The sequence below is a fragment of the Folsomia candida genome, unplaced genomic scaffold (genome assembly GCF_002217175.1).
Source record: "Folsomia candida strain VU population unplaced genomic scaffold, ASM221717v1 Fcan01_Sc067, whole genome shotgun sequence".
Classification (NCBI taxonomy): domain Eukaryota; kingdom Metazoa; phylum Arthropoda; class Collembola; order Entomobryomorpha; family Isotomidae; genus Folsomia; species Folsomia candida.
In genome coordinates this window covers 12446-84534 of record NW_019091259.1, presented here as the reverse complement: position 1 = coordinate 84534, position 72089 = coordinate 12446, and the positions used below count along the sequence as shown (strand labels likewise).

Genomic DNA, 72089 nt, shown 5'->3' with positions numbered 1-72089 from the left:
TTTATAAAGCCCAGCATACCGTGGACAAAGAATATTATGCCGTTAAGTTAATCCCGCTCGTAAAATTGGCCAAGTCGGAAGAAGACTTTGACAAAATTTTACGAGAAGTCCGCCTCTTACAAAAAGTTGGGAGTAGTTTTGTAATAAAATACAATCAGTGTTGGATTGAAAACAACTCAACTTTCAGTGGAGACGAAACAAGTTCGGATGAATCAAGTTCTTACTCATCGGGGCAACGTGATATGAAGTTATCACCGTTCGGGCCAACGCTCTACATCCAGATGGAATATTGTGCTGACGGAACTTTGAGACAATGGTTGGACAATTGTCCAAGTTTGGAGTCCAGGAAGGATTCTGCGATGACGATTATAGATCATATTGCTACCGGTTTGAGACATATAAGTGAAATGGGAATAATTCATAGGGATTTGAAACCTGAAAATATTTTTAGTAAGGGGCGAGACACTTGGAAAATTGGAGACTTTGGGTTAGCAACGTCTTCATGGGGGGAAAGGTTAGTTAAAGTAGTTTGCGGATTTTCATTGGTATTAATGGACTGTATGGATACGTTGATAAACACATGTTGGTAATAGGAACTTAATATCTTTAGGTTAACAACGCATGGCGATGAAGGCAACGCACACATTTCCAGATCGCCCTCTATCGCCGGAACTTGGAGTTACATGAGTCCCGAAATGGAAAATGGTGGCAACATTACAAATTCGAGCGACGTGTTCAGCTTGGGCCTCGTAGTTCTTGAAATTCTCTACATATTTGAGGACAGTGGTAGTCGACGAGCTACCTTTAGCTCACTTCGAACAGTCAGTAGTAACCAAATGGTTAAGGAACTATTGCCCAAAATTAATCGGGAAGTCGTCACCGTTCTGATTGGAATGTTGAATTACCATGCGAGTGGAAGAACCTGGATTTCAGAAGTTCAGAAAAAGCTAAACATTTTATGTTTAGCTGATGAAACCTGGAATGGTAACTACCTTTTAGTTTAAACTGTTTTTTTGAAAAATTCGGTACCCACGGCATTTTTAGCAAGTGGTTGAATTAGGGTTGGAGGGTTGCCCGCGCCCTGGGAATTTTGGCATTTATGGCATCAGGCATTTGCCCTATTTTCCCGGCATTTAAATTAATGCCCCCATAAGGCCAATGTTATAATAAATGCCTAGGGCATTTATGCCCTCGGCAAATGCCCAAAATTCCGGGCATTTATTTTCATGCCCAGGGCAACCTCCAACCCTAGGTTGAATTAATTACTGGCTGGGTAACAAACTTTTGCCATGGTTGAGGAGTAGCAATACATATTTTACCCTTTTGTAAGGCATGCTAGTCATAGTTATTATATTGTTACCCTAAGCAATCATTCTAATAATGCACACTGCATAATACTATATTTTATTTTAGTTACAATTTACTGGCAAATTTTAGACCACGTGGTAGAGCATACAGGGTGGGCTTAAAGTTTCTGACAGAAAATTTATGACAAAATATCAAAGTGAATAACTTTTTAATGGGTGGTTCAAATTCAAAGAAATTTGGTACAGTTATGCATCAATATGTAGTGTGTCCACCTGATGTGTCGATCATGGCATCCACTCCTGTCTTGAAAGATTAGGCTAAATTTTCCAAGATGGTCTATGAAGTTTTTTCCCATTCAGATCGGAAATTTTTGAATAAATCTGCTTTTTTTGTTGGATAAGGAGGTTTTTAGGCGGAATCCTTTAGAATGGAACCCAGGCTCTCAATTGGATGCAAATCTGGTGCATGTGCTGGCCAAATACCTTTTCCGAAAGGTAGCTCTTCCAAAATGGTGCTGACAATTTTTACTTGTGTGGTGTGGCACCATCTTGTTGAAATGTTAATTTTCTTTGATTGAGAAATAATCCTTGCATACTGAGGTCCCCAATAAATATAGGCAATATTTTGTCGTTGTAACATTGGGCGCTGACGGTACCTCCTTCCGTAAGGTGGAGTTTGTGGACCCATTGTGAGCAGAACACGCCGAATTTTAGGGCCATGTTTTGGTCGTAGTTTTTGAGGGGCCAACTTAGGGTCTTCGGTTTAGTATGTCTTATTATGTCTGTTACCTGACTGAAACACCTCCATCAAAGTTCCATCAGTGGAAAAAATGTGGGACCGTTTGTGCTGACCTCGTTTTTCGTACTGCAAAAACCCTGTTTCCTTAACAATTTCTTCAAATTTCATCCGTCCTTGAATATTCTGTTGGCTGAAAAGTGGTTTCACATGTCGCCTACAGGCAGCCTGTCCACATGATTGTTGTGTAACCTAGCCCCGAACCGCCCATGCGTTCAAATTATTTGTCTTCTGATTATTCCGTTTGGTTTGATTTAGTCATTTAACAGTTTTTGTCATTGATCCATCAATTTTCGATTTTAAATTTCTTGTTATTTGGTATTTTCTTGTTAGGGAGAATAGTATGGGTTTTCCTGTCCCTGGTTTGTCTTGTACGGTGGCTCAGCGACACCACAACTTGAGCGTGTTCAAGGCAACTCCTACTTTTCGAGAAATTTGGGAGAACCCCCACCACTCTCCAAATAGTGCTTGGATTTGCACTCTTTTTTCCTCACAAGCGGTCATATTGTTGTGTTACAGAACGCAAAAAAAATTAGTGTTTTATCTTGAATAGTTCGCGAGAAAAAAAATTTCTTGTAAAATAAAAACAGCGTTCTGCATGGGTGTCAAGAACTTTAAGCCCACCCTGTACTTCGCACTGTGATCAGTTTTTATTTACTTAATTATGTTTGTTTAAATATTTGCAGGATCTTCGAAACTGGACATTGCAAACGCAGAAAAAGCTACTTATAGAAAGTGGTTTCGACTTCTCAATGTTAACTTACCCGAGATTCAAAGTTCAATCTCCAGTTTCAGGCGCACAGTTTGAAATTAGCGTTCGGAAGGTAGATTCTCGATTGGGCTGGAGTTTGCAAGATGGTGGAAATGATAGCATGTTTGCTCTAATGGAGCTTAAAATGTTGACGGATGGTTTGGAAGCGGGAGGATTTAAAAGGGTTGATGAATAGATTTTATGTATATTTTCTTCAACGGATATAATAAATGTCATTTAGGAAATGGGTTAATGTTCCATTCTTTCAATTACTTTCTGTAATCTTCATTAGGGAATTAATATCAATATCAATAAGCATATCACTAAATATGTATTACACAATGTGATGGCGATGAAGAATGTGATAACTTATTGGATGTAGAATTTGCTGTCATCATGCACTTTAGAACTTAGTAGGGAGAATAAGTAAATCATAGTGGGAATATTGGGGACCAGATCGTCGAAGTAGTTCTCAAAACCTTAAGTGCAGACCATTATTTGTCTCAATATTATTTTCAGTTTAATTTTTTATGTATTCGTACCATATAAAAATAAATGCTGTACAGTGACAATTTTTAATTACACAAAACAATTATTTTATAAGTCCGCAATGTAGGACGTATAATCCGTCATGCGAAATGATTAAATAAATAATATTATATGAGACACAGGGTCTTGATGGACTTCCGTATCCAAGTTTAACAAATTTTTTGCACGTTTTTTATTTATTATTTTTTATGAGAATGATTAAATAAATATCTGGAAATATTTGAAATTTTATGGTAGCAAAAATATTTAATTTTTTTAATTTCTTCCTTTAATACTGCGTAACTTCGTCGTAACTTGTGCACAATTTTGAGTACCCACAGTGTCTTCGTGACTCCTTCAAACGTAAAGGTCAATAGGTCAAAACGGAAACAAAATTTCGAAAAACCGTGTGCGTACCGAATCCCTATAATCCCACGTTCAATCAAAAGAAGTTCCATGCTGAAATACTAAATAGTAAAAAAAATTCATCCTATATTGTTGCCATTATTTAAGGATGTGACAATGAATTATGGAACAATGATTAGTCCACCATTTATATGGACATGTTCTCCCTTAGGTATGCTTGATTTTTTTACACGGATGCATCAAATTTCGTGCTCTATAGTAAAATTAAGGCAATCAGCAGGAATTTTGTTGGAAACAGTTAAATCTATTGAACAATCCTATATTCGATTTGTTCATACATAACATCCATTAAAAGTGTAAATATATTTCGGCATATTCTTATTTTCCGGAAAGACCTATATTTATACAGATTTTTTAGTGTTAATTAGTTTAAAAATGAATTGTTCAATGTATGTTTATTTAATTAATTAATTCTTTATTACACAATTTTTATTTCTCACTTTCCCATTATTTTTTTAGATTATTAAGAAAATATGAAGAAATACGTTTTAAAATGTAGCTAATTTCTTCCGACCAACTGGACACTTTCGTCCCACAAAGTGATTGCATCCTCCTCGCTCAGCTTGGGTCGTCTACTGTAATCCCAAAATTGGCAGTTTCGGTACATCTCTCCGCTATGATGGGTCAAGTATTTCGAGAGGGCGCAATGCATCGTGGTTTGAGCACCCTTCAAACAACATGTAAATCACCATTAATCTCAACTGTACCAGGTGTGATGGAAGATAAATTTACAGATATTATGTCACCTTTATTGCTAGCGGCGATACGAAATTTTTTAGGAATGTTTTTAAACATAAGGCGCAATTTAAAATTAAATTAAAATTTAGGGTATTCAATGGTTTTTGGAAATTCTATATCGCCAGGTAAACTACAATGCTAACTGATTAGAAATGGACCAGTAGTCAAATTTTTGGTATGCTAGTAATGAAAATCCGACTACCGATCAGAGGAAAATTATTCCATATCTCCGTAGTATAATTTATATTTTTTAAACTATATAAAACCCGGTAAGATTTGTGAATTGGCTTCGATTGGTAGGCCGGATTGAAAAAAAGGTGAGCGCTTTGTTTAAAAATATTAGTGGCCACGATACCAGGACAGAGCGTGTAACAGTTGACATTCGCCTTTTCGGTCCTAAGCCTCTTAGCGAGTTCCAGGTTGAATAAATTATTCGCCAGTTTAGAATTGCAATAAAATCTGGACAGAAATTTGTAATCGTTAAACGGCGTCTTGTCATACATCAAATCGTGAAATTGCAATTTTCCCCAGGCTTGCGCTCCCGATGAAACTATGACAACGCGACTTGGTTCGGCGGGATTTTCGGCTCCAGTTTTTTAAGTTCTGGGAGGAGGAGGTCGGTTAGAAGAAAATGGGCGAGGTGATTCACACCGAAAGTTTCTTCAAATCCGTCCTCCGTTACGTTTCGAATTCCCGGAGGATTTAAAATTCCCGCATTGTTGACGAGGATGGACAAAGTGTTTGGATACTTTTGGATAAATTCGGCGGCAAATTTTCGCACCGAAGAGAGAGAAGATAGATTGAGATGCATTATTATCTGCAATAAATGGTTGCAAAAATTAAACCTGTGTAATTTTAAGAAATGACATTAGCAACTAATCCAACTTGAAATGACATAATTTTAACAATTGAAGTTTGTGGAGTTTTTGAAAAATTAATTTTAATTACCAACTCGCCATTCCTTGTCCTAGAGCGAATATTCTCCACAACCTTTTCCGCTTTTTGCACATTTCTGCAGGCCAAAATTACTCTGGCCCCACGGGTCGCAAACTCTTCCGCGGTGACTTTACCAATTCCATCCGAAGCTCCGGTCACAATTACGGTTTTCCCTGCGACCTTGACCTCGTTTGTGGATCGACCTTGCCACGTAATTTTTTAACCAGAAGCCGAATCCCTGTAAGGGTCATGAGAGGTATGATTATTCCGTATAGCAAGGAACACCAGAGAAAAGATGTGATGTAAGAAATCATTTTGTTACAAACTTGGGAAACACGTAATGAGGATAAAACCGAGTTAAAATTGCGAATGGAGAGAGATCTGCGATTTAACAGATGACGAATAATGACAATGTAAAAAAAATGCATAGTCACTACATAATTATGGATTTATCGGCACATACGTCCTGTGCTTGACATTGAATGATGGCCTTGTCCATAAGTTATGGACCATAACTGAGACCATGGTCTGTATCATAAGTCTATTACTCGCTTTTTATCTGTTATTCGTATACAGCACAGTTTGTACGACATGAATTCCACGCGTGTGTGTAGTGGGGATTTATTTAAGTAATGTTTAATGAAGGTGATTTACTATGGAAATAAACAGATAGATCTATCTGTAGTTTATATTTCATATAATGTACACGTTTATATGCAATTGCTACATATGTGTTTTGTTAGTTATTATCTGAATGTTTATATTTGTATATTCTGAAGGAATTATGAGTACCTACGTATGATATTATTTCGTGCTATAGTATTGGGGGACATTTTTGTACGATATTAAATAATATTTAATAAAATACTTATTTAATATTTAATATCATACTTAGCCTGATGTACTGACTGGCCCTTATTAAATAAATATTTTTTTTGTAATTTCTATTTGATGTGAAATTATGACCTAGCTAGAACAACTACATATCAGCCCTGCTAATTATTAAACTAAGTATGGATAGAATTCTTTTTATTCAATTTATTCTATTCTATTTATATTCTTTTTATATAAACGTTTTAAAAAATTAAGCAATTGGTTAATTACTCAGACATATCAGTAATTTTTTCTAGAATTCATATAAAGTTTTGATGAAAATAAGAAGGATGGTTTTGTTAGCCATACCAATACCTGACGACGAAAAAGATCACAAATTATTTAAGCACATACCTCTCCTCAAAAAGTTACATTAAAGAGTTTTCAATAGAAAATGTCAACTGATGTTGATGAAATGTGTACCAATACCATTCTTACACTATTTTAATAAGATTGGGTATGGGGTTTTGTAAATTTTTTATTTTTACCAGAGTTATGATCAACCAAGTGCGAAAATTTTCCAATATTTGCACACTTATATTTATTGTAATTTACGGAGCATCGTACAACCCCAAACAGTATAATAAAATAGCCCTATATAAATCCAAAAGTCAATGTTCATGAATAAAATGTTTGTTACATCTCTCATAGTTGATCAGACAAAATGAGAATGGAAACATTCAAATTTGTATAGCTACATATTTACTTTAATACCAATCCACAAATTAATCCTCGACAATTTCGATTAGTGCCCTTTTCTCTGCAGCACTAATTCTTCCCTTATGTTCTCTAACCGTTAGTTCGTGTTGTGTTCCGTCCATTCTGCATACCGCAGTGACATGGGTAATTCCTTCCCTATCGATCGCCATTGTGACGTCTATTCTCTGTTGGCCTGCCATTGCTGGAGGGATTCCATTCAAATAAAATTCGCCAACTTTATGGTTAGCCGCTGCTGTTGTGTTCTCCCCCTCATAAAGTAGGATTAGGACGGAGGTCTGATTATCATATGCGGTAAGATACGTTTGTGTCTCGCTGGTTGGGACTGGACTGTTTTTCGGGATTATGACTGACATCGCGCCGTCCAATAGCTCGACTCCCATGGCGTAAGGGGTAACACCCGCATTTCCACTAGAGCTCGTTGAACGTGGGTTAAATTTAACTTTTTGGATTTCATTTGTTCCCCCAAGTTCCCGGTTAAGATAGCGGCTTGCAGGGCGGCACCGCAAGCGACAGCTTCATCAGGGTTTACAGCGCTGCTTAGAGGTTTTCCAAAATAGGTTGTAAGCAATTCTTGAATTTTTGGAATGCGAGTGGATCCACCGACTAGGACGATTTCATCAATTTGATCCTTAGAAAGGTTTGCTTCTTGTAAGGACTTATTTACTAAGTTGATTGACTTGGTGAAGAGGTGTTCATTAAGATTTTCGAATTCTAGTCGTGTTAAGTCTAGTTCAAGGTCGAGGTCTTCATAAATCCTACCCAGACTGATATGGGTTAAATTTGATTGTGATAATTCAATCTTAGATTGCTCACAAACATGACGTAATCTTCTTATTCGACGCTGCACCTTGGCGTGTAGGACCGGATCTTGATTGTCGTCCCGTCCTTCCATTAAGTCAATGTCGTGCAACGCTTTAAATTGCTCGATGCAGTAGGAGACAATACTACTGTCGAAATCTTCACCTCCCAAATGAGAGTCTCCATTTACGACTAGAGTTCTAATCTGGTTTCGAGTCAAATTTAAAATAGCAATGTCGAAGGTTCCCCCACCGAAATCGTATATTAAAATGTTGCGCGTTTTATGAAGATTTTGTCGATCCAAGTTATACGCAAATGCTGCTGCTGTTGGTTCGTTAATAATTCGAATAACGTTAAGGTCAGCCATAGCTCCGGCATCACGAGTGGCTTGACGTTGTCCATCCTTGTCATCCATCCGAAATAAGCAGGGACTGTTACAACAGCGTTGGTAACTATACGTTTTAGAAATTTCTCAGCGGCTTGTTTAAGATTGGATAGAATTTTTGCACCAATCTGTTCTGGATGATACGTCGTCCCATAGACCTCTATTTTTGGCTTTCCTAGTTCTTGAACAACTTTAAATGGCCATTGCTTCATGTCTTCTTGAACGTATTGATCATCGAATTGTCTCCCAATTAAACGTTTGCCATCAAATATTGTGTTTGCTGGATCGATAAATGCTTGGTTCTTAGCTTCTTCACCAACCAGCTGTGTCCCATCTGGTTTAAAGGCAACGTAACTTGGTGTTGTTCTTTTCCCAAAATTGGGAATAACAGTCATTTGACCTTCCCAAAATATCGTAAAACACGAAAAAGTTGTACCCAAATCGATTCCGATGGCGGGCTCTAATGCTGAATTTTCTGCCTGTTCCAAACATAGGTTTTGAAAATAGTCCTCAATTAGGGATTCCAATTGTGTAGCATGTTCATTGGTGAGGTCATGGAATTTTGCTTTGGTTACGTTTCGCGCTGACGTATGAAAGCCATTTAGGTCTTTTGGTGTTAGGAATTGAGATGATTCACAATTGCTCCGATGTTTTTCAATTTCAGTTTTGTAAAATTCGTATGCAGTCTTAGCGTGGTCTTCGTCAATAAATTTTTGACGCGCTAGTTTTCGAACGGCTTCCTCAAATTCGTCTTGCCTTTTAGTAAGAGCTTGCTTCAATTCTTCTACCCAGGACCCAATAGCTATCCCGTTGGAATTCAACTTGGTAGCAAATGCGTCACATAGCTCTTGCCGTTTCGTACTAAGAAATTTGAAGTCGATGGCTTGGTAATCTTGTTTTGCTACTAATGAGTCATATTCTACTATTATTGATTCAATTTCCTTATCTGCTGATATTTTTGGTTCCTCCTTGTTATGGACAGTTTGAGGTATAGGAGCTAGCTCCGAGTTAATGCGTGTACTTGGTCCAGCAATATTGGCAAACTGAGCAGGACTTTGGGGGGTGTAGACCATACCAGATGGAAAGATTTGTGCGATGTTCTGCTTATTTTGAGTAAGATAATCCAAAATTTTTGGCCGAACGACATTCTCATCAATCACATATGGGCCGAGATTGATCAGCTTGATAACCTCTAGAATAATTATTTCATTACAGTTCTCGCTCAGATTGGATCCATTTTCATCACATGAAAATTGAGGGATTATTGATTTAATAACTTGATCCATGCATGACTTAAACAATTCGTCGAAGGCACGTTTATTGTTTGTGTTAATAATAACCTTGTCGTTCCGCAGCGACTCAAATTCCTTCTCAAGTTCGAGTTTGCAATCAGCCCGAGCAGAAGCTTGGCAATCGTTACCTTGTGAAGCGAGTGCACTACTTGCTATCGCGAACTGAATGGTGCAAAACTTATCAATTTCGGATTTTATGTAGAGAATGGTTTTATTATTGGAGTCCTTAGTGGGAAATTGGCGATCAAGGTTACTCAAGAACTCTTGAACCAAATTTTCTATTATTTTTTCTAGAACCTGAGTTTTGGCATTTGAGGAAATCGTTAGATTGTTCGTAACTTCTATAGCTGTACGTTCAATTAATTTGAATAGATTATTTTCTGCATTTCTTTTATCGTTTGAATTTAAAGTTTTTGAAAATTTTGAGAAACAAGTCATTGCCTGAGCAATTTCTTCGTCCTTTTGCTTTTGGAATTCTTCTAAGGTAGAATATCTTTGAATGTTTTGAAAAAATAGATTTCTCGTTTCCTCAATGGCGTTGTTGCATTCTGATTCTTGTTGAGTGAGTAGCTGCAGTTTGGCCTTGATCAAATTGTCTGCCAATGAAGACCATTCTTGCTTGATTTGCAAGATTATATTATCAATTCCGGGTTCAGGCAGGATAAGATGCTTCTTAATTTCTTGGATAAGTCGCAACTTCAAGTCTTCAGAGTGAGCTTGAATAATAGATGTGGTATCCAATTGACTGGAAGCATTGACAAAGTTTAAATCAATTGATTTTAGTTTGCCTTGGATATCATTTGTAAACAATTCGTTGCCAAGTTTCACGTGTTGTGTAATCTTTGATTGCAGCTCATCAAGATTTGATAACCGACTCTTCAAGTATGACTCCATTTTTGATGTTAACAGTAATCTGAGTTTTGTTCTTGTTTTCATACTACTTGAGTTGCTGGCTTGTTCCAGAATGTTAATTTTCTTTTCTTTTTCATCAAAGTGCCAAATCCTGATTTCATCGGACAGGTTATGATTAAATTTTCGATCTTTTGCAAAAAAATTGTTTGCAATTACGTTTTCCATATCATTTTTATAAGTGGTTAGCATTGACTCAATTATTTTATGCATTTCTGAATTGTGTTTTTCCATATCCGTTCGAAATATGTCGAGTTTTTTTGTAGCAGAATTGTCAAATTTTTCCATAATTAACCCGATACTATCTTTGTCTACTTGAAGATGTCGTAAGTCGGATACCAGTAATTTTGCAACTTCATTTTTGGCATTAACTCTGATTTGGTCAAATATGTCTGCTGGAATTTGGTCACTTACGGCTTGCCTATAATTTGTAAATTTGGCATATATTTTATTTTGAAAATGATTTTCCGCGTCTTGAAGGTATGCATCTGCCTGGGTTTGGATGGTTCGACATTTTTCCTTGGCTTCTTGTCCCTCAGCTTGAATAAATTGTTCGAAATCTTGATAACGCTCGGATTCCAAGTTAATGTTGGAGGCTTGCATTGTCGCCTGAAATAATTGAATTGTTTTATCTTCAAGTTCCATGATGTGTTGACCAGGATTTTCCAGGTTGATTAATTGCATAATAGTTTCGAGCTTTTGGATGAATTCATGTTTTGCTTTAATATTATTCTCAGCAAATTTGCTGGACTCTCCTTGTTCGTAATTTCGTTTGATCATAGTAAATGCAGCCTTTAGTTTGCCCTTCAAGATTGCTTCAAATTTACAATGCTGTTCTGGAAGTCCAAATTTCTTAAATTCTTTGAATTTACAAATTGCTTTCTCCTCTAATTGGCTATGAATATCGGACAATTGTGTCAAACCATAAATTTTTTGGAGGTCATTTGTTGACATTTCTGAACTATAGTAGTTCATACTAATTTGAACTGCAGCTTCATTGGAGGACAGGATATTAATCTCCATAATATTTGCTGGACTGATAATTTGGTTACTGTTGTAGGCTTTAACATAGAATTGGATTAGAGCGACAAATTCTTCTGGTAACATCTGTTCGTTTGAAGAAAATATCCTTGTTTTTGTTGGAATTCCGCCAAGAATTATTAAATCCTGGATAAATTGTCGTAACTTTGAGGCAAATCTTCTATCCAATTGATCAAATCTGCCTTGGAAATTTTGAAGCTTGGCTAGCTCTCCAGGTGATTGAAGCAATCCGCAGTTAATTTCCTGAAATGAACCATTGATTAATTTTCGGGCATGGAGGGATTGCTTGGAGGGCGCGTCGGATTGGTGTGGATCCGATGATAGTCTTCTTGAAATATATAATTGACCTGTTTCAGTTCCGTAGTCGAAAGTATCGGGGAAACCCCAATCTCTTATCAGGAAGACAAGCTTTTGGAAAGGCTTGACCTGTATGTCTTCCGAATTATCATTAGATCCAGAAAAAGGAAGACCAGTTGTTTGGCAAAAGGTCGAAAAGAGTTGAAGTATATTTTCCTTCAAGGAATTAACCGTATTGTAGATGAGACATGAAGATGTAAGGAGACTAAATCCGGCCAGACCATTCCATTCCCGGGGGCCTGTCCATTTATCGAAAAGACCTACAAAGAAAGAACTAAACTAAACCACGTAATAGAACTATATGTAGGTAAAAAGATTAACTACTTAAATTGTATACTCTCTTCCAGTGTTTCTTAACTACTCAAGAAAGTAGTTAACTACAACTACAACTACTTTTAAGGAAAGCAGTTGAATTTGAACTAAATTTTCAACTACTTTTAGATTTAAAAGTAGTTAACTACTTTCAACTACTTTTCAATAAAAAAGTAGTTAACTACTATTTCAACTACTTTTCTTGAACCAAGCCCAAAGGCGTTAAAATTAAAAAAAATATATTTGCATCACATTTTGGTTACAATTTTATTGAGTAAGATTTTTAGACTGCCAAAATCTGAGTACCGGTTATCACCATATATATACATAAAAACGTCCGAACGTATGAAGACGTAAAAAGTGCTAAGCATGTTCCCAGTTTTTCCCATTGTCCTGGTAAATTTGGTTTTTAACCTAATCGAAACCCTGTATAAAACCATCTATACGTAAATTGGTTACCGACTGGTGTCGATATTAATTACCGTCAGAGACAAAATTATCATGGCCTATAATAAATGTATGTAAAGCCATATACATGTAAATGAGGTGATAACCGGGACCAAATTCTATCAGTGTACATTTGACACGACCAAATAGAAATTTAAATTGCAATTGTATCAACCAACTGTTAATTGTGTGATTCCCAGTCACTATTGGTTTACACTAAAAATATAAATGTAGTTGAAAAGTACTTGAAATGTAGTTGAAATGTATGTGTTTAACTACTACATATTAGAAAGTCGTTAGGTTTGGGGTCTACCCTCCAAATATAAAGGTTCAGTCCAGACGATACTATTGTCGGACACAAGGGAGCTATTCACCACAGAAATTAAGACCAAGATTAAAAGTGTAGTTGCAGTAGAATTTTCGGGCGGACAATTACTTAGTGTGTGTGTGGTAAAAGGGGCATCTTTGTTAGCTGGTTTTGAAAATGGTGATTTTGCAGCCAAGCGACATTGGAAAAAAGCTCAGCCCGAGCACAACGAGAAACTTGGAATAATTAATTCTGACATGACTAACTTCGTTAGGTTAGGTGATGTGGCAGGATGGTGGTCTGCAACTACAGATGATGAATATGATAGGGTGTATCAGCAAGTAATTTTTGCTTCGAAAATCATGGTTCGAAAATCAACGTTCGAAAATCAAGCGAGAAAAGAATGACGTGGCCAGACAAAAATTTAGAGACGGCTTAAAGGTTAGGAGGGATAATGTCGAAAAAGATAAGCAATTGCCCAAACACGTCAAAAAGGAGAAGCTTGAAATAATTAACAGGTACATAGAGCTGTCTAAGATTCTGGATGTTGATGAACAATTTTGTTCAACTAAACTGAAGGAAATTGACAATAAAATATGATAACACAATTTTTAATTATTACAGCATCAATTTATGTTGGATGAAGAAGTTTAGCTTAATGTATTAACATTGAAATGTTCTTGGGACAAAGAAGTTACATAATGATCGTTATACATCCTTTATTCTACTCTAATTAGTGACTTTGTAAAGTTAGCACACGTATGTATCTATATATATGGTATTATTTATGTTGAGTCGTGTGTAGAAGAAGCAAGCTGTAAAAATTGTGTTTAATAAACTGGAGTTGCTTAATTAGAAATCATGGGTTTCCCACTCGTAACCTATTACCTAACCAAAAATATTATTAGCACCGCAGAAGACTACAGATGTCTCACAATCACCCCATCCTCCCATACATACACTGTAAATAATTTGGTAATAAATTATTACCGAATTCGTAATGTATATAACTCTACAGAGTCGGTAATAACGCGCACTACGTTTGGTAAAGAGTTGGTGGTAAATCTTTACGATGTCGGTACTAAATTTTACGATTTTGTAATAAAAGTTACCGCTTGGTATATAATTCTTTACCAAAATTCGTAACGTGTATGATTTTGCAAAATTATTTATATTGTACAAACAAACTAATCTCGCCCACGATGTGTAGAGTGATTGTTCGAGAATACGTAAAATGGGATATAATTTTGGACCCCCATAAAAATATGGATTTTCCCCGATAAGTTATCGAGTTTGATCTCCCATAAATGATATTCGAACAAACATAATACTTTTTTGCGACAAAATTATCTTTGTGATCATATTGCTTAAACGAATGCTTCCCCTTATTTAAAACACGTATAAATATATTTACATACTTTTATATGATCAAAGTTTTAAATTAGACTCTTTTTAGCCCGACCTAGGGCTTATGTACCCGTGATGTCTGTCTGTCTTTCTGTCAAACGATTCCCGTTCTTACATTCATTTAATCGACTTGGAATTTTAAACTAAACTATCGAATTACACAGTTCCACCTCGATTATGAGCCCAATCGGTCCAGTGGTTTACCGGTGAGTCATTTTAGTGGTATGGGTACCAGGTACCAATAATTTGAAGAAGCCGTAGAAAGCTGAGATTTGATACAGAGGTAAGTCCTGGCTTCTGATGAAAAACTATGAAGGGTAAGTCAGAATTTTTTTATAAAGAGGGTCCATCGTGGTTGACCCACAACGAGTTTTGAAGATTATTCAATTGAGCTGAAATTTGAAGTGAGTGTCGTTTACCGGTAATGACAACTGATTGGAGGATATCGGTTTAAAACGGAAAAATTTCAGTTTAAGAGACCATAGGGGGTGACCCAGACCAATTTTTTAAGTCATCGGATCTACGCGAAATTTAGTAAATACTATGCTAACGAGTTCTAATGAATAAATTTTAATTGAAATTGGAAAAATAATTTGGAGCAGTATGCTTTTACCAACACTAGTTTTCAAAACTTCCAATCGAACCGAAATTGGTCATGATAGTTCCATTGATAATACAATCAAATAATATGAGGTTAATTCATACATATATTATCGACCATTATATAATAATCCCAGGGCCAGGGTTTTTCTTATTTTTCATAGTGACGTAAATACCTAGCAACAAAAAATTACTAAGTATGTAGTTGCACCACCCAAAAAAATGACGTTAGATTAGTTACCATTACAAATCACCACCAATTTTGATGAAATTCGGCCCCAGATCATTGTTATACCATGTTAGGACCAGATTTGGCTTGCTTAAGCGATTCTTTGATTTTCAAATGTTTTATAAGCTAAAATGTGCGCTAGGAAACACATTCATATTTATTGTTAGTTACTGAGTAATGTTCCAAGTTTCGCTGATAAAACCCAGTTAGAGCATATTATTCTCAAAATTTTAGTTCCAAGATGACTAGAAGGAGTTGAGAATTGACAGAGTTATTCAAGTTTGAACTACAGAATATGAATGGACATTATGCAAAGGCTAAATATTGCTAGCATTGGCAAGTTGTCCATGATAACGCTGTGTACTTCGTAAAAATGCAAGTTCTATCAATGAACATTTGCTACAAAAATCATCAAAATTTTTACATTATCCAACAATATAAGTCTAATTAACGGAGTGGTGATGCAAACGTTTTGCAAGAGAATGTATTTATTTCCCGTTATCGCACACAAACGTCACTAAGATTTCCCAATTTTTGGGACCTTGTTTATAAATTCCATCATTGAATTTCCGGTCATTACTTTAGGAATTGAATACAGACATTGAACTTAAAAATTACTAACGGTTAGCCATATAGAATGTGTGAGAATATGATAGGATTTGGTGACGGTAGAAGAATAGTTACGCATATTAACGTATTTCTTATAAGCGAACAATCACTGTTATGGTCAAAATTTTCAAATTGGACATTTTTTGTAGTGCATATGGAAAAAAGAAACTAATTTTAAATTTTTTACCAAAGATATGTATATTTATACGTGTTTTTAATGAAGTGGGTATTAATTTAATTAATAGGATCCCAAATATAATTATAGGGCTAAAAAAGTATTGTGTTCGGGCAAGTATCATTTAGGGTCAAACTCGATGACTAATAGGGGGAAATCCATATGTTAATGGCGACGTTTTATTACATGCCCGTAGAAATGTGTGTGTGAATCAGTCTTGTTCCTTACTAAAATCGAACCGTGCCCACCGAACCAATAAATTATCACAGTTTCTCCGGACCACTAAATTTTATAAAATTTCCCGAACCGAGCCAAACCAAACCAGTAACTTTTCACAACTTGCCCGAACCGCACCGAACCGCACAAGTGGTTTGGTTCGGTTCGTTGTCTCTATTCGAAACCAGCGGTGGTTCGGCGAACCACTACAGAACATGACTGGTGTAAATGTAAGTAAGAATATGCTCATTACTTTGATTACTAGTACAATTGTTAAATCGTATTGTAATTAGGGCTCGAGGGTTGCCCGCGCCCTGGGGATTTTGGTGATCGTGATTTGATCATCAAGCATTTGCCTCTTATCCCTATTAAATTGCCCTATTAAAGTAATGCCCCCATATGCCCAATGTTATAAATAAATGCCTAGGGAATGTATGCCCTCAGCAATTGCCCAAAAATTCCCGTCATTTATTTTCATGCCCAGGGCAACCAGAGCTCTAATTGTTACCAGGCTTTTATGACCTAACTAAGGTTAAAAGTTCTTTTCGCATAAATGTGGATTTCCAAGAATGATTAAATTTACTTATCATTATCCTTATTATCATGGTCAGTCGGTTTTTCCATTCTAATTAATTTTCGACATATTGAGGAAAATCTGCAATAAATTAAATTGATAAACAAATTGACATATCCATACGTGCTTGTCGCACTCAACAAGCTCATGACTGCGTTTCAGTTGATATCTAGTATTGCTACGTAGATAAACATTGACCACGCTGTTTTATATTTGGCAGATAAATTCAGTATTTGACTCAGTGTCATGCTGATTTACCCAATTTAGGAAGCTATCTTGAAATCGTCCAGTCTTATCTGACTTTGCATTTGACCAAGCAGTTAGTAAAAGTATCTTTGCAAATAAATTCATTGGATTGATTCCGACGTGTGGCAGTCACGCAAGAGTAGCGTCAAATTGCAACTCGTTTCTCACAAATGTACAAGAATTTCTGATTTTTGGACAGCTTTTGCAGACATAAAATTATCTGAAAACTTACTACTCAACGTATGTTTGCTCTAAGAATTCTACTTTTCAACTAGATAATAAACAAGCACATTGTTTACAAGACGTCTTTTATAATTTTCTATAGATATTTGTGAATACAATACCAACAATTGGTAGTAGTAAATAAAATCAAATATGGGTTCACCTAAACATGTCTATTTTACTTTCGTCATTGCCCTGATGAATATTATGGTGTGTGTCGGAAATTCGAAACGTGCTCATAAAACCTCGTAAGATTAAATTAAGTTAAGTAGTACAAGCAGGAAATTAATTAGGGGTACTAATTGTTTTGTAGAATTACAATACCACAGTCAATAGGGAAAACATTTTTGAACCCAATCCAGACCGGACGTTACATCATTGTCAATCAAGCATATGGAGTTCGATAATAAATACTATCTTAATAATAAATAAATATCTTTATGCTTTTCATAAATTCATTATATTTAGGTGGTCGTCCGTGCGCACTACGATAGTCCACTTAATGGAATTATAATACATTCCATGCCTTATCGACCAGAATGCCAACATCCCAATCAGGTTTACCAATTAGAATACAATGGTAATCCATCCCAACTTATTTGGAATTAGAATAAAATGGTAACAATGATTGGCGCAAAATTCAAATCTATTGGTAAAATCTAGCTAAAAAGATATCTGCCTTAATGTCACAAATCTAATTTAACTAAAATCATTATGACTGCTTTACGCTAAATTTTTAGCAGCGTGAGGAAGCATCATGTATCGTAATTTCACACAGTAACGCCATGTTACCACGTTATCTTGACTAATTATGTGATAACATTACTGAACTTTGGTAGCCACTAACGGACTTCATCTCATGCGTTGGGCCGGCGTTATTCGTGGATATAGAATTTCCCCCTGTTCAGGTGGACCTTACCCGTGCATTCATGTAAGTTCTAAGTTAATAGTTTTACCTAATTTATGTGTTGCTGTATCTGTATTTCCTTGTATTTTGTAGGAATACACGGCCCCACCTGGCCTTTTCTCATACTGGCGATTGGATGCAGTACCTGGTACACAGTTCCATACAATTTTTCAAACTCACCTGTCAAATCCTGGAAATATACGATACACAGGGTACGTCGAAATATTTGTGAAATAATTATTGAGTTTAATTGACGTGACTACAGTACATGATGCTTAAATAATTGAAACCACGAATTTTACGACAAAGAATAAAAAATTAGGAAGGATTAAAGTGCCTGCAACTCTCTCAGAGTTTTATCTATCACAAGAAAGATATTTTCTAACCTTTGGCAAAGTTACTGCATGTATAACTTTAAACTATGTACAGGATAGCCAACGATAGAGGAGGAGTTAATCTGGACATTTTCCCACCCGATATTGGTAGTCCGGAACAATGGTGGGAATTTGTAAGATGTGCTTAATTAATGGAGTGTCTGGGTTGTCTACTGTCGTGGTAGGAAATTACGAACAGTTATATTATGAAAAACCTTGACACTTTTCTAACAGTAACAATTTGTCTGCCTAAGAATAATTATTGAAATAAAATGCGTGTGAGCATATTGTACATATTCGTTAAACACAGTGATGCAAAAATTTATGATTTCTTTAAATCACTTACAATTAGATATAAATAGCAACTATTTAAATACTTATAATTCATTGAAAATTAGTACAATAACGTCATATAAAAATTAATACGGCACCAACTAATAATTACGAAATTTATAAAAATGGTCATAAAATTTGTCTAATTAAAATATTAAAACTAAAATGCCTTGTGAACACAATATTGAATTTCATTATTGGAAGTCGTTAGCTATGCATATACTTATCCCATAGCAATGTTTCCTGCTGGAATTACTACCCCATGTAAGTAATCCCCCCATCATGAACCCAATGCAAATAAGTATTCACATTATCACATATAATTGTCATTTTAGTCTAAATATCAACTTATTTAGATTAAGCAACGTATCTATTAATTACGTCAAAAGTATCCAAGCATAATTTCGAATGGCAATTAAATACTCATCCATATGACGTATTTTTGCATGTGCGTAAAAGAAATTCGTGAAGTAATTAAGTGTGAGATGCTAGAGTTTTAAATGGTTCTGCAACAAATGACATTTGTTCACACATAAATACCGTACTTGGCGACGTGTGGGAAAAAATCTAGTCAAAACGAATAGGTCACACATGGTGCACCTGGTATAAAATTTTAATTTGCCCAATTTTATATTCATACTATTACAACAAGCATTAATAAAAATCAGATATTAGTTGGCTTCGTAATATTCGTGAATCATGCATGACGATGCAGGAAAAATATATATAAATATTTGGTCGTAGATATATACAACCAAACAATTGCATGCGAGTTGAACTTAAGAGTTATATATACTAATGGAAATTTAAAATAATTGAAGAAATTTTATTATTTATGAACGTGGTGAAATAAAGTGAGACACGCACAAGAGCCTCGACTTTTGTATAAGCAGTTAGTTTGTTTCAAATTTTTATTTTAAATGTTACTTTTCAATCTGCCATGAAGAGAATAAACTTAAATGTTGATTTTACATTTTCCAACCCGTCTACATGCCTCCCTTTAAAAATTAAAAATTCATTAACTAAACTCGCAGGGAGGAAAATAAATAAAACAATAAATTTCTTTAAACCAAAAAACTTTCGACATTCAAAATCTATCCATGAAAATGAAAATTTAGCATCAGAAGCTAAATTACTAAGTACTTGGCTAGAAGAGGGTTTCCCATCCATGTTCGTGGAAGGATATTCGGCCGAAATTGGAACACAGGTCATGTCCGGGTTGCTCTGGATCTTACCCGGAATGGACTTACATGAGCCCGTTGTTCTCGTCACGGCAAGGACAATAGCATTGGGAGGGATTTATGACGATATTTTGGACACAGATGGAAAATACATCAAGGAAGAATTTCGACCCATAAAAGAAAATTTACTAAAATCTGTCCTTGCTTTGTTGCGATTGGGTAAGCCGAAATTGTCTAATATTTGCTTCGTTAATGATTTTGTATAATTTGTGTAGGTTTAGAAATGGATTTATATGCGGCAGAATCCATACGAGTGGAACCATTCATTCAAAGTTTTTGCATCTTGATGATAAAGAACTTTATGAGTTTGGGATTAACAGATCCAACAGATTTGGTGAAAAGGATTTCAAGGTGATTAGAAATAGATTTTTGAATATTATCGGGACTACATTAACGAATATGCCAATAGTTTATAATTGTCCGTTTACTTATCCACCTCAGTCAGATTACTACAGTTGCAACAAACATGATGACATGTGACTGGATCTCTCGTAATCAAATGCATGCCAGTCCTCGCCGGTATTCTATGGATGTTGTGAGACGTTTTCGTGCCATGGTTTTTTAATTATAAAATTTGTGCAACCAATTCAAACAAAAATGTCATATTTAACAATAACTCGTATTTATAAATGCAGGACGATGCCCTTCCCATATTTGCCGAACATTTTTACAACGTCCGTTATGGTCCTTTGCCATCCTGGGTTTTGGCATCGCCACAACTTCAAATCTTTAAAAGTGTGGCGTTGCACATTTCATCCGGACTAAATGATGTATTTGGGTTTAAGAAGGACATAATAAAAGGGGAACCTGATGGGATGATAATGCAAAGGATTGGGTGGGGAGAGGAACCGCTATCAGTGTTTGAGGAGGAGCTTAAAATTTTACAGTGAGAATACAATATGATAATTACAACTTCTTAAAAACAATTACTGAATTGGAAATACTTGAAGTCTGATTTTTTTTGTAAAGGGAGTACATTGAGGATTATGTACTATTGAGGGAAGAATTATTTGTCCACTTTCCTGAAGTAATCAACTATGTTGAAATGGTGGATTCGTATCTTTACGGCTATATTCAAGCTATGAAGAACTCGACCAGATATTTACTTGATGGGATGATATATTTTGATGACGATGAGTTAGATTCGGAAGATATTGATTAAAAAATTGCTATCATAGGTATTACATTCTTTCCATTTAGCCCGACCCCAGGCTTATATACCTGTGATGTCCGTCTTTATTGTAAAAACTGCAAATTTTGGAAAAAAATGGGAGTTTACGGAAATAATAATTTGTAAAGTTATGACACCATCGGGGAATCTGCGATAATAATATTTTTGTAATTGTAATTTGCTGCTTTTAAAAAGGTGGTGTTCAAACTGGACGAAAATTATGTAAGGAAGGCAAAATTTTGTGAAGAAGAAGTTTGTATTTTGGCAAATAAAATATTTTGGACGAAATTGTCATTTTGAGTTCATTTTGGACGCCGTTTTTTAACTACGATGATATTTGAAGTTCGTCTAGCCGATCGCGTTTTATTTGTAGGAAGGTGAGTTTAGTAAGAAGTTAATTTCTAGATATTTCATTATGATATGCAAAATTTACCCAGTTGTGGTAATTATTTTAATTTAAAGATTGCTTAAAATAGTGGTAAAATCGTTTTATGATAATATACATATGATTTTGGAAAATTTTGTAATTTTGTAAAAAAAATTTCAAACTTTATATTACCCAATATAAATCGTTAAAATTTTTAAATACTTGGATTTCAATGATTAAATGCAGTAAATATAATGGTATAGTCTTCTGACAATTAACTCACCCGATCGGATGGATTATAAAAATCAATTTAAATGGGATCACCGAAACCTTACAGTTATTCAAAATTTAATTAAATTTTACAAAAGTTAAAAGTCCCTTAATTGATTTTCAGTAAAATGATATATTTTAATTGAATACATAGGTTGGCAGAGGTTACAGTTTCAATTGAAGACATTTTCTACTTATTTATGTTAGATCTATATGTTTTTAAATTTATATGTTTGAAAATAAAAGTTCATATATTTATTTTAGACTCTCCCAGTTGTAAGGAAAGACACCCTTCTGGAGACCCAACATTATGGAAATTATACCCCTCAAAGATAAAGATTTACAACATATATACTTCTGTGGAAGTTTAATTCAATTATTTCAGCGAATGGGAATAAAAACTTGAAATTATATGAAAGAGTTGGAATTAATATGTGGTATTAAAAATGATGAGGGTGGTTGCAGGTGTGGGTCAGTTGGTCAGGAGTGGTGATGCAAATGTTCTGCAACCAAGTGCATCTACATATTCCCTGTTATCGCACACAAGCGTCACTAAGATTTCCCGTTTGTGGGGACCTTGTTTATGTAATACTTGTAATTGGGTACTGTCATTGACAACTGGGGGATTTTTATTTTTAACATATTTCATAGAACCACCACCATGCAAATTTGGCACAGTTTTATCTTTAAAAAAATGATCGTGAAGTTCATTTAACTTGCTAACCGGATTGAAATAACTTAGTATGACGTGTGATTTTTGGAATGTGTTTTGGTGTAAAACATACCAGCTGTAAATAATTAATGTTTAAATCAATATTATTGTTACTTAAAGTAGGCTTGTCCACCAGTGAATTAGTACGATATACATATTAAGTAAAAGTAATTTGGAGTAACATTCGGGTGATAAATTATTTTGTAACTTAGAAATGGTGTGGGCAAGAGTGTTGACTATAATCTAAATTTATTAATTTTACCATTTTTCATAAGCTCAGCAGTAATCTTAAATTAAAACTCAATTAATTCTTCATCAAATTGTCATCAGTTATGGACCAATTCTAACAACAAATAAAATGAGAATCTACCCAATTATATATAGTGAATAACTTAATTGCTATAAATAATTGCATATATGTAACTTATCTACATTTACTATTTAGATTGTGGTACACATTTATAGAAGTGTATGATGTGTGCACATACATGTAGTTTTTAATATTTGATTCTGTGTAGGCTGGGAAAAATAGACGAAACTGCTTAGCAATAACTTGATAGCCACTAGTACATACAAGGAAAATGGAATGGTAAACATTCCATTATTATATACATATGTAAAAACAAATAATCCTTAAAAACGAAGACATCCTTTGAAATTAAGTGAAAATATCTTGTCAAATTTGCTACGTGCAATTGCTTAGCGGATTTGGTTAGACAAAACTTAGACAAAATTGAATTTTGCGGAATAAATCGTTACGCAAGAATATTAGTTTTTATGGAAATTAGTTAGACTAAATTGTTTGCGCGTAAAAAGTATCTAACCTTGACAGGTTAGTTAAAACAATATTACTTATCTGACGTTATGCAACCATACACTCTTGGAATGCCGGCAACAAAGGATTACTGGACGGTGTGTGTATGTAGTTTATTCTAATGTAGCACTATGTATGGTAATGAATTCGTCAATGACATCCTGTAAAATTAATATCAATATGGTGATAAATTGTTAATTACTTAAAAGAATGCGCAGTTGTGAGTTAACTAATATGTGAAAAAGATTAGGAAATGTTTCAACTCACTTCTGTTGTTCCGAAAGGATGACCGGATTTGTTGATGTAGAGGGAAGGATGGAAAGTTTTTTCTCCAGTCTTGTTTTATAATCGTGTACAACAACTATGGTGAACACGTCAAAAGCAATCTGGCAGTTGTCTACCATCGTTATTATCTTGCCGCATTTATCGTTCCCGTAATAATGGACTAGAAGCCGGTTGCCAGCGACATGTGCCATGGTGCCGAGAATCATGAATTGTTCCCAATATTCTAGTTTTCCTAGGTCTTCCTGGTAAATTTAATTTGTAAAAAAATTTCTAGATGAATTATGCAGTAAGAGGAATTTAAAACAACAAGGTTAATTTTATACAAGTACCCACTTACGTTTACGATACCTTTCTCAAGGTGCACACCAGCTTGAAAGAAAGGCATTTTGAATATTAGAGTTCCGTAAACTGCCCACCCGTATTTGTCATCTGAACATGTAAGAAGAAAAAAAACATTTACTTATGAAAAACCTATATACTGAGGTTGGGTTCCATATAAAATGCCACAATTTTAATTTAAGGGTAGGAATCACGTATGTGTGTCATTTTGACATTTTTTAAATTATTAGTCACGTTAGAAAAGACGTTTAAAAAGAGTTTAAACTTTCATAAACAAGAGCTAAAAAGTTACACCTTCGATTTAAAAATAGAGCCGTACCTAGTTGATTAATTATTTTTGATAATTTTAACAAGTTTCATAATTTCCATGTGCTAAATAAATAAAGAAAGATTTGCAAAATGAAATTTTAACAAGTTTGTCTCAGAATCTAAATATGTAAGTAATGTCTCTAGTTTGTTATGACCCTAATGATCAAGGTACAAGAGGCATTGGAGCAAAAACACATATCCCGAATTTCATTTGCAGGGGATTAATTTAATATATTAAACGGTATCAAAGATTTTTTTGATCTTACTAAAATCGTCAGGAGAATCGCAGTAGCCTGCTTTGCATAGTTTTCCGTCCATCATCTTAATGCCCAAAACTATTAATCCAATAACTGATATTAGGGTAGATGTCTGTAAAGTTTATAATATATTTTTAAACCTGACTTGTCTTCAATAAATATAATTCGAATCTTTGTTACCACTTGGGCATAGGCTACGAAATAAAGCAATATCTCTGGACTTTCGTCACTTCCCAACACGTGGAGGGATGCTTCACCCTCCATGGCTGAGTTTGGTATGGGAAGAGATTTTTTAACAAATATGCTTTCAATACATGACTAGAAGGCCGACCATGGTGTCAACCAGAGTATAAAATAATATATATATATATAATATATATAACATTATTATTACCTGTGTGAATTATTACTGTGATAATAATAAACTACTCTAGAGTACAAAAATGATACCATGCACAGTTGAATAGCGCTAATTTCATTGTGAATTGTGTAGCGTAGTTATGTAAATGAAACTAAAATTCAGAAACATTATTTTTAAAAATTATAATAATTTGTTTCCTTCCCGACTCATTTAATGAATGAATGAACGGCGTTTGTTGTCAGACTATTTGATATAACATTTTGTTCTGGTAAATTCTTATATAATCGATTATTCGGAAATGCTCAACAAGCTTTGTATGAGTTTCCAATGCAGTCGAGATTTAAATTATATTGAATTGAATTGAATTGAATTGAAATAGGTTTATTTATTAAGGTGTCGATTGAGCTTCAGCGAACTGTTCTCCCAGCTCTGGACACCTGCAGACATTCATATTCGAATATAGATTTTACAAAAAATTACTTAAAAATATCCATAATTAGCAACATTAAGGACTCATAAAAAATAAAAAATATAATAAATACTTGAATTGGGTCAGCCAGCTGAATCATAATCGTAAACACATTGGGTTAATCGGGTTGAGATTCAGGTTTTCGTTGCTTATTAATTCAAGGATTCACAAGATTCAAAAAAGGAGTTAAACAGTGAGAACCAAATCTTACAGGAACATACATATCGTAACCAAAATGAGGAAGGATGTAAGTTACAGTTAACCAATTCCGAATTTATCGGTTAGCCTAATGATCATTCTCGTAAGGTAATTAAATAATTTAGTGTAGCTACATGTGTCAATAGATTGAGAAAGTAAGGGGTTGAGGAGTTTTGCTAATTTATGTAACAATTTGTCGTAGTCAATATCTTTGTTAATATCTTTGTTAATATGTGCATAACGACTAACAAATATAGGTACACAACTGGGACACGCCCAGTTTTTTGACAGCAAGATATGTGTATACGATTCGTTGGTCATGGTGACATTGCAGCGATTTCGGTGGAAAAAGTTAAGGCAGTAGATGCATTGTAGGGCACAATAATCCCAGTCGTCGGCTAACAAGTCGTCCTTGTAGACTATACTGTAGGTGGTGTCTTCATAAGTGAGAGGGTTATTTATATCCACGATGGCTTCGCCACAGAGGTGGCATTCTGGACCCTCGGCTCGTCTTTCGTCCTCGTCACACAGTTCGTAGTTTTGGTATTGGTATAATTCGCAATCGTCCATATTTCCATCCACGATGATAACCTTGGTTGTGGGGTGGGCGAGTGGGAGGAATTTGTCGAACATATTTTGTACGTGGGGCAGCATAATTCAGTTTTGGCTTATCTAAGTGTTTGGACAGCCTTGTGACTGGTGAGTGGGTTCCCAGCGTGGTGTGGAGTCAGGGGTCGCGGTCGTGCTGTTTCACAATAGAATTGCGTGCCAGTATCTTAGGACTCAATTTTAAATAATGGAAGGACCTCCGGAGGACATACACTTTTAAAATAAATGACTTATCTCAATATATATATAAGTGGTTTTTCTTTTTTATGAACGGTCCCTCAGTAACGATATCCCATCATCAATAGCGGTGTGGACGAGTCCACTTCACGAAAACAGGTTAGTTAGGTAGTATGGGATGAGGTGATTTTCCCTTGTTCACAAAAACAGGTCAAACTAGGTCTTGCATCTCGAACCACTATTTGCACTTCATAGCCCGGTCCCTTGGGAGGAGAACAACACTTTCCGCGGGTTTGGGGTCCGCGTTTTACTCGAAAAACTTTCAAAAAACTTAAAATTTGGAGTGGCGGATATGTATGGTGGTGGTGGTGGTGTATGTACATATTATACTTATTATTATACTTATTAATAATTATAATTATAGATACACTTATTAATTTTATTGAGCTTGTGAAACGACTGGTCATATTTTTAAGTGGACTTTGCACTGACACTAGTCGGCTAAAATCTAGTTATTTATTAGCTATATAATAATATTAAGTTTTCTTGTTTGTCATAATCGGCAGTGAAATGACACATGAAAAATGCAATTTTTCACTGGATCAACTGGATCAACTGGAGACTGAACTTTTATCAGAGGTCAGCGTTGAGCCGTAAATAAGTTCCAATTCCCGTATTATTATTGTTATTATTTATTACATCAAACTTGCTTCTTTACAAAGCTTGTTACGCTTGACGGTACATATATGAATAAAAGTAGAATCAATGCTGAAACTTATATAATCGATAATACAATTGCTTATCAATAGTCAAATCGTGTAAAATCCTGTAACAAATAACCTAACCGTACTCTACAATGCCTTTGTTGTACACAGAAAAGATTTCTGTGTTTTACAGGGTAAGGGGAGTAGAAAAATATGCATTCCGTCCACTCATAAGACAAAGCTTGAGTATCATTTGGATATGGAAGGCATAAAAATCAAGCTTTTTTTACATGCCTTTGGATAAAGTAAACCACAGTAGTGATGCCCAGCAATGGACAAAACTTTAGAATTTCTTTCTCGTCTTTAATATTTCTCCACAATTAGTGACCACACCCGGTCATGTCGAATAGTCAAACATATACTAGGATGGTAGGTGGAAGAATAAATATCATGGACAAATACCGTATTTATGATCTTTCTAATGAGAAGTTTATCGTTTACATCAATACAAATACATACATACATATACATATACATATCTGGATCGTCAGTTGTCCACTTCAAGCAGTGGTTTTCCCATTTCACCATCTTTGGGTTTTCCCACTGCTCCCCAAGCCAACTGATTGGTCTTTCGTATATGTATTTAATTTTGTTTGAATAAAAAACAATTGTCATATGTAAGATGAATACATATTACGTATTTAAATATTTCGAAAGGAAATCCATCAATCTCGTAATATTTGCTAATACTAAATCTGTACCTTCTTGGAGAATATTACTATGGAATTGTACTTTGTGACGAATGAATGCTCTGTATTATTTTACATATTTAATTACACATGTAGCATTAATACACGTCGTGTATTAATGCTACATACATATTAGTTTTAAAAATCTTTTGATAAAAAATGAAAAAATACAGAATATATGTATATATCAGGAATGTCACACGGAGTCACATTTCTTAGAAAGATTTGTATTTAAAACTAGTATAAGGCAACATTTCCTGCACCCAATCTGAATAATAAAATATAATAAATAAAATCACCTAGTTTTTTTTCAGGCATAAATTAGCTTTGGAAAATTACGGTTCATTGGATTATTTATTTTATTAAATTACACTAAATAGTGAGCTAACCTTGATTTGCTACTTATAATTATTTAAGTATTTTGCAAGTCTTATAAAATTATTAATTGTACAATGATGCCAAAATGTTTTAGTAGATGCAATCATAAACACTTATTGAAAATTTACCGGGAATACGATGAATACCAAAAAAATCACCGACAAGTGCTTTCCTTACAAAATGTTGTGCAAGAATATTTTGTTTATTTATTTCAATAGAGTACATAGAATTATATGCAGAATCTTCATGTACATACGTATGTATATCGTTATTTGAAGAAAAAGCTAAACGACCAGCGCCGTACATATTTATCCCTACTTAAAATAATAATTAAAATAGATGTATTGTAATAGTTACATATTCGCACATGCCATGATATTTTAACAGTAAATACATACATCGGTCCACAAACAATTAAATTTGTAACGAAATTTTAATAACAATATGGGATAAATATTTTCTATAGAAATTTTGAAATCCTTATCTAGATTGTTTTAAATTGACACAATTCAGCAATAACTGTGCCATCGGAAATTTAAGTTTTAAAAGGAATAAAGCCAAAGAGGGACTTTAGTTAAACATGTTTCTTAATCCAGTGTGTGAGCGTGCCTTTGCAAGAAACGTACTCAATTGTTGTCCCATGAAAAAGTTGTTTTTTATAGTTTCAGATTGAGTGAAATATCCATCATAGTAGGGTTTGATTTCTGCAGTTGGCCATGGCACGTATGATGTAGTACAACCATTACTGGTAACGATGCCGTCACTTCCCCTTTCTCCACTAGGCCCCCGTATCAATAAAGGTACATTGGGATAAGTGGCTGAACTACAGCCTCCTTGCTGACACACTTTTTGAGTTCCACTAGACACGTCATCAACACACCTTCGTAGTGTGTCTCCATAATATCCGCCAAGTCCACCCGAACCCCCAATCCCGCGTGCTCCGTTGGTTCCGCATGTTCCTTTGCTTATTGCAATTGCATTGTTGATATTCACGTCCACCGTCGAAAGTTGACCTGGAAATCCTCCAGCACCTGCATTCCCCCCTGGACCCCCATTGGCGCCACGACCTCCTGCTCCTCCATCAATTGTGAAATTCACACCGGAATTGCCTGCGTGACATGTCTCCTCTGAGTTTCTGTTGCAACTATTTGGATAGATTGTAATTCTAATATAGCCCCCAGACCATGCGTGACAGTCTGCGCCCATAGAAAACGATTTTGTCAGACCCTTTTGTCCAGGTCCTCCGTTAGTTCCATTTAACCCAGATGCTCCAGTCCCGCCAGTTAAATTTGAAAATCTAAATGCACCTCCTTCAAGACTGTCATATATATAAAATGCTGATCCAGCGTTATTTCCATGTTCAGAATTCTGAGTCGAATTAGCTCCAGCTAAGTCAAACGGGTCGTTCGTACGAAGGTTGACTTTGGGTGCCATCAAGAAAATTTTGATATTATTTTTTACGTTAATCTGCGATCCAGAAAATCGAGAATCAATGAATAATGTGTTAAATGCCAAAATTACAACTGTGTGTGGAGGTGACGTGTTGCTAGTAGACCGAATTATTTCGTTAAACGAAAGAAAATCTCCAAAGCATTTCAGAATTCCATTTGAATGGGCGCAAGTAGGTACTGGAGGAAATATCGTGTTTAAAAATTGGTTAATTTGCGCAATCTTGTGTGTACCATCAGAAGAGTTCAAGACGCTACGAACAATGTCCATATTACCATGAGTCATTGTTGGGACACCTTCGTTTTTTAAATAGTTCCAGAATTCATTAAAATTTGTTAGAGAGATTTGGCCAAAAGTTCGCCACCATCCGTGAATCTTTCTTTCTACTCCACTATCAGATTTAATTTGGGTGTTGTATTTAGTTAGATCGTTATACAATGCTTGCAAAAACGTTACCCACGTAGTTTCAGAAATTATTGCGCTTTTTAAAGAATAAATTTTGATAAACCAAACTTCTGATCTCCAAGGTAGTTGGGGAAGTTTTTGCAGGACACGAAATAGTGACATACTCCTCTGAATTCTTTCTCTCATCTCATTCGTGATAGCAGGAAAAACGTCTTCGAATTGTGTCACTAAGGTTTGCATAAATGCAACTGCTGTTGTAGCTGATTCGTTATATTTTTCTTCTGCTCTCTGAACCAGTGTAAATACCTTTCGCTCAAATCCGTACACCTCAGTTTCTTGCTCTCCTATCGATTGTACATCCCTTAGTTTTTCTGAAATGAATTTTTTATAGGAGTCTGTCACATTTCCAATGCTTGTCGCACCCTGTAGTATAATATGTTGGACTATATCATCTGACACAAACCTCTGAATATTTGGATAGACTCGAAGTAGACTTTCAACCCAAGGTCTGCTTACGATATGAATTTCATACCCGACATCCATGATTCTTTGGAACTGCGCATGATTTGTTTGAAGCCGACTTATACGATTGCTATCAGCGGGTAATCCGACTGCCTTAATGCCATTTATCATTTCTGATATGCATTGGATTGGAAGGGTCTGATTTGTGCATGTGGGATATGTTACGATTGTAAGGTTGCCGAGGAAGTTTTCAAAATTTGGATGAGGTAGGTCTTGGGTTTGGTAAAATTGGATGAACCAATTACGGAAGAGAGTATCAATTTCTGCTGCAGTTTGTGACGAGGTAGTTGTGACAATGCGTGCAATATCAGATGACACTGTATTGATAGTCTGAGCAATAGTTATGTTTAAACCCTTCAAAGGAAGAATCCAAAGGTTTGGAGTAACGTAGGCTTTGTTAAATTCTGAAATTCTGTAAATAGACTCAAACAGTTCTCCAAACCTTGAAAGCGCTGAGTTGATAATTTCAAAGTCGGTTAAAGCGAATTTTTGCGCTTCGTTCAGAATTTCCCCAGTATACATGTTGAACGACGATGCACTATCAGACTCGCAAATTGGATACGTTGCAGATTGTAGAAACACAAGTTCGTCCGGAAATTGTTCCACATCTGTTATGAACATCTCTAGTTGTTTTGTGAGCGCTACTTGCGTCGAATTTGCAAATTTTTCAACTTCATATTTGACAATTTGATTGAAAGCAATTATTATGTCAGGTATCTTCAACATAATATTATTTCCCAAGTTAATTAAAGCCAATACCCATTGAGCAGGATTTAAGAGTCCAGTGTCTTTATCATACGCCATTTCAAGGTCTTTCAAAATTTCCGCCTGCCGACTTAAGGTTGCGTTAAATGAAGCATAGTGCTGTCCTCCAAAGCCATTAGTGTTGGACAGAATTTGAGAAATACAAGAAGATATTTGCCTACTGGGACCCTCGCATATGGGATACGTAGACATTGAAATTGACTGAAGCCTTGCTATAAATTCTTCTGCGTCGGAGTTCTGGTTAATCAGATTGTCGATATCTGATTGCACACTCTCTTGTACATTTGCCGAGAAAATTTCAATTAGTTCTTTTATATCAATGTTAGCTTGTGATAAATAGGGGTTAATAGTGAGTGTTACTTCGGAACGCATTGCTAAGATTGGAGTAATCCAGTTTGATTGATCGATCGTAAATTCGCTAACCATCTTTAAGATATCCAAGTAATTTGTATATCTCACCAAACTTGAGTTAAGACTTGAAATGGAACTCATGCTAAATAAATCAGCGTTTGTAATTATTTCATTTGTATAATTAGAAAAAAAGTCTGCATTGCCATTCTCTGTTATCGGGAACGTGACATTGAATAGAAGATTGAGCTTATTCAACAAAATTTTATCCGAGTCACCTATGTCGAATAGCCTTTGTAGTTCAGTTACAAAAATTCTGGTTTCCTCAGTTGTAAAATTTCTTAATTCTTCCCTAATTAATATGCTTACATTGCCTGCAAGGCCAACTATTACAAATCTAGCGTCCTCACCCGGTGAATAACCAAAATCATCCGATGTTGTAGGTGCGTATTGGAGCTCGTCTATTATAAGGGACCGAACAAATGCTTTGTTTCCTATGAATTCTTCCATCATCTCCAGTGGGCCTGAACTACTTGGGGCTCTAAAATATCCGATTTGCGTATAATTACCATTCGTATTTTTGTGCAAGAAAGAGTCGATTAATTGCAAAGCCTTAGTTTTTCGTGGCTCGTCGTATACTTCGTCGATATATCTTCTGGCTTCGGTGTCAATAAAGTAGCTGTATTTACTGATAAAGTTGAATGGTTGTAAGTGGACTGGGGTACTGCTTGTTCCAATTATGGCAATAGAATCCGAAATTTTACTCGGATCTTTCAATAGAACCAGTAAGTTAGTCAACAGCTTAGGAAAAGAGCTTCGATCTGAAGCGTCCAATGACCCATGTGTTGCAACAACAACAATTTTAACGGTTTGAGCGTGATTAGTTATTTTTTTGATGAAGTAGGCATTAGCAATTGATACTGTTGTATTTCTGTTATCATCAAAACCAGGACAATCATAGAGAGCAGTATCCATTAAATTGTTGTAGAGAAAGTTTGGCAAAAATGTTTGTGAAACCAAACTCTGGTTTCCGACGTAGCCTCCTTCATCCCGAAGATAGTATTCTCCACAACCTGGGCATTTTTCAACGGACGTTAATCGGTTGCTGTCATTTGCCGCAAACTGTAGTAAAGTGGTTTTTCCAGTTCCCGTTAATCCCACCAGTAAAACAATATTCCTGTGCTTTGTTAGTTGTATTTCGCGTTCACCCAGATCCAGAAAGTACATTAATTCCTCCACGGGGTCAATATCTGGATCATCTACACCTATGAAAAATAATATTGTTAGCCATTTCTGCAATGTGTTTATCAAATTCGTTCTGCATTTTTTCTGGACATTAGTGTGTCCAGTCCTAAATATAATTGTATGTATTTTCAACTTTCTGTATTTTGTATTTGATTAATACGAGTCGTTTGCAGAAAAAAATAAGGATTTTAAAAATAAATTTTTAAATTTTTAAGAAAAAACAAATTTTTTTGTTTGCAGAAAACCATTTAATTTTCTGCAATAACTCATTAAAATAATTATGATGTCACATTTGTTGGTACTGTGCAGGCAATAATCCTAAGTATTTCAGCATAGTACGATGCATTTTGTGTAAACAATGCATTACAGTAGGGTTTTATAAGGCAGAGGAATGTGCTAAATATCCCTATTATTTAGTGCTAAAGCCACTTAACGGTAGGATCCTTCGTAAATTTTGTACAATTTAACATTTCAATAACTTCGAGGGGCCTTTTAAAATGGCTTAATAGCCCGACCAACGGCTTATATACTGTACCCGTCCTATGATAACTCTCACAAAAATTACCTGATCGACTTAAAATTTGGCACATACCTACTTGAAACGTAAAATTAAGAACCAAGTTAGTCGATGGGCCAAATTGGTCCAGTGCGGGTAATTTTTACAGCGTGGGGAAGAATCAGAGTATAAAAATATTCGTAGAGGGCTGAAATTTGAAAAAAAATGGTTCATAACACCCTCACCACCTACGAAGTCCCCACCGGTCACCCACCCGGCCGATTTTGTCAATATTTGCACTTATTTAAGCTTTACTTAAATGAAGTAGAAAAATAAAATTGGACGGAATAAAATAGGGTTGAGTATCCTCACGGCCTCAATGACCCCCACAGGTCAATCACTGCTCATTTCCGAACTTACTATTCACAAAAAATTGATTAGTGATACATATGTGCACATTTTAAGTGGATTAAGTGGATATGTTGCGTTTAACGAGAGCTGTCGTTTATGCTGACATGCACATATTCCTCCATTTTGACCAATCCATAAGGACATTTTAAATCGAGTATATTTCGTATTACAATTTTGCATGCCACACCACACTGATAATTATATACCTTGAACATATTATAATCAGATTTGCCCCAGTTGGGTTTAGATTAGGTTTCAATTCATATACCAGGACATTCAGCACCAATTTTCTACTAAATTTCTACTTTGATTAATATTTCTAATATTCTGACCAACACCAGACCCCTACCGGTCTTAATATTTTTTGAATATATTTTCTAACTCGTTCTTGGCATTGTTCGGATACATGCTTTTACCAAATTTCATCAAAATTGGTTAGTGCAGTCTAGAGTTAGTAAATGCTATACCAACAAATCTGATAAACAAAGTCACTGAATCCGGTAGTGTCGGCCATAAAATATCTTAAAATCGGAACTACTCAAAATTGATAATATTTGAAAATCTTAGAATCATCTACAATATATCGACTATTATTGTGCCAAGTTTCATTTCAATTCGTTCACTCGTCTTGGAAGAGTAGTGCACACAAGATTGAAGAAACCAAATAAATATCATAGTTATTTGAATATATATAGAGAAAAATACTATATTTTAATTCCAAAGAAATCACGGTGGCTACCTATCTTCAAATTATTTAGACTTGATACAGAACATTGAACGAGTAAGGGACGACAACTATGCAAAACAAATTTATAAATTGGGTAAAATTCCAAACCTTTAGAAGATATTGTGACCATTTACAATTATTTTGCTCAACCTCATACACATTCTGCTAATCACATCCTTACGGCCTACATTACCACGGCATGGGCAAACTGAAATTTTAAATGGCCAATATAAAGGACCATGTGTACATAAATCATGAAAATAAAACATGTTGAAGAACTGAAAAAATAAAACAAATAAAACTGTAAAAGCCTATGAAACGAGACTTACTATAGGGTATGTTAAACAATTATTGCTACACCTTAGTTGTTCAAATTTCGATATGATCTACTGCACTGACGTCCTTGAAACATGGCATAAAAATATAGCAACTATCTGCGTAGAAATTCCTCGTTCCTAATTTTTGAAACCTTCTAAAATTGACGGCGCTCTACATACATCCTAAACGGCTCACCCTATCATATTTTTGCAAGTACCCTTTCGTGCAGATACATCGGGCAGGTATTGTACTTTTAGGTAAAACGTATCGGCAACTTACGTCTGCCGTGTTTTAAATCTATTTCAAACTTTCGCAATAATTTTTTACAAACTTCCGGTTACTACATGTACTGGCACGAGTTGATTTTATAATGTATAATTTAATGTCACTTCGTGTGCTTCAAAGGTTTTGTAAATTGGAGTAAAATTAACAAAGCTATCTCAATTTGAAGTGAGGATGTCTTGTTGTGCATGCTACAGTACTGGTTTCTGAATATTTGTTGTTTTGACATAACAATATATTTTTGAAACGACCTCATTTTACTCTGGTTTGGTATTGATTATAATAACTTAAGCCACTATACATGGAGCCCTGACAAAATTTCTATCTAAATATAATTAACTGTTCCTGCGACTAACCATAACACTGTTTCGAGAAAATTTCTATCCATTCAAATACTAGTAAATCCTGAACGTGATTAAATAATTGAAATCTTTATTGTAAAGAACGAAATTTTGGATTTACTAACTGTAAGTGAATTTGGGCCGCACTGCCATGGTTGCCGGCTAATTAAAATTATTCTTATACACTTGACCAATAAATACTGCCGAAAACGGTGTGTGTGTGTTTGTGTTTTTATCAAAACCATGCAGGCAATTAAGTCTAAACCTATGTTATTCACATGAATTTGAAATTGCAATGTTGCTTCTAATCTGTACATATTTGTAGCGAAATATATAAAATCGAAACACGTACATGTGAAATTGATATAAATATGTATTCAAAGCACAGTAAAAAGATATACCATCCTCACGCAGCTGAAGGAGGTGTGTCTGATTTGTTGGGCCATCAATGGAAAGACTTCCCATCTACAATTAAAAGAAACGTTATTTTATATGAATTATGTGTTTTCCGATTTTACCCAAAAAGTGGTTAGGTAATGTTCAAATGGAGAAAGGTAGGAAGGTCAAAGTGAGATCAGAAAAATAAATTTCCCATTTTCATCAGGTTTCCCAACCCAATTCTATAAAATTTTAGCTTGTGGGCTTTTGGCCAAAATCTACCATTGACGCATTCCGTGATTAATGTAACATGAAAAACATTTGATTTTTTTCTGTTGTTTTTTGGTTTTAGCTAAGTCAACGGCGTCTAGTCTGGTCAATTTTTTGGGTTTTTAAAATATTTCGCCACACACATGTGGTGTAAAGGGGGAAATCGGTCACTTACATCCCTATATGTATCCTTTCACTGTGACGAAACTACTCGTCCAATTCTCACCAAATTTTTATGAAAGGTTTACCTGGTTGTAGCGAAGGATCTTTTTCTATTTTGTGTCGCCAAGGTCAGACGTTTATTTCGAATTCGACAATTTGGCGAAATCATGTCGAATGTCGTAAAATAAGTCATATTTGGTGTCGATTGAAAGCCCTGCCTCCTCAAAAGGTAATTATGAAGGCAGGGCTTTCAGTCGAATGGGAATTTAAAAGTGCGTAAGCTAAATATCTAACCCTCTACGTTGAATATGTGTGCCCTCGGTTAAATGTAATAATGTGTAGTAATTTGATACAAATTTACTATAGTTAATTTTATGTTCAAAAAATTACTCACATATTCTTCTTTAGCGTCGCATGGTGTGGACCATAATGCCAAATGAAATTGGAGAAGCAGAACTACCAAAGTATTTTTTTTCATTATTTATGTCTTGTCTTATCGGTTGCAAAGTTAGGAACTGAATAAAATATAAATATTGGTTCGCTTAAATACCCGTGTGCTGGATTTAACCGGTTCCAATAATTGTGACAGTCAGCCAAACAGATAAGAAAGATTTCAGTGACATTTTGTTTTTAATCAATTCTCAACGAAGTTGTGCCGCTGGAAACACTTGAGGTTAATTGAATTCCCCTCTTGATAAAATCGAATGATTGCGTATATATTGAGAATTAGTGGAAAATTTCAAGTTGAAATATGTACTTTGCTCACTTATCAGTAGGATCGGAGGGTTTGCAGCTGAGTTGACGTTGTGGGCCAAGTTCAATTGAATCAGTCAATCAATTTATTTACGTTTGATATGGCCATAAGCTATTCATACGTAATTCATACGCTATTCATACGTAATAGTAATGATTTGATGAATTGGTAATTACATACGTATATAAATCTTGTGATGACCCTTATCATATAATTTTGTGGCACCATTGTCAATTAATTGTGTTGCTCATCAACTTGAAATCAAGTGCCTAATTAATTGTCGCTGTCAAAACTGGTTAAAACATGTTGTTATGGGTTTTACTGAAATTTGAGGCTTGATTAGGCAATAAGTCTGGACAAATATACATTACATTTTGACACAGTTCAGGTTGAATTTAACGATTTTATATACACTAGTTATTATCGCTCTTCATAAAAATTACATACATATATAACATTAACAAGATTATCTACAACTTTATGAACATGGTCACAAGCCAATCAATCAAAAAGTGATAAGTTGTTCCACTTGAATATATGGTGACAACTAAATGGAATTTCGGACTGGGTAAACCCACGCCAACTAAGTGAAGGTAATTATGTCAGTAAGTAATTTGTGTTCGCATTAATAAAATCCCATCGTTGATTGCATAATGTATTAAAATGACTCCGCTGGAATAATAACCTTCAAATAAATTTTGAGACTTTTGGGGGTTAAACGTAACGTAACGTAAAATGTAACGGGGATAATGCAAGGAAGCGTAAATTTCAAAAACACAATACATATTTATATGCACAAAATAATAATCTTATATTATTTCTATTCTGATATGCACTGCTGTATGTCTAAATCACAAGAAAATTACTATAAAATACGTTTTTTAAGATATTTTATAATTCCATTAATTTAAATATGTAGTCTGGAATAAACTTTTACCAGCAGGTAAAAAAGTTGTTGTAGATTAGAACGCGATAAAAAAATCTTGATTTGTTAGTTCATCTTTTAAAATATGACAGGAAAGTTTTGGAAGAAACATCTAATAGGTTTTACTAACAATTTTTGCCTAAAGTTCCCACTTTAGGCAAAAAGTAAAAGTATCTGGAAATGTACGCAGTTGAATCACGTAAATTCTTATGAGAAAAAGAAAAAAATGTGTACATTTGAATTGGGAACCCTTTTAACCTAAATTTATTCAATGGTTTAAAATATTTGATTTAATATCAACGGTGTGTACACAAAACGTTTGTTAAACGTTCGTTACTCAATCTCTTCTTTTCTTTTTACTTATACTACTGTGTGTATACTAATCATTAAATTGTATTGATCAAGGAATAATATGTGAATAAGTGAATACCAACCAACCAACCAACTACACGTCTCCTGATTTGATTAATTTATCTGCAATTACAATATCTCAAGTGCTACAATAGGAGTACGTGATACCTTTCTGGTGCCAACGGCATAAACTTACTTTATACACTTTTCAATATTCCAGGATATCTTGAACCATATACTTCGGTTCAGAACCCTGTTAAACACGAACGATTAGGAAAATTGGTACGTATTTAAAAAATTAACAAATTTGCGGTAAAAATGGATGACTTTTGCGGATCCACGTTCTGGGTAACAACATACTTAAATAGTTAATATTGATTTCTTTAACAATAATTAGCGGTTATATGTAATACTTTACAGAATACAAACCTAACGTGGCACACAACGTCTCCCTACTTCACATTTTGTTTTGAGGAGACTGTCATTTTATCCATTCCGTTAATATGCATACTTATATTTGGACTCGTCACAATTCTTAATACGCGCCAAGATGAAAATGCAGCTAGAAAAAATGTTCGATTCGGTTGTACAACTTGTATTCAAATTGGAATATTTACAGCACTATTGACGACATCGATATCTTCAGTATTCCAGGAGGGAAAAACAATTTATGAGATGAGAATATTATACGTTTCTACGACTAGCCGGATTTTGAGCTTTGTAGGATAAAAATTTAAAACAAGTTACTTCTTTTATTGTAATTTTTAATGATTTTTGCAGACCTTGGCATTTTGTTTAATGGTAAGCCTACAACGGAAGGGTATAAAATTCTCCTATATTCAGATGTTATTTTGGAGTCTGTGCCTCATCGCGGAAGGAGTTCTTTTAAGAAGTGCCGTAACTAAATGGAATGAAGTTCAAGACTCGATTATTAGAAAAGCACACTTTGTTAGGTACATGGTGTTTCCATTAGTGGCAGTGGAAAATGCACTACAGCTATTGATGGGATTACGTAACTTCTGGCAGTCAATGAAAGTATGACCTCCAGCAATACTTAAATCTTAGTAGGAAGTACAATTTGTAAAATTTCTGATAGCCAAGCCAAGAAAAGACAAGGGACAATTTAACCCAAGATTTGACAATATTTAATTTTTGGATGGATAAAATATTTTGGAAATCCTTCAAGAAAAAGTCACTTCATTTGAAACCGTTCGATTTAAAAGAAACCTACTCTCAAGCTAATGGCCATTTCAGTGATCAAACAAGTACAAATAGTTCTGAAAGGTACTATAAATATTCATCAACAATTTCTACGTCTAATATTTAACTTAATTTTAGTACATCGTATAACGCCATTAGTTTATTTTTTGCCTCGTTTGGCAAGCAATTCGTTATATCAGGACTGCAGAGGATTTGCCAAGAGATGTTGGCATTTTCTGCGCCAGAAATCTTAAGGTATACCAAATAAATTAAGGAAAACACTTAGAAAGAAGTTTTCATTACCTTATCCAAAAATTAGGATAATGGTCACTCATTTTACCGACACAATGGACAAAACTACGTGGAAGGACTACTTTTACGTCACCGCCTTAATCACATCTCTGATAGCGAGGAACATTTTAGGATTATTTTACTGGAAAAATGTGACCGCAATATCTATCAAGTGCAGGTCAATGCTACATTCTATCGTGATTCAAAAAGCTTTAAGAATTTGTATCACAGAATCCACTGGTACGTCAGCAAAATCAAGTACAAATTTTCAACTCTATTTGATACGCGGTGAAATATGAAAAAATCCTATTTTTTAGACACTACCAGGAGTACTTTGCTAAATATAATGGGGGCCGACTCGCAAAAAATTTGTCACGTAATTCCCCTCCTCCACACCTTATGGATCGCTCCAATTCAAACAATTGTTGCCACATATTTTCTCTACAACCTTCTTGGATACCCCGCATTCGCTGCTGTATCCATAATTTTCATGCTGATTTTATTAACCACATTATTAATGAGACAACTGAAAGATATACAAACCGACCAAATGAAAGCGCAGGATTCAAGAGTAAAAATTGTGTCAGAAACGATCCAAAACTTAAAAGTAAAAATGTTTCTCACATGCATAAATTTCCTCTAGTTTGTGTTTGTATAAATTTACAAAACGGTGAATTTTTGTCGACCTAATTACTTATTTACATACCCTTAGACGATCAAACTGCACGCGTGGAATGAAGCTTTCTTAAAGAAAATAGGACTAGCCCGACAATTAGAACTGGACGCAATATGGGGTTCTTTGACAAGATTGGGCTGCATGGTTACCTCATTCACCGTGGCACCCGTCATCGTATTGCTTGTCGTACTGGTCATGAAATCTAGTCTGGATGGGGAGCCAATCAATGCAGGGATAATGTTTGCGGCATTATCAATCATTAATATTATTACAGTACCATTGTTAACGTAAAGATATTGATATTTATCTGACATGTTTATGAAACATTATGTGCTCTAAAGCCCATATTTTTTTAAACCCCAGCGTGCCAGCTCTTGCCATGCTGTTATCTCAAACTACTGTGAGTATTAAGAGGATAAACAAGTTTCTAAATTTGGAAGAATTTAAGACACATAAGAGTTATGTAAAGTCCGATAAAGTTACGAATGGTGAGAAAATATAGTTGGATAAATACCAATTACAGATATTTAAATTGAAGTTTATTTCTGTAGATGACACATCTATAAAATTTGAGAATGCATACCTCTCCTGGGACAGTAAGAAATCTATCTTAAAAAATCTACATTTTACTATCCCACCTGGATCTCTTGTCGCGATAGGTTTAAATTTTGTAATTTTCACAAATTTATAACAAGAAATACTTACATATCATGGAAATTATGCAGTTGGTGAATCTGGATCTGGAAAATCATCTTTGTTACAAGCAATGTCAGGAAATATGTTCATTACTAAGGGCAAGATAGATGTCAATGTACGCATTTATAATTTGTGATCAATACCTTTTGATATAAAAATCGAAGAATTTTTTTAACCATTTCTAGGGGAAAATTGCATACGTTCCTGAATCCACATGGACAAGGAAGACCACCATCAAAGAAAACATTTTACTCCATAACCCATTCAATAAGGAGACGTATCTCGACGTAATAAATGCATGCGAACTTGACCTATCTTGTTTGCCAATGCGTGATGATACAGAAATCCTAGATAACGGGTCTAACCTATCGGGTGGTCAGCGGCAGAGAATTTCTCTCGCCCGTGCGGCCTACTCTGGGTCGAACATCTACCTCATGGACCAGCCCATGAGTGCCCTGGATGGACAAACGGCAAATAAAGTTTACACAAAATTGCTAAGTTTGGATGGATTATTAAAGGAGAAAACGCGAATAGTTGCGACCGACTATGGCGGATTGATTGCAGATGCAGACATTGTCCTAGAATTAGATAATGGAGCCGTAAAATATTTCGGACCTAATCGAACCATCTACAGAGAGCGGACTTCGTCCAAATTTGGTGAAGATGATGAGATGGATATTTTTCCAACTTATGATGCACTTCCTCAATGTAACGATGGTGGTAATTTATCAGAATCCATCAAGCCGAGAGAGGATCGGCTACTCGTTAAGAAATCCCTTTATTTGCGTGAAGGGGGTGTAACAAGGTTGACCATTGGGATAACGTTGGTTATTTGTTCTGTTGGTAATCCTACAAAATATTTAAGTGTTTGTATCTCATTTTAATAAAATATGTCTCACATATTTATTTGCCAATTCAGCCGTTTATACATTTTCCAATGTCTGGTTATCTATGTGGAGTGGGCAGGATGACAGCACTCAGATAAAATCTGCAGCCACCAACATAACCATTTATGGATCAGTAGGGTTAGTTCAAGGTAATGATTTATCGATAAGAAATATTGGCCAAATTAAAAGTCAAAACTTGAATATTTTCAACAAGTCTTTATAAATTAAATCTTGCAGCCATTTTATTACTTCTGGGATGCCTATATATATACAATTTCTCGCTAAAAGCATCCCGAAATTTGTATGACATTCTCCTCCTAAAAGTTTTAAACGGACGGATACATTTCCTAAATAAGATTGGTGCAGGATCACTGTTAAACGTGTTGACCAAAGATGTCGATATTTTGGAGTCAAGTTTTCCCCAAAATATGCAAGGAACCGTGCTTAACTTTCTACTCCTTTTAAGCGCAATATTCACGACCTGTTACGCAACCCCGATATTTCTTGTGTTTGTGGCACCACTTGCGATAATTTATTATTTCCTTCAGGTACAAAATATTGACGAATTTATTGTTGATTATTTTTAGTACGTATTTTTTCCCTATAGAGATTATACGTCGTTACATCCACAAATTTAAGGAGAAATGAATCATTAACTAGGACCCCACTTTATAGCCTAGTTCTGGAAACGCTGTCGGGATTGTGTTCCATTAAAGCGTTTGGAATTGAACATGAGACAATGAGAGAGATCCAGGATTCTTTATTAGAAAATAATAAGGCTTACTTTCTATACATGGCTGGGACATTGTAAGTTTCAAGAATTTTATGTTCATACATATATGTAATGCAGTTAAATGTGCGCTAAATCCGGTACAATTTTGACAAGGTGGATTAAAGCAAGGCTGGATATTCTTGGGACATTGATAGTTTCAGGAACTTGTGTTTTTGCCATAATCTCAAAAGATACTTTAAGTCCGGCTGTCGTCGCATTATCGCTATCTTCTGCTTTGCAAATAACTCAGTTATTAAATTATTTTGTAAAATTAACCAGCGAATTCGAATCGAATATTGTAGCTGTGGAGAGAGTTGTAAATACGACGTTAATTCCGCAGGTAATTTTTTAAAATTGAGATATACTCGCACATTTAAAAAATATGTATGTCGAACAGGAAAGAAATTGTGACGCTTGTCCAGACAAAGTTAACGAAGTCTGGCCAGAAACTGGTGAACTTTTGATAAAAGATTTGCAACTGCGTTACGAGCAAAATTCTCAGCCTATCTTAGAAATTGAGAGTTGTGCAATAAAAAGTGGGGAAAAGGTATATAAAATTATTATAAATTAAACCTATCAAATTAAAACTCGGAAACCTCCAACTTAATTTCAGATCGGAGTCGGTGAGACGATAAAATTTTTAATCCACAAATTTATTTATTTTCAATAAATTAACTAACCTTCCTGTGTTCCTGCTACAGTTGGGAGATCAGGAGCTGGAAAGTCGTCTCTTCTAATGGCCATATTTAAGTTGTTAGAACCAATCCAGGGTCAAATTGCATTATCCGGATTAAACACATCACAATTATCAATGCATAATTTGCGTTCTAAAATTGCTATTGTTCCTCAGGTATTTAAAGTAAAAATAATTTTCTTGGTCGTAATTCTTTAATATTTTAATCTACAATGCAGGAACCTACTTTTTTCTCGGAAAGTCTTCGTTTTAATTTGGATCCTGTGCAATGTTATACAGACCATGAATTGTGGAACGCACTAGATACAGTTAACTTAAAAGAATTTGTATTCAATCTTCCTCACGGTTTGTATTTTCATGTAACACCGGATGACACGAGAATTACGTAATAGTCATAAATTCGTATTTATATTCCATATTGGTCTAAATCATTACATAAATTTGATTATATGTAGATCTGGCTGTAAACAATTACTTTGCTTAACTCGAGCACTTTTAAAGAAACCAAAATTCCTGGTTTTGGACGAAGTAACGGCAAATTGCGATAAAAATATTGAACTTCTTATCCAAGAGATAGTCAAGGAACAATTTAAGAATTCAACCGTCTTAATTGTGGCACACCGTTTTAAAACTTTACTCGACTGTGACAGGTTGGTGGCACATTTTCAGAAAACGACGTAAAGAACTGATTTATATTTTCTTTAAAGGATTATGGTCCTACAAGGTGGTCGAATTAAACAGTTTGACACAATAAGTAACTTGCTAAATTTAAAATCCGATTTTTATGAGATGGTAAAATCTAACAAATTGCAAGAAATTGATAGTGAAGAAGGAGGAAAATAATAAATTGGGAGTGAACTGTATTTATTATATTCATGTACTAGTTACATATGCATGTAACTAGTTATGTAAAATTCTGCCATGCTTTATAAATCCCCTTAAATATCTATTCAATATTTTTTTACTCACACTGGAAAATAAGTACATATTTATTATATGTATATAGGTTCAAGTTAAAATAATTACTCAAAATATCAATTACATATATTCCGACAATTTCATTGCATGACAGAATCAATGTTATACTTACCAGAAGTTGGGCTATAAAAAGACAATTTTAATTTATTGAACATTTTTTTAAATTCCTAGTTAAGTTATATAGATATAAATTTCATATTGTATATGCATATCACTATTGCTACATACATATTGCAAGTAACGTATTGCTACACACACGCTGAAAATTTAAACTTGGGATATCAATGGAAAAATACGCAGTGATAATCATGGAACAAAAAGGTAAATGTAATTTCCCACATGCGTTAAAAAACTTCGTTCAAATTAAACTCTAATCAATTCATATGACAAGTATTTTGATTGATGTGGTGATAAGCCTTACGTAACTTATAAGTGATTGCAAATATTGGTTATTTTGTAAAAACCTACAGCAGTCTGAAATAGTGTTTTCGAGAAAAAATGAAATAAAATTATGCTTCTGGAAATTGTAGTGAATGTATATGTATGTAGTAAGTTTGCAGAGTAAACAGGCATTACCTCGTAGACATTGGCATGACCCTAAAAATCGAAATCAATTCGGGAGTGATATCAGTAAACATTTTCTCTATATCAGAATAATTGAAATTTTCAGCGTTAAGTTTATAAACCTCAACCGTATTCAAAATCTTATCAGTCAGCACTAGTCTTGTTGAGTGGTAACCGAAGGTTCGGGATCCTCACATTGCATGTGATAATCCAAGTTTCCTGCGATAGGAAAATCTTTAAGACAGGTGGGACAAACATTATTTTTATGAACGGATAAATTGAGTTTTTTCCTAGGTCCTGTTTCGGGTGAACCAGCTCGTTTTCGGGGCCTGCTCGGGCCAGGTTGAGGTGACAATGGTGAGGTGAACTTGCCTGAGAACAAATTGGCTGATACGCTAAATCAAAACAACTAGCATTATGATCTCCGCCACATACCACACATTTGTGAGAGACAAAATTTGGTAGGTTTTCACAAATACTAGCACAATGTTCGCTGCTACAAATCCCAGAGTTCATACAATGTACTTGACCACATAATGGGCTGAGCCCAATGTCATTATACGTAGCTGGTTCGCTCGTTTGCTCACAAAGAGGATCGTAGAAAACTAACAACTGGCAACTGAACAATGAAAAGAATGGCGTAGTTCGATATGCTTCACAAGAACAGGCTGGTTCTCGAAAGTCGCTCCTCATAGCGAGTACGAAAACTTAATATATTTTTCCATCCTGCCATAACGAAGTTAAGTTGCAAGGGCACTGCTGCCTGAAAACCAAGTGTAGTGTCTATATTATGAGTCTAATTCCACTTATAAAGTTATGCTCGAAAACATGCAAAGATGACCCTAAGCGTTTTTGAAAAGTCATTCCTGGCGATGTCAGTTGAAAGCTTTCCGAGAACAGACAAAGGTAAGCCTAAGCTTTTTTAAAGAGATTTTCAGATATGATGTCAAATGGAAGTTGTAATTCACTAGAAAACGTTCTACCTAGAAGACCATTTCTCGTAATGTTCAAGGATGACAAATGTAATTTAGCTTAATCTTAGTTAATAAAGACAACAAAACAACTTATGACAAAAAATAATTTATTTACGCATTAGAACAATAGCAAAGATAAATAAGAAATAATAAATGGACATCAGAAACATTTAGACATTTCATTAGTTATTAACTAAGCATTACACATAAGGAGCAAAAAGGCAACGATTCATCAAAACCACCACATTAATCTTATCCACTATAAGAGCATATAATAATTTTACATTCTCCTAGATTTTTCAAACATAGTTTATTTTCCGAAAAAAATTTTTTGGTTGGTTAGGTTAGGTTAGGTAACCTAACCTAACCAACCTCAGAAGTCTGGTCTGCCCTAGTTAGCAGGTCCTTATATTTTGCCTTTAGCTCACGATATTTAATTTTAAGAGATTTGTATTTTCCTGAATTGAAAATCGTAAATTGCATAGTTCATAATTAATCATGACCAAGATTATATGATTGAAACTACTATATATAAAATACCCTTATAACTACTTGCTTCATTTAGGTCATAAGTTTCATCGTTCACGCTGGTCTCATTATGATCAGCTATTTGAATGTCCTCGGTATTTGGATAATCCATTTGAGAGAGGATTTCAGCAATCTTTTTACCACAGTCAGGTGATCCATTTCTGCGAGATTTCCTCGTTTCTGTTACATAAACAGTAAATTTAATTTATCTCATAAACTCCGAAAACTATAGACGAGAATTATCATCATATTTTCCTTACTTATTTCCGCCTTATTATTGTCTTCTCCAGAATTACCACGCTTCTTTCCTGCTTTGGCTTTTTGTGACATTTCCTCGACGCTGACCTGTGCTGCTCGCTCATCTGCTTCAACATTTAACTCGTCAAACTGACCTAAATTTAATTGATTTGTACTGTTAAATAATTTAATGTTTGATAATTTATATCCTACTTTGAATTACTTTAATATTGAAATTACCAATGTTTAAAATTCTTCCCAAGTACTCCTTTCCTCGTGTCCAAATAATTGAAAGTGTCTTCCCAATAAGTTTTCGACCAGATGACTTTAATGCACCATCAGCTAACCTGTCTATCGACACTACCGAGAAACTTCTCGTGTCCTCACCCACCCACTCAATTAACAAGTTATCCATTTACACTATGTTCATAAATTTATTCAATAAATTGCTAAACTGGAACAGAGATAGTTGACAAGAACAAAAAACTACATCCATGCCACACGTTAACTGTACCACCACTTCTGCATCGCGAGATTTAGACTGCTGCATCTTCTGAAGAAATATACGTCATATGGTTGTTGTAATATATTGTCTCCCTAAATTAATTCTTTTCCTAAATTAATGTCTTTTGCTAATTTATGATTATTATTATGTCAAGTAGAAAATCTTATAAAGCGTATTTTCTGACCCCTGCCGAAAAATATTCAACCCCTATTCCTAGAAGGACTAGAGCAAGGATGGTGTCGTTGGTAAAAAAAAGTAATTATGCGGAATCAAATTTATTAATATTATCAAATAAAACCATAATAAGATGATGTATTCCTTTATCACAGAGCAAGAAGATTTCATTACTTAGGTCGATATCGCAACCTGAAATCAATCGCGACGAGATTCAGATAACTGAAATTTCGGAAAAGATTGTAGAAGAAAATGACGATTTCAGTAATTATGACCAAATTCCGGTATGAACAATAACTATGACCTGTTTAAGTAAAAAAAAGTAACGCACTAAATTAAATTTTGAAAGGGGAGGACGAATGTCAACAAACACTAAGCGATGAGGAAAGCAGCAATGTTGAATCAAGTGATGAGAAAGAAAACTTTTCAGTGAGCCTAACTATAATACAGGATATCATATTATTAATTAGTCGATTTATTATGAACATTTTTAACAGAATCAACCTGCAAATCTATTGCGTCCGACAGCCAAAATTACAACAGGAGAGAGTTGCCTATTAATATTTGCTTATATAATTCGCCACAAATTAACCCAATCTGCCACAAATGACCCTCTCCTCAACTTTCACCTTCCAGTGGACAACAATACCATCGTCTGCTTTCTTGTTGGACAAGTCAATCGGTTTAGATTTTGGTTCGGCAATTAAAAATATTTACTGCGACAAATGTGAAGGATTAGTGGTAGATAATTCAGATCAATGCCAATCATGCCAGGCTGCAGTCGACCCAAATCGTCTTATCAAGAACGGGAAGTTTTTTGTCTCTTTTAAAATCAGAGACCTGCTTGAAAATCTTTTGAAGAATGTTGCAGTACAAGCATCAATTTAAAAAAATATAACTCGACGATCAAATCATAATGATGTCGACATTCATGACATCCCTGATGGAAAGCTATACAAGAATCTGGGAATTAAGCGATCAGACATATGTAACCTGCTCAATGAACTCTGACGGAATTGCAATTTTTAAATCTTCTCAATTTTCTATTTGGCCTCTACTTATCTCAATAAATGAATTGGATTATCCATTACGAAGGAAGAACACCTTGCTAGTCGGACTTTGGTTTGGAACCAAAAAACCAAATTTTGGCACATTCTTGGGACCCCTGCTTGAACAGAGTCAGGAGTTAGCTGAATCAGGAATTGAATGGAGAAATGATAATAAAGTTTATCGAAGTAAAGTGTTTTTTTCTATGTTTTCGGCCGATTCTGTGGCTAGATGTCAGATACAATGTATAAACCCATTTAATGGAGAATACAGTTGTCCATGGTGTTTAGTCAGGGGGGAAACATTTAACCTCAGTGAGAGAAGCCATAAATGGATTTTTGACCCTAAAGAAAAAGCAACGCGGCGTAGTCATGCTGAGTTCAAAAATCATCTGCGAAGTCTACAAGAAAATCTAGAAAATGGAATATCCTCACCGACAGTGTTTGCAGTGAAAGCTGCATCAAAACTCTTACTCATACCAAAATTTGATATTGTACAAGGATTTACATTTGACTACATGCATACATGCATGTTGGGTGTTGTAAGAACAATCACTTTGGCCTGGTTGGATTCTAAACGGCACAATGAAGCATTTTATATTGGAAATCGATCACAAGAAATTAACGCAAGAATAAAGTTTTGCAAAGTTCCTGACGACTGCCGGAGGACATTGCGTGAACTGAAAGACGTTAAATACTGGAAGGCCAGCGAATGGAAGACATGGATGCTAATTTCCATTCCCATTTTAAGTGGAATTTTACCAAATTGCTACAGAAATCATTTTGGAAAGTTGGTTACGGCGGTTTGCCTTCTTTCAAAAGACCAAATCAAGCACGAAGATATTCTAACTGCAAGGGGACTGCTTCTCAAATTTAATGAAGTAGTACCAAATTTGTATAGTCTTTCCTTTTGTACATTTAATGTTCATTTATTAAGTCATGCTGCAGATTGCGTAGAAAATTTGGGTCCTTTGTGGGCATATTCTTTGTTCCAATTCGAAAATTTCAATGGGGTCCTTTGTAAATCTTTCTCGGGAACGCAGCACGTGGGGTTGCAGGTCACTAGAAAAATAATTACTGAGCAAAAAGTGGTGGTTTAGACTTTTTCCAGTCCCTTATGGACAATAGACGATTATGTTTAAAATCAATTCTAGTTGGTAGTTGTACGTTACTAGAAGCTGGAAGGATTTATATATTTAGTTCAAACGAAAAGAAAAAAATGTTAAAATTAGGCTATAACGTGTCAGAAGGACAGAGTTTTAAATCATTCATAATTTATGGAAAACTATATAACACTGTGCACCGAGATACCAGCAAGCGAGTTAATTCAGTTGTAAACATCAGCGGAAGTATGTATATCATTGAAAGAATAATTAACCTCAATGAATCAACTGAAGCGTTTGTCCTAGTTAAAAAGTTGACACTTTCTGAAGAAAAATATTCCACCATATCGTCAAAAGTTGTTGGAATTAGTGATCACGTAAGGATACTATCGACGGAAAATATAGTCTCTAGGAAATATATTACCCACTTTAATGAAATTTTTAAACTAACTAATATTACGCAACTAATGAACAGTGTAGAATTGGAATAAATTAATATTGCAAATACTTGTATGTAGTACTTGTTGCCCACATTTTCGATCTGAGCATAACTAGTCTCATCTTTCCATCAGTCGTAGCACAAATTTAGTTCGTTCTAGACAGACAGACAGAACTAGGCAGAACACGACCTTATATATTATGCATAAAATACTCGCCACTTAATTTACGCAGGAATAGTCGGATAAATGTATGCAGAAAATTTCATGAATAAAAATATTGTCGAAATATGCAGAATTAGATTTGTCGAATATGCTGGACACGATCTTTATGCATAAATCGACACACAACAATCTGCAGAAATGGTTCTGCATGTACTGCCTGTCTAGGTGTGCAGGATTAGACACATCATTTTTGTACGGGATTATTTGTGAAAAAAATACACAATCTATAGAGATATTTGATCCCATGGGAGTAACGACCAAGGCGGTGGAGACTGATGTAAAAGAAAACTTGCAAGTATGGAACAAATATTTTTTTTGCAATGTCATAAAATTTTTTAAAATGTTTTATAGAGAAATCTCATGTCACTTTTGTATAGAAAATTGCAGAGTACCTCAACCTAACTTCTTCAATTAACCATGGACCCTACGGACTTGAATGGAAACTTGTAAAGAATTGCAAGATTTGTAAACAACTCCCAAGAAGAAACGATAAAAAGAATTGTGGGCCTTTGAATTGTTTCTTCCTTGAGATATTACTAGAGTCAGAAGGTTTGTCACCTACAGTTTTCCAGGACCTATCTAGTTCGGATTTGCACGTTCGACAAGGGGCAGTGGCACGAATCCGTGCTCACCAGATGAATCTCGTTTTAGAAGAGATTGACAAAGGCATGATAATTTTTCTAAAACCATATATATGTTTCTCTATGCATACATGGATAATTTTTTAGTAACAAAAATTTACAAAATATTTTTTAGGTTAATGTCACAAGGAAAAAAATTGGATAGCCCAGATAAAAATTATGACTAGAATGTAACGTTATGTGACATCATCAGTACAAGTTGGATTATACATTTTGTTATAGAATATTTCGAAAACAATTAGTCTACATCTATCCCATCAAACCAACAAATGAATTTTTTACACACGCAATTGTAAAATTAACCATACCGTTAAATGATTAATTTGTTTGTTTTGATCAATTGATGAATTATATATACATATAGAAAGACGTATGCATATACTTATGAATTGTGTGCTTTGTTTTATATATGAGGAGACAAGTTAGAGTAAATGAATTATGTAGACTAAATCAATTCAAAGATATGTAATTTTTTTGCACAAAACCTTTTTTTGCACAAAAAAATTGAAAAGTTTAGCTTAACAAATTGCCTACATATATTTCAGAGCAGGGCTTCGTTTTTCCCGTTCAAAACCATTTTTCCCATGGGAAGTAGGAAAAAGCGGGAAATATGATAAAAAGTGGTTTTTACCGTCCAAAATGGGAAAATATGGCTGCCCATGTATTTAGTTATGGGGAAAGCTAACTTTCTTAATAATCAATATTTTCGGAATTGGACTTCATATTCGTCATCTCCATGAAATTCTGAAAATTTTGATATGTAATACGGATATTTTTTGAAAGTTTTGAATTTTTTCAGATTTTGTCATATAAATACATGTAAATTTTAGAAATTCTCCAAATTGAAGTGTGTGACCGTCATTTTTTCAAAGCTTAATAAAAAATATGAACATGTATTTAGGTTCACACATTAATATATTTTTCAAAAGATTTTTCAAATCACTGAAATCATCTTAAAAACTGAGTTTTTCCCGTTTTTTCCATTTTACCCATTTCCCACACATTTTTGATGGATGGTAGAAAGTGTCTTTTCCCTCTTTTTCCCACCCTGGGAAATTTGGTTGATACCAATCGAAACCCTGTTTCAGAGGTCTGGTTCCATATCATTATGTATTATTATAAAGGTGTGATGATTTTATACGACATATCCAATCTGCATAAAAAAACTATCCATCACATTAAACAGAAATCATATTTTTACATATCACTTACATTTTTATTTGGGCACATGAATGAGGAATGGTTACACCACAAAAACTTATAAAGACGTCTGTGGCAGAGATGTAACCTAATAAATTCGATGATTCGAAGTAATATAATCTAATATCAACTATTAAAAAAAAACAATGGCCAACTAAGTAAACAATATAACGGATGTATATGTAAAGCATTAATTCTTTACAAAAATCTAGTCCATTTTAATGATTATTATTATTGTTAATAGAAAGTTCCATGCAAAAAGATGTGGGCGTTAAAGTCGTTCCAAATCCGACAATCTTCATCCGAGTCAAAAAATATTGCAGAGTCATGATGATCAATGTCATATCCAACAAATACCAAGTTTCTTTTCCCATCAATATATAATTGTAAATTTCAGAATCAATATATTTTTTCACAATATAATTTTCATATGTAAAAAGAGTTACTAACAAATAAACTTTAAGTCGTCGACTCTTACAAATATAACTGTTTTGAACCTTTTTTGAACCCTACCAAGTCCAATTTACTAGTTGGTTCAACCGGTGCCACAATTTGTACAACATTACCATCATCAAAAGTAAAATCGAAACAATCCGGTACTGTTTGTGGTGGGTTTGTCTTCCAAATGACAACAATTTCTTCTGCGTCTACTTTATTCTTTAGTCCTTCAACACAGTCCTGTATTGCCTTTATCTGTCCCATTGCATTCCCTCCCTCTAACTCATGTCCTCCTTCCATATAGTAAATGCTCCGGATAATTTTACAATTTACAAAACACACAAAATTGTTTACAATATTGTTCCATATTGGCGTTGACAGAGATCAAGTGATAACAATTTTACTAAATCCGTGTGGCTAAAAATAGTATGTAAAATATAAGAATTGTTTACACAGGGTTATAGTAAAAAAACCTATAAAGTTAAGAAGGATATTACTATTTTAGATACTATCTTAAAGGCATGTTCAAGCGTGTGGGTATCTTCATTCCTTATGTCGACATCACAAATCACATGCAGATCTGGGAAAAAATCAGACAATTCTGCATCCTCACTGAGACGTCTCGTAGTTATGAGGGTGATGCTGCCAACATACTACGTGTAAAAATACAAAAAAAGAAAGCATTTTTAATCAAACCATTGTTTCCGAACTTCTATAGTTTATATGTAAAAAACCTTCCCAGTTTCTCCTTTATAAAGGAAGAGTCTTTTTGGAGCCTCGATAACCCTTGTTAAACGTAACCATGATTTACTTAGCTTTGCTGAACAATTCTGAATGACAGATATCCATTCATCTTGTATTTCCTTTGTCGTCGTTACAATCAATGTAAACACCGTAACGTTACCACGATCCTGGATGCCAACGTCATCTAACCGTTCAATGATGTTGGAGAAAGTTAAAGTCCGGATATTTTCCTGTAAGCGTTGTACGTACGAAATTAGTATTTTACACATTTATTTTAGGAAAATTGAAATCTATCTGCCACAAAAGGTTAATTTGTGTTGGTGTAGTAAGGTTAGGAGAAGAAAAATAATGTCTCATAACAATTTCAAAAACAGTACCTAGTCAACTAAACTTACCAAATCATTTCCACGATTGGGAATTGCTACAACGTCCTTTTTTAACGCTTTTGCCATTTTAAAAAGTAAAAAGTATCCTTTGTATCCTCTCTTTTCAAAGTACGTAAAGCAAGAACCTTTCAGACTTTTAGTTCGGCCAGTTCTAACCTAACCTCCCATATGTCGGTCGTAACATAGTCTAATTTTAGAACTTCCCGCTCAACTAGTCTAACCTGACAGGCGTGGTGAGACAAAGTCACGCTTTTTTAATCACGCCTTACAGTCCTGAAGGATTTACAAATCACGCTTTTTCGCAATTTTTGTCTGAATTAAATTAGCATAAAATAACAAACCCATGAACTTTATGTAAATAATTATTTTACAATCATACTAAAATTATGCAAAAATGCATAAGTGGGTATAATATGAAGCAACATATAAATGTTGAATATGGGAATCTGATAAATCATTTTACACATGCGTGTTAACCTAAACTATTTTACTGAATGTAAACAATGACGACGTTAATTCAAATCTTTAGATTAGCTATTAAAATTCATACATGCACGCATCATGGCATTGACACAACCCTTCTCCCTTTGTTCACCCCGTTTCTCTCTCTTCCTTTCTCTCTGATCAAGCGAGTACAGCAAGTACGCAATTATTCAAACATCTGAGCTGTAAAAAAATATTCGTTTAAATTATTTACTGTATTAATTTTTCCAGTACTCACTAATTGTTGATAAAATAATTTAGTTCATAATCTCACACCACTCCATCTAATCATGCAAGTTAATCCAAAACGTGATACTCTCGCCATCCTGAATAATAAAGACGACCTGGTAAGCAGAATATTATTATAATTCTTGTAACTATTAATCAATTTTTCTAACGTGATGTAATTAAATATATTTACACATACAGTCTTATTTTTTACAGAGTAAATTCCGAGCCACTACTATGGCCAAAATGTTGGAGAGTTTCGACAAGGACCCAGTTGCCCGTCAAAATATAGATAAAAACTTTCTCCTCATAATCGTCTCATCAATAGATCAGCATAATAAATCGTTCCAGTTGATCGACTCTTGTCCTGTAAAGTTGACCGACACCGGACTTACCATTACAACCAAAATTAAAGGGGGACAATATGTACAATCTTTGATTTACGAAGGTGGAGCACGAAAGGTTAGGTTAGGTTAGTTAGCAAACCTAAAACCTGCAAATTGTGGCACCGCTCCGATCTAATTCAATCACGAATATGATGAATTTAACAATGGTAGCAAAAGGTTCGTTTGTGTGGAGAAAGAGAATTTACGATTTATAGGTAAACCACCTTTACTTTTGTATTTTTTTTTATTTTTATTATTATTCAGTATTAATATTAATAATAATAATATAACCTAATTTTTCTGGACTTTTTTTTACAGATCCTAAACGAAATGTCATCTTTGTATGTAAAATATGATTCATCTGTATTCTTTGATGAAAGCAGTGACTGTCTCTACTGGAGCAACTCACGCCGTCATGTTGATGAGTTTGGAGCGTTCTAATAATATATGTAAAAATGTATTTTTTAACCCCCCTTGTCCGTTTCACCAGCACAAAACTGTGGGATTTATTTTTCTAAAATTGGTTTCAAACCTTTAGCCATATAATAGTCTACGTTTATTTTAACTTTGTGTGGCACTCTAATAAGACGTAAGACGTCACGCCCACTTTTAGATGCCACCACCATAAATTCTTACAAAACTTCTCTTTTTTTCTTGCACAAATTCGGGGTCCGATTTTCCTGGTTTGTGATAATATATTTTTCTTTTTCCTTTGAAATCTTGGACATAAAAAAGGGCCTCGTCAAGTGTCACAACAAACTCCGATTTTCCTCCTGTTGAAGGTCCTCATACAGCCTCCAGAAGTTGGATTTCCGGTTTTGCTTGTGAGCCTCGTTTAGTCGTTAAACTTTGTCCTTTATCGTCAACTTTTTTGAAGTTTGTTTTTAATGGGTAATCCCACATGTGAGCTAGATATTTTACAAACCTTTGCAATTTGGTTTTGGGTCAGAGGGTTTTCTTTGCTTGTCAGGGCGTCGATTTTTCGAAAAACGGTACGCGACGCCTTTTTTGTTGGCTGAAACTTGGCAGGCGCTGGCAGTCATGCTAATTTATATTTTCTCCTTATTCCTACGGAATTAAGTTCTCTAAATACTGTTCTTTGAGAAACAATATATCCGGATGACTAAAACATATCGACAATTTTTCTCTGGGACAATTCTCCTTTGGAAAAGTGTTTTAAGAGAGGTTAGACTTCAAGGGTCAATATCTTTGGCATTTTTCGACCAATGTTCCCAATCTAAAAGTTTTGTGGTACTGTGGGAAGTATGTTTATAAAGAAAAATACATAAATTACAAAATATTTCTCAAGCGCTAAATTAGGCCAGTTTTTAGTCTGAGCAAATAAGGATAGACATCCCTGTAATTATTATTCAGGTTATGATTGGGGAAGGGGGGGGGGTAATCGGAGAGAAAGGGGATGGGTTAACGTGAAACTGTACTACAGGTCTGACTCTAACCAAACTATTGTATGAAATGGAAGTGATAAAGTGGTCAGGTACAGGGGAAAATACGCTGTACAAGCAAGGCCTTGTAAAATTCGAATGTCATTCAATTTTGTTATCAAGTCATTTCATCCTACAAAAAAACAAATACCTAGGAAGGATCCTATCTAAACAAGTGCCCCTACCCAACCTATTATTTTTTTACCACATAATTAACTCATTCAGTAAATGTCATAACATTTGTTTATAATTGTAACACTCACGTATCTAACAAAAATGGTGTACAAAGGCAAATAAATTAGTCTTGAAATGTAAAACACGATTAATTAAAACGATGAGATCGGGTTTTTGTAAATTTTATAAAGAAAGCACAAGGTGCAGAAGCTCAGATTCACTCATTATTCTTTCAAAGTAAACTCAAGACTCTAAAAAGTAGGACTACATTATTTAGCTCTCTAGTAAAATCAGTCCTCCTTTACTGCTCTCCAATTTGGGGACTAGAACTTACGGAAAAACTTGAAATCTTCCCAAATAAGTTCCTCAGAAATATATTTCAGCTGCCACAGAAAACGCCGGCATGGTTTCTAAGACTAGAAAGTAACACTGACTGTGTAGAGATGACTGTGATGAAACACACATTGAAATTTTTTAGAAAGATTATTCAATTTCCCAGAAATACTTTGCTGCGTGAATGTTTCGAGTCGCTAAAAATTAACTCAAATAAACCCAAATCTGGAGTGAAAGCAAACTGGTATAAAGTTATAGAACAAAAATTGGAAAAATGGAACTCCAAGTATGTATTAGATAACATCCCAGAATTATATGACTTAGATAGTTGCTGTCAAAAAATGCTACAAATCAATGAATGTATTCGTAAAATCTATAACGTGTCGATGGAGAATGATATTTTTAAAATGCAAAATAGTACATCTATACCGAATTATAAATTATTGTATACACACGTAAAATCTCAAGAATTTCTAAATGTTAACCAAGGATGGCCGATCACAAGAACAATAGTACAATGTAGAGCAAATATGTCCTCAATTCACTTGTAAAACAATTATTAAATTAGCAGCATTACGTAACTTCTATGATGACTCTGTTGATCCAATGTGTAAAAATTGTACGACTGGTGAAATAGAAAATATTGATCATATCCTCTTCCAATGTTCCAAATATAATGAATTAAGACTTAAGTTTTTGCACAATAATACTGAATTTATAACATTATTATCACAACCGAATGAAACAACTATGAAAAATATTTATCTCTTCCTTAAAAATGTTGCAGAATCCCAGAATTGTCAGATTTAGTAATTATATTTAATGTTTAGAACTAGTGTTTAAGTAGTTAAGTTAAACTAGGTTATTTAAATCTAGACGTAACTTAATTTAACTTGAAATTCCAAGAATCAAGACCAAGACCCGATAAAGTTAAATTCCTTATAATATATGTTATTGCGATTGTAAAGGCCGCCGCCAAATCAATCATGAATAAATATCTATCTATCTATCTTTATTGTCTGGTACAGGATGACGCACGGATGTGTCACTTGCTTGCACTCGTTTTTGCACATTTGGCCAACTTCTGGACTAATGTTTTCTCCAACAGGACTATTTCGCCACAAGTAGACCTTTACGAAGTATCCGTATACCAAAACTGGTATTTCGTCTTGATGATTCCCATGATCTACAGCGGCGTCGCGTTTTTCGTATTTTTCTACTGCCTCGGCCTCCAAATTAATCAGATGAATGCTAATAGACCCACATGCCAATGCTACCGTCCTCATACCCAAGTTATATTTGGGGATGAGAAGTTTTCGGATTTCTTGACAAATTCGAACCTAAATCGGACTCATATTGCGATTTTTGCCCTAATACCATGCCACGGGATTTTCCCGGGTAAGGCAAGGGTAGTTCCAGATGAAAGTTGGATGAAGTCAAGCTTGAAATGGTGAGTAACCAGGGATCAAATTTGGTGTTATCTGGTGGTGACAAGTCTACACTGATGGATAACGACCAGACCAGTTTGACATCTCTTCCGTCGTATGTATCACGAAGTTATGAAGGGACAGGATTGGATGGTGGGATTAAAGTTGGGATTGAATTTACCAATTAGAACTTGGGATAGGTCCTAAATATTTAATAAGGTGTAAGAAGTATGCATTAACTCAATTAGAGGATCATAAGTTAATTAAATTTGTTTTAATTACCTGTTTGCAAATTAATGTATTTACGTCTTTTGGTATATACTAAAATACGTGTAAAGATTTAATCTATACAATGGGAATAAAAAGTAATTAAATTCTATCGGATTGTGTGACCGAACTTCTCTGGTAGAAAAATTTATTGCAATCAGGGCAGGCTTTATTTAACACATGAAGGGTCCAAGACGCGCTTAATGCGAAGTCGACACTTTTTCCTCAAGTAGTAAAAGCGACTTTTTAGAGACCTACAGCACTCTGATAAGGTGTTTTCAAGAAAAAATGCAATAAAATTATGTATGTAATACGTTTGCAGAGTCAACAGGCATTACATCGTAGACATAGGCACAGTGTACTCCAAAAATGTGGAAATCACTTTCTATCGAGGTGCTACAAAATTTGACAGAATCTCGCCCTGACCGAATCAATCCAATGCTAAACGTAAACGGTAGGTCCAGTGGATATTAGAGAAGGTATAAAAAAATTTCATCCACTTACGTCAAGTATTCATTGAGATATCGTATTTTGAAATTTGTATGCATTAGTTTGGTACATTGAAGGAGGCCACCCTTTATGTTCCTGTTAAATTTGAAGAGCTCGTGTGGGAAAGCCTTTCAAGCTGGAAGTTTCGAGCAAAAAGCAAAATGATCATCTTAAAGGTATAGGGTTTTTCAAATTTCTAATAATTATAAGGAATGTGAACATTAAGTACATCATTATAAATACAAAAATTTTTCTATAAAATTAAGATTATGAAAAGATGTAATAAATTCAAACGCCCAGTAAAGTAGAGAGGTAAACAGTTAACACATCTTTATTCCACAATAATTATTAATATAATTAAAAGAATCTATTTCATAACAAAATTGATCCCCGTCTGCCGATAAGTTCTACTTCCTGCGATATATACCTGTTGGGTCCAAAAATCTGCCCATCCCACCAGAATTCCAGTTGGGGTCACAGCAGCAAGGGTGAGAAACTGGGGTGCAGGCACAGCAATCGCACCATTTGCTGCACCTGTGTCGCAGGAACGGGTTGTGTCTGGTTACGCGAACCATGCCATTGTCACTTGATCCACCTGTCAGAGTAAAAATTACAAATATATCTTTTAAGTTTAGATCAGTACACTCTAAACAGTTAATCAAAAAATGGGATCATGTAGACCATATGCGAGTCTACTGTCATTGTAATAAATTTATTTGACTTGGTAACAATTACTTTTATACGGGTTTCTGCTACTCGCCCATTTTAACTTGTTATCTTTGTACATGCCTGGCAATAAACTTACTACCAAGCCCGTCAAACATTTTTAGCTGTGTGATAGACCGGCCAACGATCCCAGCATTATGCTAATTATGTGTTAACAAATTATTGAGGGTGTTGATAAGCTTTGTGTTTGTGTACGTACTGCCAATACTGACAATCGTAATCAAAAAAATAAATGTAAAAATTATTGAGTACCGTTTGATGTGCAATTAATTTAAAATATTGTTTCAATTGTTCAATTCGTATTGGATTTGTTTATGAAAGAAAGAAAGAAAGTTTAAAAAAACAATGAATACACTGCTTTAAGCATGACGTTACTTGGTTCAAATTTTTTTTAAATTTACATTTGTGATAAATACATATGTACAAGATTACGCAATTAATTAAGCAATTCGTTGAATACATATAGTAAGTCAGTTAATAATATAAGTGAATAATATTAAATGAATCTGTATATTTATATGTACTCATGTTCATCGAATTGGGTAATGGTTGTTTATGGGCGATATTGAAAATTATTGTTTTAATGACTTTGTTTTATTTTATTGTTTTTGATTTACCAATGCTAAATAGTTAGTGGAACATTATTTGTGTAATGTTAAATGTTTGAACAAGCTGAACATTAAGGTCAACACTTGACTGGAATTGTTATACTTTATTAATACGTATTATGTACATGTTCGTACAAACAAATAATATATGAGATTGATATGCAAAGATCAAATCCGTAACATACATGAACTAAATTGATTTTTAGTAGTAGCATTAAAATTTGTGTTTTATATCAAATATAGTTTTCATCAGAAATGCAACTTGCAGCCCGTCTTCTTTACTTGCAATACATTTATGTTTAAAAATAATAATACTGTAATTGAAATGTTATCGCGAAATATTAAGCCATATTTCCCAAATTATTTTTTTTCAAAATGCATATAAACATGGCCTGTTAGGCATTGAATTTAACGTGGAAAGGAATGACAAGCATGATGAAAAATTATTTATACAGATTAATGATTGACGGTTAAATTCAGAAGAAAAAATTATAGATGCCACACGCTAAAGAATTACTGTAATTTATTGAATATAAATTAGGAAGTTGGACACATTAAGAAGTACAATTGGTTATTGGTTGATTGTTTTTCTCTATTGACAGATTATACAAGTACATTTTTATTACTGGCACCCACTGAATTTCAACGTAAAGAGATGAACTTAATACAATTGTATTGTATTTACATACACAAGAAATATTTCATTATAGATATGTATTGTATACTTAAAACTTCACACAACTTGATTTCCAAGTTTAGAATTGAATTAATTAGTCTCCTTAACATTGCTTTGCGCGTTATGCCTCCAAATTCAGTAGAATGAGATTTTTAAAATTTTTAAAATTTTTAAAATTTTATGAATTTCAGAATTTTTGCCCTTAACTCATACGTGATAAGGAATGATATACATTGACAAATGAAAGAGTTTCTTATACACAACGATGAGTGACTGTTAAATTAATAAGAATAAATTACATAAAACACACGCCCAGGAATTAATGTAATTTCTTAAATTTAAAGTAGGAGATTCGATACATGGTGTTGTAAAATTGGAAAAGAGGTATTAAGCTTCATATGTATGGAATAAAAATCAGTAAAATTAGTGTACAGGTTAGCACTCGTAACTATTCCGTTAATACAATGTGCACAAATCGTTTTCACATTCCATTTATCATTACGACATTAAGTATCATAGAAAATATACAAAGTAAATCTACCGTATAAACAGTACCATAGTTATCAAATAATTTATTTATGAATCATTCATATGGCCAAAAAGCATTGGAATACCGAAAAAGTTATTTATTTGAACTCGCATCTCATATTTATATAAATAAATACATACATACATACGCTGTGAAACATAAATTACTTTAGAATAACAGGATGCGAATTCTGGAATAAAGACAAAAGCCAACTCATCACTGTAAGGAAGATGGTGATGATTTGTTCACTGATTCAATTCAGTAGAAGAAATGGAATTTGATTCATAAGTGAAAAATGTATAAGACAAAGAAAGAAAATGAGTGCGTACACATTCGAATGATCTAATTATTTCATTTAAGTATTTAGCCTTATTCTACATACAAACTAAATTCCACAAGAACAGGTTACTATGTATAACACGTAGATTGGTTGCTTAGGTATAGGGAAAAATTTATTAGTGATTTGAGTAATAATTTTTTTAGGCAAAACAGTTGTGATTCTGCGGGTCTAAGCATATAAAAACTTGTACACAATTAAGACTAAAGTCCATGGTTTAGTTCGTTGGACATTGCTAAGTATATACTTATGATTCTCGAAACGTTTTGGTAGTACATTATGTGAAAAATGTAGGGTTGTTGTTGGGTCACACCAATGTTGGGTCACACCCCTTAAAAATTAATGTAAGAAAACAGATATAAAAAGCCTTTAATTTACATTGACCATAGTCACCATGATCTTCACAATGACAAAGTTCGATTTTTTAATAAATTATGCCATTATCATCTCTCACCGTACATGATGTTAACATTTGCTTTGGGGTGAGCGAAGGCGATGATCTTCCCTGACATCGGTGATAGCAATGTATGGGAACTGAACTCAACTATAGGGGTGGCTAGTTACGCCCACAATATTGGGAAGAAGAAATAATTACTCATTTAATCCTGATTTTTGGTGGGCATCAATTAGTATATCAACGATTGTATCATTGAATTAATGAACAGCAACTTCCGGAAACTCTTTGATGAATAGTCTCTCAATTCACATCTAATAATAAATACTGTCCTCGTACACAACTCCATAATAAACCATCTTATTTTTATCATCATAACAATTAAACATGGAACGAATGATATAGACAAGATTAAATGTTTCTGGTACACATCGATGAATGACTGTTGTATTACGATGAAAAAACTATAGTAAGCACACGCCAAAGAATTGATTTAATTTTTTAAGTATAAATTAGGTAGTTTAACACATTACATAAGCTGCACAATTAGTACTTGATAGATTTTTTTTATTCTGTTGTAATATTTAACAATTTAAGTATTAATCTACTCTTGCTTTACTGAATATGAATCTATTTAAATGTTCACGTAATACAATTGTGTTACATAGTTTTATAATTTGTTACGTCATTAGTTACATACATAACGTAAAAGATTTGATATTTGAAAGTTGATTCTGACATAAATTTTCCTAATAAAGAATTTTCAATAATGACCATCACATAAGGCACAATCACGGGGTAAAACTATCCCAGATCTTGTGACAAGTTTGACAAAATACTCAAGTATTTTGAAAGCAATTAATAAGCATCCTACTTGGATGCTGTTTTTGATATTATTATTTTTGATCTCTGTGCTTCTATTTTAGGTCACCGGTTTTCCCTTTATCAGAATGTAAAATACTGTCAATTTAATAAAGTTATGTATATGATACGGGTAAATCTGAGGATGAGTCATAGTCAGGAAATGGCCTATTGATTTGACACTGACCACCAAATGATGAGTCCAACATCCATTAATAGGTTATCATAATTTTACTTGAAAATCTTCAAAAACTTAAAAACAAACCCCATTTGTCTCGTTAAGTACGCGTTGAACCTAGGCGAACTAAGGAACAGTTAGTTAAGAGGCAAAACGTTTTTAAGGTGATCTTGGACCAGCAGCAGGGAGTTGAGGTGGTATATAAACTTTATTAACGACCGGTGGAGCTGCCCAATAGTTTCTTTTGCGTTTAATTTTTCCACAGGTGATCCCATTATCACGCAAGAAATTACGACATTTTACAAGAAACGACGCCGACTTAAAAAACATTTTAACAAGAAGATTATATTCACATTTATACCCCTCAACCAACACAGCTGCAAATGCCAAGCATATAAGTACCCCGCAGAGGATAAAAATTGTTCGAATTCTCCCGTTAATTTCAATCTTTGAAACTATTTCGGTTGTGTCGTTTGCCACCGGTTTTCTCCCTAGCCACATGCCTCTAAGAATTTCGTTTCTTACTCGATCATAAATTCCTGATACTACTAATGCCTGGAAATTTCTATGCACCACGGAGACACCACTCGACGTAGTACTCCCCGCAACTGGTTGAAATAACCAGCCATATTTAAATGGTCCAAAGAATGTGTTCCAAATATGAAACTTCTTGGATGGATAGTTCCGACGCAGGAAGTCCCTCTCAGCCAAAGCAATCTCAGTGGCTGCGATGAAAGCACTTTTCTCGTTGCAATTGATCATATCCTTCTCAACTAAACCTTGCAATTCGGATGCAGAATAGTTTTGCTTTTCATGACTGTATCCGCTTGGAATGTAGCTGTGTGCGGGGTTTGTAAGAAGCAATTCAAGGAGGTTTTCTTTCGTTAGATTTTCAAATGTCGGGTTATTCGTGATATCAAATTCCAGAAACTCGTTGAAGATCTCGGCCCTCGCACAATACAAATTATATGATCCAATTTTAGTATCTGGATCTTCAACAGAATCTGAGAAAAAGCGGTAACATTCATTCGAAGCATATTCATTTTTGAACGATGGAGTAAAACACCCCGACCTCTGGCATGCATCGTATTTACCCCAGTATTTTTTGTATTTCTCGAACCCCACTTTTTTCAAATAGTTAGAAACAGTATTTTCGACATAGTTGTCCAGCATGTGTCTATTTTCACATAGAAGATCATAAATGACTTCTGGTTGATCTGCTTGAAGTGGTGCGTTAAGTTCAGACACAATGAGACCACTGTAACAATTTATAAGCAAAACGGCCACTGGTCCCCATGCCGTGAATATTAAGCGATAAAATACCTGATTTCTAATCGAGCTTGTAATATTGGTAAAGTCGTCAAATACTAAGGAAACAAAGGACAAAGATATTGAAGACAAAACTCGTCCAGTCTTAATGAAAGTGTAAGCCATGAATATAATGCACGTAATGACCAAACTGATACCCAAACTGAGCCATAGTGTAAGTTTGAATGGCGCTATGTAAAAGTCAAAAGTTAGGTAGTTTTCTGAATAGCAAGTTAGAAATTTATAGGTGTAGTAATTAGCAATTTCTCTTTCAACGTTGGTCCCATAATCATAATCGGCTTCAATGTAGATACGTGGACTGGGGTTATTTATCGAAATTGTGGCATTAGTACCTGTACTACAACAACCGCCAAATAGTACGGAATATCATAGAAGTAGTAAGTGCGACTTGAGTTGAATGGATTCAGTTTAGGGCTAGGTAGTTTTTCCATGGTCTCCAGTTCCTTCTGGTCTGCCCAAAATGTTGCAGTCCAAGTTCTCGGCGGACCTCTTAGTTTCCCATAATCTATTAAATTTCTACGGTCGTCTAGAGTCCTGCAGGTGAAATCCTCCAGCACGAGGGAAACCGTGGCTGTTCCTCTCACACAAAGTTGAATGCCTTCTTGGGATATGTGAGCAGTGAAGAAGTTGCCGTAATCATTTCGTAAGTTAAATCGAGGCAATAGTTGGCTTATGTCTAAAATTGTGGGAAGTATGTTGTATACGTTAATTAGGGAATGAACAAAATTCCAATTGCTACCTAAAATTTGATTGTTGTCACATAATGGTTCGCAAGAAAAACCGTATTGATGGGTGGACACATATTGGTAATTTTCAATGTGCGGATAGGTTTCGTTTTTTATGGACAGGAGTGATGTTGCCATCCAGATGCTTATTTTCGTGGGACCGGGTCGACTTCTCATAACATTTATTACAAATGATAGCGGAATTTGGGTAGAATTGAATCCTTGTGAAGTACTTTTAATAACTACTATGTGGACTATGGTCATCGGTGTAAAGTTATCCTGAACGAAGGTAAAATATCCTGAAGGTATTCCGTCATGTATGATCTGAAGATCAGAATTTGAAACAAGAAGTTGTTGAAAATTTGACGTTATTAACCCTTCATAATTTAAACTTTTATCTTGACACGAAACTAGCGTTTGGGTAATATAAGGTATGAAAATTAAAACTGAACAAAGTTTGAATAATTGCGGAAAATACGAGTTCATCGTGTATGTGGGTTTGCAATATTATTTTTCTGAATTCTCTATTCAATATAATTTTTTAGATGTTCAAAGGATAAGTAACTATTTAGTATTTACAGTAGCTTCAATAAACCAAATAAAAAACCTAGTCCCATGTTACAATGATATATACTCCGAAATTGCGAAGTTTTTTGAGAGTAGTATAATCAAATATGTATATTCGTGCATCACTGTGAGTAAAATGTTTATTTCAAAATAAAATCACGCAAAAGCTTAAGCTATGTTAAATTCTTGCGTGATACAGGATTTGAAGACTTATTTGCCTAATGATCCGCCAACAGGGCATGTCGAATGTTTGCCAAATCATAAACGATATTCTTATACGAAATTATTTTACTTTCTTGCGATTCGCAGCGCTCCACCCAATGGGCGTATCCAATAACAAATAACCTTCGAAAATATAGCACATTATATTAACAGGCGAATGGCAAAAATCGACAGGATTGGAGGACAATGACTTCTTCCCCTCGGTATACCTTAGTACACTACCGTTTAACTCGGGACTTTAAAATATTACTGCGGTTTTTCTGGAAGACAAAGTTAAATAATTTCATATATCAATTACTCAAAGAATGCTTATCGCCAATTACTATACAAATTGCAAATTGCAATTCTTTCTGGTCCAGCAATGGCTTTGAAAGCCTATCATAATAAAATATTAACCGTAATAACGTATGTATCACTGTTCAGGGGGTTATAAATCAAGAAAGAAAAGCGTTAAGCATTTTATTCTATACCTATATAAAGGATTTTTATTTCGTATGGCGTGCATCACATCAGCCCCACCGTCAAAATAAATTATTCATCAAAAGATTGATACATCCATGACTGGGATGAATTTATGTATATAAATGTACGCTATTTATTATACTTGTATATGCGTGTATAGATTACATAGAAATACACAAGTGTCTACTACTGAAACTTGAGCATTTGCATATATTCTAAAAGTTTTGATAAGATAAAACTAAACCTGACTATAAATACCATGCAGGGAAGTACACATTTGGTGTATTAAGCTTCGTAAAAAAAACTGTTTTATTTTGAAGCGAATCATATCACCTAAATTCTTATAAGCTATGCAAAAAGCAGTACAAAAAATAATCTAAAGTATTAAATGAACAGTATAATAATATAATACCACACGGAACTACAATGATTTTCAAATTGTATGTTAGCGTATTCAAATTTAGACATTGGATTGCCAGAGATAAATGATTAATCATTTTTCTAAACTTTGTAATGTAAGTATTTATTTACGAGGGGACATTATTATATTTCCGGAAACTATGTGAAGGAGTGTCACTTTGCCCCATTTTTCTGGGGGCCTCGCAAGATCAACTCTTATCTACATAACACTGAAATTTGAAAGTTGAAACACTTTGTAATTATCAAAATGCCCCGCATAACGCGCGATACAGATTCAAAATTTTGACGTTGTATACCCCAAGGTTAGGAGGTCACTTGAAAAAAAAAATTGGATTCGTAGCTAAAAAATGAGTCCAGTGACCCCCGAAGTTGAGGGTAGGGTTAAAGCACTTTCCGGCGAGAATCTCTCGGTTCGCGCCATAAAAAAACGTATTAGTGACCACGGTTTCGAAATCTCTATTACCACAATTTCAAGAATAAATAATAACAAAGGTGCCAAACGTCAATCGGAGTCAATTGGTCAAGTATTTCGCAAGAAATCACCTTCGAACAAAAAACGGGCAAAAACGCTAATAAACCGGGTAGCAAAGATGGCGTCTAAAAGGAACCCTTATAGTCAAACCAGGATGGCTGAAACTTTGGGAGTATCAGCTACGACAATCAGGCGAGTGATTCATGACGATTTGAACCTGGTAACTCGTAAGAAGAGAATGGTGCATGCCCTGAAAGAGTCGCATGTTCAAAATCGGAGACGAAATGCCCGGAATTTGTATGAAACCCAATTGGCAGGTCTGAAGTCCCAATTTGTTGTCACCCTTGATGAAGCATGGTTTTATCTACAAGACTGCAGCAACGAGAAAGAAATTTGCTACGTTAATCGTGGTGAAAAAATTCCGACAAGTTGGGTTAATCCTAGGAATGAAAGATACACTGACAAGTTCATGGTCGTCGGGGCAATCTGTGAAAAAGGGACACTCCGCCTTATCAAAATCCCCCCCAAAGTAAAAATTAACGCAGACTATTATATTCGGAACGTTTTGAAGCCTTTGGTCGAAACTCATATTCCTTCTATGTACGGTGAGGACATTTCAAAAGTTTTTTTGCACCATGACGCTGGACATACTGCTAGAAAAACCCGGGTGTTTGCAGAGAAAATTAAATCGGAAATCGGCCTCACTATTATAGATAATAGTGATATACCTGTGAAATCCCCTGATGGCAGTCCCATGGACTTTTATGCATTTGGGGCTCTAAAACAAAGCCTGAAAACTCGACACCCGGAGACTTTGGAGGGACTTTGGAAAGTCTTGAAAGATGAGTGGTCCAAGATAACACCTGCCAAAATTCAGGAAGTCTTCGGATCTTGGAAATCTCGACTTCGAGCTATAGCTGCATGTCAAGGACATCACATTGAGCAAACTAGGAACATTCATCGCCGCAAATTATAAGGTAGGATTAAATTACAAAGTGTTTCAACTTATGTGGTGGAGCCTGTGCAGTCCAGACCTGGCCCCCAGTGACTATTATGTATTTCGACATTTAAAAAAAACCTCAGAGGGAGAAAGTTTTCGACGACAGAAGAGGTGAAAGCGGATGTTTTGTCGTTTTTCGACCATCAGGATACATCCTTCTACAAAACTGGGATAGAGTCTTTGAAATCGAAATGGACCAAGTGTGTTGACCTCACAGGGGATTATATTGAAAAGTTATAAGGTAGGTTTCTGAAATTTATTGCGGCATCATGGTGTTTCCGGAAATATAATAATGTCCCCTCGTATCTTATTCATTCTATCTAAATCTAATAATTAATTTCTGTTTCTGTCAGTGTTCTACATATTCTAAATTTGTTGTATATATATTAATCGAAGCAGATATGACCATGATTTAATCAACAAGGACTAAACTTCCACTGGTTCGGATCCTGAAGATTCATCGGAACTCCGACGACATTAATCCCGTTCCCATTTGAGATACTGAAATAACAGATGAAAGAATCACTGAAGAACTCATAATTGTTATCTGAAAGGTTTATCTCGTGTGTTGTGAGACAAAACCCACAAAAAACCCCCAAAACACCCTAAAAACCCCCAAAACACCTTAAAAAACCCCCAAAGCCCCCTAAAAAACCCAGTGTAACACTGGGGCATATGGATAAAACCGCGGGTTTTTTTAATTTTACATTTCAAAAAACCCGCAAAAAACCCTAAACTCAAGAGTTGAAAAGGTTCAAGTTTTAAACGATTCAAATTAAAAGAACCAGTCACAAAAATAAAAGACAAAAAAATTAAAGCTATTCTGACTTCATATGAAATTGTTTGCGCCACCCCACGGGTTGCGCCAAGTAAAGCATAATTTCTATTAGATGACCACCCTCCACCCCCCTTAAATAAAGCAATTATCTTGAAAATAATTTACAGGAGTTTAAGCCTCCTAATAATTTAAGTTAAGAATTATGCCCATGAAATCTTAAAGAAAACAAAAAATACCAAAATCATTAATTTTTTATTGTTCTCTATTATGTTAGGACACCTGCATCAACTCCTAGCTTTAGCAAACCTTAACTTTATTTTTCTAAATTAGCAACTTTATAATAATAAAAAAAATTATTAAATTAAGAGAGACAGGAAGAAAGGATTTTCAGGCTAAATATATTAATTTGTCATACCGAAACCGAGGTAAAGTGCCCCGAACTCAAATAAATCAATAACAAAAAAAAGAGCCAATGAACCCTAAAAATAAACCTCTCACACCACCTCCAAAAAATATACAACTAACTAAATAACCTATAAAAATGATTCTACCATACTCAGCTAAAAATAAAAGAGCAAACCCACCACTCCCGTACTCGATATTAAAGCCGGATACTAACTCAGACTCTCCCTCAGCGAAATCAAAAGGAGTGCGATTAGTTTCCGCAAGAATAGAGCCTAGCCAGCATAAAAAAATAGGAAATGACACTAAAATAAATCAAACTAAACTTTGGTACAAATGAAATTCATTCAAATTAAAAGAACCAGTCACAAAAATAAAAGACAAAAAAATTAAAGCTATTCTGACTTCATATGAAATTGTTTGCGCCACCCCACGGGTTGCGCCAAGTAAAGCATAATTTCTATTAGATGACCACCCTCTGGCCATTAAAGTGTAAACACCAAATCTAGTACAACAAAAAAAAATAAACCCCCTAAATAAAAATTAATAAAAGAAGAACTAAGTGGAACAACTCTTCAAAGCAAAATAACCATAAATAGAGAAAAAACTGGGGCAAAATAAAAAGGAATTAAATTAGAAAGAAGAGGGATAGTTTGCTCTTTAATAAATAATTTAATTGCATCCCCAAAAGATTGTAAAATTCCAGTGAAGCCAACCTTATTAGGACCCTTACGAATTTGAATGTAACCTAAAATTTTACGCTCAAATAACACTATAAATGCTACTCTAACCAAAACCCCAACCACTAAAAATAAATAAGAAAAAATTATTATAAATAAATTTAAAAACACTACTAAGTAAAATTTAATTTTATATAAAGATTCTAAATCAATTGCACTAATCTGCCAACTTAGTAAATAAATAATTTAATGCTTAATCCTTTCGTACTAAAACACTAAAATTAAACTAAAAGATAGAAACCAACCTGGCTCACACCGGTTTGAACTCAAATCATGTAAAAATTTAATGGTCGAACAGACCATCTAATAAAAATGCTGCCCCTCAAAGAATTTTTAATTCAACATCGAGGTCGCAATCTAAAGTGTCGATAAGAACTCTCAACTTTAATAACGCTGTTATCCCTAAGGTAACTTCTATTAAATTTTATATTAAAAGTTAATTAATTAAATAAAATTTATTAATAAGAAGTTAATTTTATTCTTTTATTGCCCCAATAAAATATACAACCTGGTTATTAACCAATAAAAATTTTAATACTTAACAGAATACATATATAAAGCTCTATAGGGTCTTATCGTCTAATTAGTCATTTAAGCATTTTCACTTAAAATTTTATTTCAATATATTTAAATAAATAAAACAAAGCCACGTTCAACCATTCATACAATCCTCTAATTAAAAGGCTAATGATTATGCTACCTTTGCACGGTCATAATACCGCGGCCCTTAAATTTTCAGTGGGCAGGTTATACTTTTTATTTTATAAAAAAGAAATGTTTTTGTTAAACAATCGTGACTTAATTTGTCGAATTAATTTATTTTTATTTATTATATTTTTAATTTATTTTAAAAAATTCTACTAATTGAATAATTATTAATAAATTTTATTAATTTAAACCGACAAATAAAATATAACTAAACTTTTTTTAAAAATCCCATTAAATTAGTTATTAAATTAAACTTATTATATTAAAGCTGTTCTTAAGCGAAAATTTAACTAAATAATATATAAAGATATAGATAACTAAATTAAGAGATAGCCCCCTTAAATTTAACAATCAATTAATTAAAATATATTTTTAAAACTCAATCAATACTATGATAGCAAGGATAAACCTTTTTAATTTAACTAGATATAAAATAAATCGAATAAAATCTCAATTCTATAAATAATTTTTAATGTTAATTCAACAACAAATACAAAATAATTTATTACTCTTTATTTTTCGAGAAAATTTTATAAAAAATTAATTAAACTCACACTAATACAAAAGGTACCTTTTGAGTACTTTTAAAATTTTTTATATTTAATCTTATTTCAACTTCCCCCTACGGACTTTATAAAATTAAATTTTCTTTACTATACTAAAAAATTAATTAAATTAAAAAGTTATAATTTTAAAAATCATAATATTAGAGTCAATTCTAAATAAGCTCAGTGTAAATGAAATGCTTTACTTAAGCTATATTACATTACTCAAGATCCTCCTTCCGGAAAATCTACTTTGTTACGACTTATCTAATTTTATAACTAGAGCGACGGGCGATATGTACATATTTTAGAGCTAAATTCAATTTTATTAACATAAAATTACTCTTAAATCCAATTTATCTATAGTTACCAAATATAAAACCATTATTTAAATAAATGTAACCCATTGAG

General features: G+C 34.3%; 5 protein-coding genes and 1 long non-coding RNA gene across 6 annotated transcripts in view; 4 read left to right on the top strand and 2 right to left on the bottom strand.

Moving 5' to 3' along the window:
- The window catches only part of LOC110862745 (interferon-induced, double-stranded RNA-activated protein kinase), a 3751-nt gene extending 197 nt beyond the window's left edge, over nt 1-3554 (top strand). The window contains exons 1-3 of the mRNA XM_035845825.1: nt 1-514; nt 611-984; nt 2790-3554. The exon at nt 1-514 is cut by the window's left edge and continues 197 nt beyond it. Coding sequence (XP_035701718.1) covers nt 1-514; nt 611-984; nt 2790-2911 — 1010 coding nt within the window. The 3' untranslated portion in view covers nt 2912-3554. The remainder of the gene's footprint in view (nt 515-610; nt 985-2789) is intronic.
- Nucleotides 3555-4198: 644 nt separating this feature from the next.
- LOC110862744 (retinol dehydrogenase 13-like) lies at nt 4199-5701 on the bottom strand (the record flags this gene model as incomplete). The annotated part of the gene is made up of 2 exons (XM_035845827.1): nt 4199-5363; nt 5495-5701. Coding segments are annotated over 2 exons (474 nt in total), but the record flags the coding sequence as incomplete, so codon positions are not given.
- Nucleotides 5702-19928: 14227 nt separating this feature from the next.
- Nucleotides 19929-21496, top strand: LOC118433673. The gene is made up of 3 exons (XM_035845845.1): nt 19929-20407; nt 20498-20942; nt 21026-21496. The coding sequence occupies exons 2-3, from the start codon at nt 20686-20688 to the stop codon at nt 21216-21218; spliced, it is 450 nt and encodes a 149-aa protein (XP_035701738.1). The 5' UTR covers nt 19929-20407; nt 20498-20685; the 3' UTR covers nt 21219-21496.
- A 6910-nt stretch (nt 21497-28406) lies between these two features.
- Nucleotides 28407-36870, bottom strand: LOC110862740. Its single transcript, XM_022111957.2, has 3 exons — nt 36739-36870; nt 35936-35999; nt 28407-32979 (listed from the first exon to the last, which is right to left on the bottom strand). The coding sequence occupies exons 1-3, from the start codon at nt 36820-36822 to the stop codon at nt 28796-28798; spliced, it is 4332 nt and encodes a 1443-aa protein (XP_021967649.1). The 5' UTR covers nt 36823-36870; the 3' UTR covers nt 28407-28795.
- Nucleotides 36871-37744: 874 nt separating this feature from the next.
- LOC110862743 (multidrug resistance-associated protein 1-like) lies at nt 37745-45082 on the top strand. The gene is made up of 23 exons (XM_035845847.1): nt 37745-38531; nt 38595-38722; nt 38795-39094; nt 39155-39409; nt 39471-39658; nt 39713-39829; nt 39894-40105; nt 40183-40472; nt 40578-40828; nt 40905-41029; nt 41093-41200; nt 41267-41352; nt 41423-42080; nt 42157-42273; nt 42362-42672; nt 42732-42931; nt 43011-43236; nt 43294-43443; nt 43510-43519; nt 43598-43746; nt 43809-43975; nt 44046-44240; nt 44298-45082. Exons 2-23 carry the CDS (start codon nt 38693-38695, stop codon nt 44431-44433), a joined length of 4281 nt encoding a protein of 1426 aa, XP_035701740.1. The 5' UTR covers nt 37745-38531; nt 38595-38692; the 3' UTR covers nt 44434-45082.
- A 13841-nt stretch (nt 45083-58923) lies between these two features.
- Nucleotides 58924-59545, top strand: LOC118433668. The gene is made up of 4 exons (XR_004833505.1): nt 58924-58989; nt 59062-59175; nt 59266-59311; nt 59405-59545. It is a non-coding gene; the product is annotated as an uncharacterized LOC118433668 (long non-coding RNA).
- The last annotated feature ends 12544 nt before the right edge of the window (nt 59546-72089 follow it).

Excerpts from the sequence above, each read along its gene's own strand:
- LOC110862740 (XM_022111957.2), bottom strand. The coding sequence starts at position 36,822 with ATGAAAAAAAATACTTTGGTAGTTCTGCTTCTCCAATTTCATTTGGCA. Across the intron at positions 36,000-36,738 it reads GCGACGCTAAAGAAGAATAT|ATGGGAAGTCTTTCCATTGA; the intron begins GTGAGTAATTTT and ends TTTTAATTGTAG. Across the intron at positions 32,980-35,935 it reads CCTTCAGCTGCGTGAGGATG|GTGTAGATGATCCAGATATT; the intron begins GTATATCTTTTT and ends TATTTTTCATAG.
- LOC118433673 (XM_035845845.1), top strand. The coding sequence starts at position 20,686 with ATGCAGGACGATGCCCTTCCCATATTTGCCGAACATTTTTACAACGTC. Across the intron at positions 20,943-21,025 it reads GAGGAGCTTAAAATTTTACA|GGAGTACATTGAGGATTATG; the intron begins GTGAGAATACAA and ends TTTTTTGTAAAG.
- LOC110862743 (XM_035845847.1), top strand. The coding sequence starts at position 38,693 with ATGGATGACTTTTGCGGATCCACGTTCTGG. Across the intron at positions 40,106-40,182 it reads TTGTATCACAGAATCCACTG|ACACTACCAGGAGTACTTTG; the intron begins GTACGTCAGCAA and ends CCTATTTTTTAG. Across the intron at positions 43,976-44,045 it reads CCGGATGACACGAGAATTAC|ATCTGGCTGTAAACAATTAC; the intron begins GTAATAGTCATA and ends GATTATATGTAG.